General features: G+C 34.5%; 1 long non-coding RNA gene across 1 annotated transcript; it reads left to right on the top strand.

The window, feature by feature from the left end:
• The first annotated feature begins 14375 nt into the window (after nt 1-14375).
• LOC132598008 (uncharacterized) lies at nt 14376-54397 on the top strand. Its single transcript, XR_009565623.1, has 3 exons — nt 14376-14554; nt 53543-53606; nt 53777-54397. It is a non-coding gene; the product is annotated as an uncharacterized lncRNA (long non-coding RNA).
• Nucleotides 54398-72089: the final 17692 nt, after the last annotated feature.

Below are 72089 nucleotides of genomic sequence, written 5' to 3'. Positions count from 1 at the left end.
CTCAGAAGTTACAATGATGCTGAACAACTGTCTATTTAGCTCACATATTCACTGGTAAATGATGCTTGACTTCACTGTTTAAAGACAGTAAAAGTGAAAATTTTCACTGTTGATCAGAGGTATAATCATACACACATGCACAAAAGTAAAGACTATTACAAATCTTTTTGGAGTTAAGAGCATAACAAAGAAACATATAATAATAAATATATGGATTTTGTTCAATAAGAATTTACTGAGTAACTTCTACATACAAGACAAGATGCTTTATAGAACAGATGAAAGATTGTTCAGAAACTTGTCATTACTTGGGCCAGCTCTGGGAAAGGCAGAGTTGTGCTTGGAGAGAACACTGAGCACGACCAGGGTTGGGGACATTGGTGAACTGTATGGTTAATCTCTGTGGAGGAATTTCTACCAGGACTGGGTGTTGCTCTAACAAAACATAGAGAATATAAGGCATTGACTTTGACTTTGGATCTTGGCAGTGGGTGACAAGGTAACTATTACAGGAGCCTGGAAAAATGGTGACCCATGTGTGGCAAGGCATTTGATACAACTGACTCCTGTGATAGTATAGAAACCAGATAATGTAGTTAATAAACGTGTGGCTGTAAGTGCAATGATTGAGAAATGAGTAGTACTAGCAAGTACTGGTTACAACAGACTGCATTTAAAAAGAATCTCAGAAACTAACACAACATTGTAAATCAACTATACTTCAATAATAAAAAGAAAACACTGAAAAAAAAAAGAATCGCAACACTTGATTGAACGAATAAATCTCTACTAATACTCTTCAGTTCAAATCCCTAATCGTTATTTGAATTATTGTCTTTGCTTCCTAGCTAGTCTCTTTACTGTTAACCTTATTTCTATTATCTAACTTCCTTTTCACTCTGGGAAAATAATCTATTAAATATGCCTATTATGGTCTTGTATCAGATGCTTCAGGATATATTATATATTGTACCCTTTAGTAAGTCATACAATAATTTGGCTTCTGCTTACCTTTCCTCTACCTTCGGAATTTTACAAAGTCCTAACAGTAGAATTTCCCATAAAAGTATCAATAGAAAGAAAATATAGGTAAAGGGACAGTATTAACAAAGTCACTGAGATAGAATATCATTGCCTTTAGCCACAGTGAATTATTTCAATTTGTGGTTACTTAGGATTTACAGAGGTGAAATTAAGGCAATAATGCTGGAAAGATAAGTTAAGACCATGTTATGAAAGATCTTGAAAACCACAGTGAGAAACGTATACCTAGTAGAGCTGGCAGTGACAAACAATTAACTTTTTTTTTTTTTTGAGTAAATGTGTATGTGTGTATGTATGAGTGTGTGCATGTGAATTCATTTTGGTTATTTGGATTGTGAATAAATAAGTTAAAGGAAAAGAATTTGGCATGATATCAAAGGGAAGTCAGACATAACAGCACCAGAGTGATGAGTAACTGAAATTCCATATTGATATTTAGCATCATAAGAGTATCTTCAAGTCACTACAATGCAATCTCTGAAGCCAGAACACCTCCCCTTCCTCTTTTCTCTCACAAACTTAGATTTAATGAAATATTTGTTTGGTTTAAGTTTGGTTTAGAAAAATAGTTTGTATTGTTTTTATACCTGTTTCATAGAGAAATATGTAGATTTAGTTCCTGTTTGACCTAGTCAGTTGAATTAGAAACCAACAAGCATGTAAACAAAAAAGCCAGAGTAAAATCTAATTCAGTTAATGGCCTAGAAACAGTTTTACATTTGCTTTGGTTAGGGGTAAAAAGCTCAATGAATATACTGAGTTTATTTCAGCTTTTAATTTACTTTTTGGTTGAACCATTGAATACAAATGCTGGATAGAACACCCAGAATGGATTTGGAAGCATTCGAGTACACAATGTTAAACTCCAAAATCTCTGAACTGAGACTGTAACTTGCGGGAGCTTATCTAGTGGCTGTATTTCAGTGAGGATATCCCAGTTATCTGTGATTCTATATGTATGTGCCCATCAGGAAACATTTTCAGCAGAATTTGCCTAAGCTGTGTAGGTTGATGAACAAAGGAAACCTGAGGGGCTGGCATCATATAAGAGTAATCCACAACACCCCCTTTGTATTGTTTATTTGCAAAATAAATCAAACTACTTTTTTATGCAGCTAAAGCCAAATCTATCTGTTTGATGATTCTCTGAAATCTTCTTCAATAGTAAAAACAGACTGCAGAAATCACCTTAGCAAGATTGTTTGCTATATTACAGGAAGAAAAAGATGAAAAGATTTTATGTCTGTATGTGAACATTAATTGGGTCTGATGCTGAAAACAGAATCAGGATGCATATAGTTGACTGCAATAGACTGGATGTTTGTGTCCACCCAAAATTCATATGTTGAAGTCTAATCTCCAACGTGGTGGTATTTGGAGATTGAGCTTTTGGGAGGTAATGAGGCCATGAGGGTGGAACCATCGTGAATGGGATTAGTGCCTTGTAAAAGAGACCTTAGATGGCTCACTTGCTCTTTTTCCAACATGTGAGGACACATGGAGAGGATGGCTGTCTATGAACCAGAAAGAGGGCTCTCATCAGATAGTGAATATGCTGGCACCTTGATCTTAGACTTCCCAGCCTCCAGAACTATGAGAAATAAGTCAATGTTGTTTAAAAGCCACCCAGTCTATGATAATATATTATAGCAGCCTGATCTATCACATTGACCAATGGATCAAAAGATAGATATCTATCTTTTGACAGAATCCATATAGATAGATGGATCTACTTTACTTCATTTCTAGACTATAAGCATCCCGAATTTAAGATGTTGTCTAAAAGATATTTTGAATATTCCCTACAATCTGCATAATACAGTGTTCTCAAAATAACAATTTAAGAAATGTTTATGGAATTGCGTGAAAACAAATTAGCAAGCATATCTATCTACCTTTCTAGAAATTAAAACCCAAATGAATTTCCTCATCACTCTCTATGTTCCTAGAAGATCAATGTGGAAGGAAAAAAATACAGACAGGGTTTAGAGATAGACTGATTTTATCCAAATCCTAGCTTTCCATTCACTATGTGTGGGACTTTGGGAAAATTACTTAAATCCTCTGCACCTGATTTCTTCATCCCTAAAATGGAAATAAAATTTTGTTGTCAATGTTAGTGTGAGTATTGGAGATAAAGCAATGTAAAGTGCTAGCATCATTCATCATGCACAGAAGCTATTCAATAATGTTATCTCTTATTAAGATATAATCTTTACACCTTTAGTTTTCATCATAACCAAGTCACCAATTCACATTCAGCAGGGAATTTTGCAAAAAATGTCACTTTGACTTTTCTTTGTTTTTCTTAGTTTATTCAAAGCCACTGAGAGCTAAGTTGGGGTGGGAAAGTTGAAAGCTATGAAGGGACAAAGGGAAATAAACATTTGAATTAGGGAGGGCTGTGAGCTCTCAGGAGACAGAATAAATCCTGAAGATAATGGACAAAACTGCTTCCTTCTTGCTGGAGATGGGTAAAAGGTAGCACCTCACATTTTAAATGCTTTTCAGTGGAAAAAACAAAACTAGAAGCAGTAAATATACTACTTAAAGCATACCTCCAAGGTCAGCATAGTGATTTTTGAAAGTTTTTGCCTACTACTGAGAAATTTATATGAGGAAAAAGAAAGCATGACTCAGAGATCCTTATAAATCTTCTTAAAGTACCAGGATCATCTCCCTCTATATACCCTTCTAAAGTCTAAGAAGATAAAACAAAATCCCTCTTAATTAAATGTTTGATGCCTCTTCTAGCTAAGCTAATAGTTTTAGCTCAAATTTTGGATACAGTAGTTATATGTTATTTGCTGTAGGTTTCTTCCCCCACATAATCAATGTGCATATTGCATTGATATTTATTTTATATGATCTAGAGCATCATTTTAATGTTTTATATGATTATTGTATGGGTTTTCATGCTTTTGACTTTGTGACATTTGTTAGTTCAGGCTAAGATTTATTTAATGCTGAGGTCTTGGTCAGGAAAATAACACTCAATTGTAATATTTTTATTTTTTGACTTGCCAGATTGTGGCAAGAAGCATGAAATGGGTTTTCCTGAAGCATAAAAACAAAAAACATAAAAAAGCAAACAAATAAAAAGTCTATGAGGAACAAATGGTATATGACTTCTAAAGAAAATGATAGCTTCATAGGTAATTATTGTGTAGATTACACAGTAAGGTTACTAAGAAATTAATGTGTGAATTTGGGCTATTTTTTGATGCTGTGTCTTTATGTATGCATATAATTTGATATGATTTGTGATTACATTTATGATAACACTGTTATTAAAATGAATACTGATTCCTCCATGTAATCAAACTTTGAACTCTCAATATTAACATGATAGAGTTGAAGTACTTTTATTTTAAATCTGTGATCATGTTTTTTTCTGATTTACAAGTTAGAAGGAAATAAACAAACTATGGAACTCCTTAAGTTGATAATTGTTGAAACATGTGTTTGGAAAAACATAACAAAAATAATGAAATAATTCCATTTATTTCCTGCCATCTTAGAAGAAATTCAAGAGTAAATGAATTCTTGAATCAAGAAATGTTTAGAAAACGTATTACTGTATTTGAGAATAGTTTAATTGAAGAAATGTCTGATAATTCGGAAAATATTTCAGACATTTGGAACCTAAAGAAGAGTAGATGTTTTATTTTAGGATTAAAAAAAATGAATATTGGAATGCAAGGAAATTTAGATGTCATCTATTCAACCCCTGACTAATATATTTTATATTAATCCCATGGAAAAATAATCATTCAGCCCTTTTGGGAACACTTCCAATGAAGGGTGGTTCTCTTCCTCCATTTTGGGAAAGCTGTGTTCAAATGTTCTTCCTCACATTGATTTGACATTAAATTCTATATCACTTATAAGCATTCATCTCACAGAAAACAGAATATCATAGGTATTGTATACATGAACTTCAAACGTTTTTACCTATGATAAGAGTATTTTTACTTTGTTTTTCAAGTTTCACAAAATAAACCTAGTTTGTTTTCCATGTGATAGGTCTTCACTGGCTCTAATGTGTCCAAAAAGTCTTTTGTCCAGGATAAGAATAGCTGGAAAAGCAAGAAATGAATAGTTTGGTAGATAAATAAGGAGATTTACATTTCTGACAGTATATTAGACAGCATACATAACCCTCTCTGAAAAAAAATAGTTGAAGACACTATTAAAACATATCACTGAGCTGAGAAGAAAGTAACTATAGAAAGCTGAAACACTATAAAAATGGGGATCTTGGAAGATAGATATATTAATGTCAAAGATCTCTTTTGATCACAAGTTTTCCACCAAGCCCTATTGTTCATAATCTTCAATCTTAAAATTGTGGAGGCTATGGAATTATAATGGGGTGTCCTGCAGATAAAGTCTAAGAGAGCATCTCATGAAGAGAAAACCCAAAAGGGCCATTCCATCTGTGTATGGGTAAATGAAAAATAAATCTACCCATCCTCCCTCCTCTTGTGACAACAGGGATGAACCTGGAGGTCATTATGCTAAGTGAAATAAGTCAGAGTCAGATGGAAAAAGAAAATACTGCACAGGTTCATTATATGTGGATTCTTAAAAATAAAAAAAAGTTGAACTCATAGAAACAGAGAAGTGAAAAGTGGTTGCCAGGGGTGGGAAAAATAGGGAGAAGCTGATAAAATGGTATGAACATTCAGTTATAGGATGAATAAGGTATGAGGATCTAATGTAAAACATGGTGACTACAGCTGATAACACTGTATTGTATAATTGAAATTTGCTAATAGAGCAGAAGTTGAATGTTCTCACACACACAAAAAAGTAAATATGTGAGATGTTAACTCAATGGGGGGAATCTTTTCACAATATATATGTATATCAAATCATCATGTTGTACACTTTAAATATCTTACAATTTTGTTTATCAGTTATACCTCAATAAAGCTGAAAATAAATAAGATGCAACTAATTTTAGATTAATTAATGCTCTGTCTCATGAACATCATTTTCACATTTTTATAAATGAAAATGACCATTGTGACTCTCCATCAGTAGACAGGAACATCAGCAATATTAGGGTTTTTCTGAATGAATGGTGATGGATTTCTGATGATTCATCCATTCCTTTTAGCTAGAAATCATGTAGAAACGGAATTCTTCTATAGTATATTATGGTGCTCCTTGGTAAAACAAAATTGTCTTCAGTGGGATTAAGTCTTGGTCTACTTAGCCCTTACTCATAAACATTTTGGTTTCCAAATACAACAAATGGAGAAGTGTATCAGTTCTCTCAAAACCCATTCTGATACTTTTTTTCTGGAATGCAGAGGCTGGAGATACAATATTTACTATTCTCAGTTTCTTTGTGGCTGTAGTTCCACGTGTGATTTGGATTTGGCACATTACATAGAGTCGTATGCTACTTTGGTTTGGATCTAAGTCATGAAGGAAGAAAGGGTATCCAATTTGTTGGCATGGATCATGACAGTGAGCCTCCTTGGGGCTCTGTACCACTGCGGTATTAAAAGTCATTTTTGGAAGTCTAGCCACGAGAGCATTTCTTCAGCCCTCCCAGCAATTCTATGAGCTGTGACTGTACTGATTAATATCCTTTTTCACTTTTCCAAAAATGGAGTCTCTTGTTCATACTTTCCTATATCCAGGGGTGTATCAAGTGGATACATCTGGATACTTAGAAATATAAAAATGAAACAGGAAACTAAATGTAGTACACTTGATTGAAGGCTAAAATAAGTTAACTAATGACCTAGACACTTCTGTTTAATTAACTGGGCTGGCTAATAATTTATTTCATCAAATAAAATAAGTTATTTTAATATAAACAATATATGTGTAAATCTATTAGAGGAATGTTTTCCATACTTATCTTACTTGAGAAAAGGAGGTGAAGGTTAGTTTTATTAACCCTTATAACAACCATAACAAATAAAAACACTGTTTTGCATTATTGAACCTTGGATATTTCTCAGTGTGAAATGATTATTTTTTTCCTTATGAATGTGAATGGCTAATACTCTATATTCATTTGTGCTGCCACTTGTCACAATGCTATTCTAAGAGTACTCTATTTGAGAAAGTTCAACTTTTAGTTACTGGCTCCTTTGTCTCTGAAAGTTTTGGTGATGCATCGTATTAGCTAAGCTACAATGATATTGTCAGGAAGGAAAGGAAAAATTAATGTTGATAGATGTGCATGACATTTATAACTTAAGATGTGTATGACCATCCTGCTAATCATGGCAAGTTTTCTTTCCATTTTCTGTATGAGTTGCATATATGTATATGTTTCCTTCTTCTAAACCATTCCAACATCAATTGCCTGTTGTGACTTTCATACAGGGAAGTGTATGTTCACAGCAAAAGTATTATCACAGTTGGATAAAAAACCTATTGTTAGTGATGCAAAGAAATGGAACATAAAGTGAATTTAGTTCAACGGAATGATGATCTTTTCCCCATGATTAGCATGGTCTTGTTTCTCATTGCAATATCCAAACAAGTATTATGTAACCTCCAGAAATCTGTACTGATATTGAAGGAAATGTGCAGCTCAGAATTTCAAGTGCTGTATTTGATTAGCATCCAAAAACCTAGTTTATTTGACTGGTGTTTGTTTATTACACTTATTTGAACAAGTAGAATCTTGAAATATATAAAGCTAGAATAAAAATAAAAGATTTATTTTTAAGTAAAAAGAGTGAGGAAATTTATAATTGATTTCCATTATTCAAGAAATGCCCTCATAAACCTTAAGTAGGGGTTTAGCTGTGGGTCCATCTGGGCCGAAAAGAAAAAAGTAAAAGAAAATCACTTAACAACTTATTTTAGAAATAAAAAAAGCTTAGGGTTTTAATGTATCTCTAAAAGTGGGCCAGGATCAGCAGGGGTTCTCATTTTATCTAAAACAGTTTCCATAAACTTGAGTATTTCAAATGTGTCAGAGATTCCACCTCTTTCAAAGTTTCTTCTTATTTAATCAATGTCTAATAACCAAGGGATGCTAGAGAACAGCTTTACAAAGCTCATTCTTGATGACTTCAGTTAAATCCTTGTTCTGTGCTTTATACTGATGAATACTTATACATCCTCCTTTTGTTGAGAAACACTGAACTCAGAAAAATCCTTATTTTCTGAAATTTTTTGTACCTTTTTTTCCCTTTGGACAGATGTTAGTAGGTGGAGTGTTAAAGACTCTAGACAGATGTAGTTTAACATATAGCTCCATATAAGCTACTGGAGTGAGAGAATTAAAAAATGGTATTTTGTTTCAAATCATAAAGGGTTTCTAGCAAAAGCATCAATATATACATTTACCTGTTTTTGAAAGCTATGTTTTAAGTAAAAATGAATTTATTTAGTTATACATTAAACTTAAACCAGTAAATGATAATGTCATAAAATGAACTAGAGACACTAAAGATAGCTTTTCTCTAGTTTATTAAAAATGGTGAATGAACTAAAAGGAAAAAGGAACTATTTTTAGCAATAGCTTTTGTTTCACCTGCACTCTGGTCAGGGGTTAATGTGCACATTTTCAGTTAAAGCTAACTCAATTCAGCATCACTTTCTCGTTTCCTAGGAAATAGGGCAGTGGTCAGTGATCCCGTTAGCTATGAGTGCCATCAGTGGGAATACAAAATGGTCAACGGTGTCATTGTTTTTATCATAGAAAGGCACAGTTAGAAAAGAAACAATAAAAGAAAAAAAAAGGAAGCAAAGGTGTAAAATGAGAAGAGTTTGGTGGAAAGGAAAGAGTGGAAGTAAGAAAAAATTTAATATTTGGGAACACCAATAACAATTGACTTTAGGACATTTTGAGTCTCCAGAGCTAATACTTAAATTTATAAGAATTAGTTCTGTCAAGTGATTCTTATTTTTGAGCTCCTTGAAGGCAGGTAGAAAAATGCTATACAGAGAAAAAGAAAAGAATACAAAACAGAAGTCTTGCCTTCTAGAAGGTTACATTTTAGTTAAAAATGTCATTCTAGCTTATAAAAAATAGCAGTTTTTTTCATGACAATATCTACTCAAACTAGGACAAATTTGGTTAGATTGAAGAATCCATTTGGAAGTTTTTTCAAGTGTATAACTATCATTTTTAAGGATTACTGCCGTTTCCCCCCAGCATCAGTTCTGATGGTCATACATCTAAGCATAGCATCATCTGAACAAAATGATGCCTACTCCATTGAAGATATCGTGGCCATTTTATTTCAGACTGAAATCAGAAATAAGATGGCAAAGCTGGTCTTAATTTCCTCATATTTTGACCCCTGGTTAATTCTCATTCTCTGACTAAAAGGCTGATTTTGAGCTCTCTTAGAGGGAAAGAAAGGTACTGATCCCCAATATAAGTGTTATGAAAGAATGAATGGTGAATTATAAAGCACTTAGAATGGAGATATTAGAACTTCTTCAAAAGATTCTATTTTGTATGAATTGCCTTACATAGCCACAATATCAGTTCAAAATTCCATAATGCGGGCATAATCTGTTGTCGCTTTTTGGTTTGCTTTAGATTATTTGTGTAAAGGGAGTCTAAATGTGACAGGTATGAAACATCCTAGCTGTTATCAGCACATTTTGGCAGTCTCTTTGTAATGTAGCTTCTGGTCCTACCTCTGTTTATATTTTTAAAAACAATGGGAAACAGGATGATTGCTCTTATCACAAACAACAGAAGGACACAGAGAGCCAAGTTGCATATACAATGACACTAGAGATGTGTCATATTATTATAGCTGATTTACTTCAGCTGATCAGTAAAGTAGGTCCTGTTGGTTCACATCTTCTGCTTGCTCTTTTCCATCTGATAATCTTTTGGTATATATATATATTTTTTTTAGTTTGGGCCTTTTCCTTTCTTTGTTCTATAATACACCCAGTCCATTTTCCCAAAGTAGAATAGCATACTCATTCTGAATTTTTATCCACACTAGATTTTTTTGTTTATTAGGATTTTCTGTCTCTTATTTGTTCTTCATCTCTCTCTCTCTCTCTCTCTATATATATATATAGAGAGAGAGAGAGAGAGAGAGAGAATTATAATTTCCCCAAATTTTCTTAATAAGGCCCTTCTATATTCTTATGAATTCTTCTCCCATGTTGAAGATGACCTCCATATGCATTCATTTAAAATAAGGAAGTGTAACAATTATACTTTGAAATTCATTTACTTTCGGTACCTTCAAATTTTCTGCCTAGGAACCTACAAACATTTTTCCAGAGGACAAACCAAAGGGCTAGCAACACTTTTTTCCTCTGGCATGAAAAGTGTTTAAAGACTAATTATCATCAACTCAAGTTCCATAATTTCTCTCACTGAGCAAACCTTAACTGTTCTTGCGGGAGGGATCTTTTTACTGTAGAATGTCTGCTGGACATCATTTTGTTGGCAGAATATGCCACAAGACTAGCTGCACTGACTCTGTTTTCCATCAGAGTGAATAGGTGCATGAGGAATATAATACCTGATGTGGCCTCTATGCCCAGGTAGTCTGCTCACAGTGATAGGCTTTGTCCCCAACAGTCTTCTATGTGTAATTAATTGTCATAGGCCCCTACTTCCCAATCTAGTGTATTGTCCTTCCTCTCCATAAATGTCCCTCCAAACTCCCAGGAAGTACCTAGAAAATTTCCTTCTAATTTGGTGAGAGAATGTTACTGTTTTATGAACTTTCAGATCAGAGAGGTTAATATTCTTATGTACAGTTTAGTCATCTTAGCACTAACCCATACCTGGAGAATTTGTATCTATGCCTCGTGTAACACTTCATCTTATTTTGAGCTTGAACTAAGTATAAACAAGACAGTCCTTAAAACTGATGGGAAAAGTAAAATGAACCAGTGTTTATTGAGCAGCAATTTTGTATCATATATTTTTACACATATTATTTCATTTAATTTTTAAAATAACACTGCAAGGTAGGCATTACTATTCTTGGGTTCACACATGAAGAAACCAACACTGAGAAGTGATAGGATTGGAGTTAAAAGTCTCTATGTATTATAAAGCTCATGATATTTTCATTAAAACTTGCTTCCCATTTGTTACCAACAAAAGCAGCAGAAATCTTCCTTTAGCCTGAGGCTGAGAAGGAGAAGACTGAGTGGGTATCCTTTTGTTAGGAAACAATTCCCATCTTACCTCATTGCTTGGCAGACTATTCTCGGTAAGGCTGCTCATCTTAAAACTGTCCTAATGTGTATCCACAGAAGCCATCATTTCCTATTTTTACCCCAAACTTATGCCAACAACTTTTATGTTCCTAAGCCATGAGTGATCTATTTTCGTGTTTGTTCTAAACAAGCATGAATTTTTTAAAAATAGTTAATTGGGTTATGTATAATTTTAAGTCAAACAGATTGCAGTGGGCAATCTACCTTGTGTTAAAATCATAACAAATAATATTTCTGGAGCTAACTGAAATGTATTATTGAAATAATTTCTATGCTATCTATGTACTTATAATTCCTGTTTACTTTGAATACATATATGCATTTAGAATCAGGTTAAAATAATCATCCGTAAGATGAATATGTATCCTTCTGTTCTGACAAGGATTCAAATATCTTAGGGATTGTTCCAAGAGGGATTATCTTTAGTATTAAGAACTGCTGTTTGTTATTGGGTGTCTGTGTCCATGCCAGGCACCGTCCTAAACAATAAGCACCTTATCTCTAATCCTCATAAAACTCTGCAAGGCAGATGTAAATAGCCTAATTTTTTAAATGTGGAAACTCGGGCTTAGACTGTTTAAATAAGGTCACAAAACTAGCAAATGGCAGAACCAAAAATCAAACACAGTGTTGGTTATGAAACTCCATACAGTAAGCCATCCAAGTAGGTATTTTTAATTGGTCCCATCTTTTGTCTAGACACTGGAGTCCTGAGTCCCAGAGGCAGATGGAAATACAAGTCTCTGTTCAATTGTGTGGCCCAGTTTTATCTATACTCAAACATAGGATACTTTTAAATATTTACTTGGTCCCCAATGTTTATCTTTAACATGGCTGGCGTTAAGTGAAGAGCATCCACAAAATTCCATAAAGCAAAAACCAAGTTTTCTAACTCCAAACTTTAGCCTTTTTCATTACACTGTGCTGGCTCTATGAACTTTAATTTTTTTTAAATTTCAGGTGACTATTTTTTTTATTAGGACATAATTCAATAATACTGAAATGTACAGAATAATATAACAAAAACTCATAGCTCCACCACCAAGTTTATCAAATTTTAGCTTTTTTAGGTCATGTATTTTCCTTAAAAAAATACCTTATACCTTCCCGTAAACTCACAAGCTCATTCCTCTTCCTCCCTCTCAACACGTCCGCACAATACTGAACTTCCAGTTTATCATTCCTTTCCACACTGATATACTATTACCACACATAATGTACCAATAAAACAACATTCAGGGCTTCCCTGGTGGCGCAGTGGTTGAGAGTCCGCCTGCCGATGCAGGGGACACGGGTTCGTGCCCCGGTCCGGGAGGATTCCACATGCCGCGCAGTGGCTGGGCCCGTGAGCCATGGCCGCTGAGCCTGCGTGTCCGGAGCCTGTGCTCCGCAACGGGAGAGGCCACAACAGTGAGAGGCCCGCGTACCACAAACAAAGCAAAACAAAACAAAAACCCGATATTCAGTATTGTTTTGGATCCTTCTGAAAAATATATACACATATTTATTTTATATATATATCTAATATATATATTATATATTAGATATATATATATAAAATTGGCTTATGCAATTGTAGAGGCTAGCTATGCAAGTTCCAAGTCTATAGGTCATGTAGGCCACCAATCACAAGGGAAGATCAGGAGCAAGCTAGAATCCCGTGGGAAGGGTCTGAAGCTTATCTAATGTCTATAGTTGGGAGTTTCTACCCTTCAGGGAAGCCCTAAACTCTTTTAAAGGATTTCTGGCTAAATCAGAATGACCTAGGGTAATCTCCCTAATATAAAGTCAACTGCTTAGGGATTTTAATTATATCTGCAAAATCCCTTTACAGCAATGCTTAGATTAACATTTAATTGAGTAACTGGGAAGAGGTGTGTATATGCTACAACATGGCCATGGTATCCCTTCAGTCCTCTACCTCTCAAGTAAGAATGTCTCTTGTAGCTCACCTTATCTGGAAACATACTAAAACCTGAATTTTGGGGAAGGTAGATTAACTTAGCCAAGTGACACTCCACAAAGTTATCACACTCTTTCATGGTGAAAGAAGTCATAAAATTATGTCCTTGTGGGTAGGGGAATAGCTATTAATCAGGAAGGGGCAGGAGTGCTTTTGGAGTACTGGAAATATTTTATACTTTAATCTGGCTGGTGGTTATGCAGGTATATATGAATGTAAAAATTTATCAAGCTGTACACTTAAGATTAGTAAACTTTATGCCCTTCATTATACGCTTGTTATAACTCAGTTTAGAAAAAAAATGAGAAAAAAAATAGTAGGCATAAATTAGACAAAGGAATTGTGAGTGCCAGATTAAGAAGAAAAATATATCTCATGAAGTGAATATCTTTTAATGGCTTGGAAGTAAGAGAAGTTTCTCCCATGTTAAGGACTTCAGTATAATGAGCATATATTTGGGAGCAAGTGAAGAACAGAACACAGAGTAGGATGTGTTTCCTGGGTACATGAGAAGAGCTCAGAATTTGAAAAGGCCTTGTGACCTATGTTAAAGTATTTGGACTTCCTTCTAAGGATAATAGGAGGATATCACAAATTTTAACTAGGGTAATCACATCATCAGATGGATTTTTATAAACTCACTGGCTACTGTGTGGAGAATTGATTGGTAAGGGGCAAAAGGGAGGGAGAGATCAGGCTTCACAAATCAGTAACACTGTGGCATTCAGATGTCACTTAATTTGTCAGTGTCTGTTTCCTCATCTCTAAAAATATGTTATCAAGTCTGTTTACTTATGTCAGAGGATTGTTCCAAGGATTGTTTACAGACTGTATTTTATAAGAATTTACTAAATGAAAGAATAAATGAATTTGCCCAAGAGATGCCCAAATTGTCAGTAAAGTTATAGTGTACCACTGGCTGTATCACCCTGTGCCAGAAGCTGCCTGTTTCCTTCGATATTTTTCTCTCCTTTTTCCCCAAATGATAACATATTTAGCCAGGCATATGTATGACTAAAAATTTTTTAAAAAGCAAAGGAAAAAAAAAAGATTATATCATCCAAGCGTCCTAAAGCTAGGTGTTTCCATGTGACTAAGTTTTGTCCAGATGGGATGCAAGTATATGTGATTTGTAGCAGTTTCCAGGAACTTCCTTAAGAGATACCTAGAGCAAACCACTCACATTCTCTTTTTTATCTCTTCTTCGATCTTGTGTTCCGGACTGTACATGCTGCCTTGAATAATGAAGACAAAGACACACTGTAGAGATGACAGAGAGGAGAGCTGGAAGTATTTTGAGTCTCTAAACTACTTCTCCACTGCTGAACTATAAAGTTTCTGACATTTATACCGGTGAGAAATAAATTTATTTAAGCTCCTTTTATTCTGGGTTTTGTAGTTACTAGCTGCTTAACGTAAGGTTAAGAAATAAAGAATTTCGTACTAGCAATGATATACTTAGATTAGTGAAATCTGAACTTTTTTCAATGGCATAATGGAATCATTCATGTGACAGCAACTCAGATATTTCAAGTTTGAAAAGCTACCTCATTCTTTCTTGGCAATGCATTTTGTGGACACTGTCTCCTGAATTTTCTTAGAAGGCTGTGGGTTGACAAAACTATAGTGTTAGGGGAGCAAAGAGAAATTTTTAAATTTGTTGTGTTTTGACTGCTTTTGTCACTTTCCATAAATTCTTTAAAAGTGAGGTAAACATGAGTATGCAAATAGAATCATTTATTTGATGAAAGAGTCTGTTGTATATGTGGGAAGGAAAGTATGGACATTTATTTAGCTATCCAAAATGCTGGACTGTGCAGACTGTCTGACAAAAAGAATGTAAAAAGGTATGTCCCACAGAAGCTTCTAGGAACTTCTCTTAAGAGACAGCAAACACAAGACATTTGCCTTTATCATGGTTCCCTTTCTCCATTTTGCCACCTGGAATGTGAATGGAGGTTCTACTACTATGAAGAAAATGAGCACCCCCTAAAATAGGGGAATGGTGATCTGGAAGAAACCTGGATTTTCAAGACCTCTTAGGACAAAACTGCCATTTGCTCTGGACTGCAAATTTTCACTCTTTTATGTGAGAAAGAAATGAACTTAAAAAAAAAAAAAAAATTAGGCAAGCTGTAGCTGTAGTTATTTTGGACTTTTCTATAGTTTTAGCCAAACCTAATGACCAAGATGGCCTGAATGTTCTCCCAGCTTGTCTAAACTTTGGACAGGTTCCTTCCTGTCTATAGGCCCCTGATCTCTATTCTTACAGCATTTCCCCCTTTGAAATGTAAATCTTCTTACAGGCTTTTACCGGTTTTACAACTAAGGATGTCTTTTTCAAGAATCTGATAGCCATCCTTTGAAATATAATCAAGACAGATCATACCCCTATCTCTAGTTTCTGTGAGAGGTAGGAGCCTAACTTTGATAAGCATCAATTAGCAGACACAGATGACTTAATCACACTGACCAACCTCTTCCTAATGTCCTTCAATACTTTCCAGTAGCTCATCCCAGTGCTTAAAAACTCTCCTGCTTTTTGTTCCAGTGCAGTTGAATTCAATCTCTTTCCCCTTTTGCAATGATCTTGAATAAAGTCATTCTTGCTTATTTAACTCTGTCCAGTGCAATTTTAATTTGACACTAGTCCTAATTAATATATTCTCTGTGTAAGAAAAGATTCCTCTCACAACATGTCAAGCTATCTATTCATTATGCCCATGTTAGCATAGCCAAGGAGAGACTTAATTATCCTGGAAGGAAAACAAAAAGAATAAAAGTGTCAAAGTGGAAAAACAGTTCTAGAAGATAGAAAAGCTAGGTAAAAAGATGAGAGACAAAACTAACGCAAGACAATAATAGAACTGGGCAAAGTAAAAGAAAAGAAATAACATTACAATGGTGCAGTAACAAAAATAGATGATTATTTAATTCTTTTACTCAGACTTTGTCTTTAAGTGTTGGCCACAAATGGAAAATTAGTAAATTCATTCCTGGTTTTCAGATAATCAGAATGCATCATCTTATTCTCAAAATAAAAAAGTAATATACCCCTACAGCTCTGTGTTGAAGTTAAACAGAAATATTACAAGAGATTAGGGGCATGAATATATTTCCAGTAAAACAAGACAGTAAAATAAATATCGATATAGCTTAAAGCTTCTGTTTCCCTCAGAATTCTGTGTATGCTATTTATGACAGTTGTTTTTATAACCATTACTATAATGCTACTTAATTATGATTGTTATTATGTAAATTTAATGTAAATTGCAGTGATTATTATGGAAATTGAAGGTAAATCTCATTTGTATTCCATTAGTAATGCTTTGGATGAAGATGTAGGTTAATCATGAGAGAGTTATTTGAGATTAGATTTAAAGAATGGAATAGGAGAGTTTCTAGTGAGATCTTTAAAAGCATGTGTACAAATAATAGTAAATGCATAGACTTCAGTCATTTATTTCATCTTTTTGATGAAATAATGGATTGATCAGTATATATGTCAATGTACTTCCTGTGGGTGAAACTTTACTTATGAAAGTCTGGAAATTTCTAATTTAGGAAATAGAAATGTAATGTCTTTTTTTAATCTCTTATGGTGTTATAACTTCTTAAATATGCATGAACTTTGACATTGATTTTTAAAATACTAAAATGAATATAGATATATAATCACTTATCTAACCAACATAAACCATTTTATACTTTTTTATTAGTTATCTATTTTATACATATTAGTGTATACAATGCCAATCCCAATCTCCCAATTCATCCCACCACCACTCCCCCAAGCCCCTGCTTTCCCCCCTTGGTGTCCATACATTTGTTCTCTACATCTGTGTCTCTATTTCTGCCTTGCAAACCAGTTCATCTGTACCATTTTTCTAGATTCCACGTATATGCGTTAATTTATGATATTTGTTTTTCTCTTTCTGACTTACTTCACTCCGTGTGTCAGTCTCTAGGTCCATCCACGTCTCTACAAATGACCCTATTTTGTTCCTTTTTAAGGCTGAGTAATATTCCACTGTATATATGTACCACATCTTCTTTATCCATTTGTCTCTTGATGGGCATTTAGGTTGCTTCCATGACCTGGCTATTGTAAATAGTGCTGCAATGAATATTGGGGTGCATGTATCTTTTTGAATTATGGTTTTCTCAGGGTATATGCCTAGTAGTGGGATTGCTGGGTCGTATGGTAGTTCTATTTGTAGTTTTTTAAGGAACCTCCATACTGTTATCCATAGTGGCTGTATCAATTTACATTCCCACCAATAGTGCAAGAGGGGTCCCTTTTCTCCACACCCTCTCCAGCATTTGTTGTTTGTAGATTTTCTGATGATGCCCATTCTAACCGGTGTGAGGTGATGCCTCATTGTAGTTTTGATTTGCATTTCTGTAATAATTAGTGATGTTGAGCAGCTTTTCATGTGCCTCTTGGCCATCTGTATGTCCCTTTTCACTTTCTTTTAACAAGATTTTACCACTTAAATTTTTTCCACAGTGAGATTTTATTTGCTTAATCAAAACTATAACATTGTATGGTAGAAAAGAATACTTATTTGTGTATACCATAACAGTTTACGAAGTACTTTCATTTACATTATTTCAATTAAATTCAATGAGACGATTAATGGTGATTTTTCTTCCCAGTAGTCTCTTCAGTATTAAAGCAGGAAAGGCAGCAAATCCAATGTTCACTCTAACTTTCAATGGAATTTTTTATGTTTATTAATGTGAGCTATAATAATTTCATTTTAACGTTAAACTTAAAAAAAATCTTGGCTTTGAACCTGAAGCCTACTTTATATAATTAATTAATTAATTGTTCAACATTTATTGAGTGCCTGCTATTCCCGAGAGACTGGATTAGGGAATTCAGAGGTTTAAAAGAGAATTTTTACAAATCTAAAATTTTTAGTTATATCACTAGAGATGAAGTCATCAGCTTTGTTCTGAATCAGGATAAAGGACTGTTGATCAAAGCTACAAATATTTAAACTAAATTGAAGAGTTGATTTGGTTAGAAGAGGAGGGAAGGGCAAGAAGGAAGCATTCATATTGAAGATAGAATACAGAGTGATCTAGGGTAATTTATACTTTTACAATTTACATTTCTCCTCAGTGATTGGCATCAGATAAAATGGAAAACTTGTAATTCTGTCCCTGATTTTCAGATTATCAAAATAATTAGTCAGCATCTAAGGGACTATTAAAAGAGACAACCTTGTCCATTCTCAAGGTACTGCTTGGCTCCTACAAAATTGTTCTGCTCAGGGCATAGAAATCCACTGGAAATCTAAGGAAACAGAGAAGTGCCTTAGCGAAGAGGGAACCATTGATAAATCTAAAACTGACCTTCACAGTATAATGCCCTTGCTTCCTCTTATTTATTTTTCCCTGTATAGTCCTCTCTAAGCAATAATCTTAAGGATTTTTTTTCATTTCTATTTTTTTCTTTTATAGCGCTGTTACTACTAGTAGTGATATTAATATCTACATATTTCTAAACACATATGTACTGAGAATGGCTATATGCTCTTTAGGATTCTACTCCAAATTTGATTAGAATATAAGCAGAATTCACAACCCGTATCATCCACTTTTTCAGCTTTCGATGGTGGCTCCTGGACTATGGGGATACTCATATTTTACCATCTCAAGGAATTGCAGGATTATTTTATTTGTTTCTTGAAAGAATTATCAAAGAGGAGAGAGGACCCAATTTCCTTCATGCCTGAAAAAAACAATTATCATATTTTCTATGAGTGCTAAAGGGAAAAAAAAGAAATCTTAATAGATCTCTTATTTATAAGGGAAGAAAATCCCACTATCAGTGACAGCCTTGAAAAAAAGGAAAGCAATATATTTTAGTCTTTGTTGTTCACTTGTAACTTACAGACCCTGGGGCAGCTCTAAAAAGAGTACATCCTGGGGTTTCCCAAGCAGGCCTGCTAGGATCTATTTCGGACAAACCAGAATATAAAGGATGGGCTGATAACTTCCAGTGAAAGAGCGCTTAAACTATCTGCATTTAATCATTGCTCTGAATAACTCATAATTTAAAAAAGGAATGCTGGAGTTTGGGCAGAAAGAACCTTCTACACATGAGCAGTGGAAAGTAGAAGCGTGAAACAATTGTAGAGTAAATTATTTTATTATGCATTACATAGTAATTTTATAATTGGCGATAACTGATGACTATGTCTATTGGAACTAAGAGGAAGATGTTTAAAACTTTTTTCTAACAAATAACACTTTTCAGATTTTTTTCATATCTGGCTGACTATAAGAAAATTAATTATTATTAGAGGAGTTATAAAAATAATCTTAGTAGCAGCTTAAAATTCTCCCCACAGTGATTCTTCTACTTATTTTTCATTTGTTTTTCTTTTAACTTTTTATTATGGAAAAACTCAAACATATACAAAAATGGACAGAAATGTATTAGGAACCTCCATGTACTCATCACCCAGTTTCAAAAATAATCAGCCTGACCAATCTTGCTTATTGATACTCCAACCCACTTCTACACACCATCAATCCCTACTCAGTATAAGCCCATCCCCATCCAATATCATCTCATCTGCACAAGATTATTTTGAAGCAAACAATAGGCTTTATGTTTTCCATAAATCTTTGAATGTTTCTCCAAAAATTAAACTCTCAAAAATATTCGTAAGAGCCACATCACACTGAAAATAAGTGAACAATTCTGTAATATTATTGAATATCTATATCTATCAAATATCTAGTTGAATGTTCAATTTTTAAATTTTTTCTTTAGGCTTTCCTTTTTGATCTTCCATTTTCCATTCTTTCTTTTTTCCCCCTCCCTGTTTTACAATCTCTCTCTCTCTCTGTGTGTCTCTCAGCTTGTTGTTTGAATCAGGATCCGAATAAGGAGCATGCACTGTAATTGGCTGAAATATTTTTAAGTCCTTGCAACCTCTTTATTTTTCATCACTATTTTTTTTCCTTGTAAGTTGTTTGTTGAGGAAATAGTTATTTGCTCTGCAGTTTCATATGGTGTACATTTTACTCACTGTTTGCACATGGTGTCATATAACATGTGCCCCTCTCTCCTATATTAACTCTCTATTGGATATGATCTAGAGGCTTAATCAGATTCTAGATCACTGTTTAAAGTTTTTGTTTGTTTCTTCTTCTTTTAAAAAAGACTTTTTTTTTTTTTTTTAAATTTTATTTATTTATTTATTTATGGCTGTGTTGGGTCTTCGTTTCTGTGCGAGGGCTTTCTCTAGTTGCGGCAAGCGGGGGCCACTCTTCATCGCGGTGCGCGGGCCTCTGACTATCGTGGCCTCTCTTGTTGCAGAGCACAGGCTCCAGACGCGCAGGCTCAGTAATCGTGGCTCACGGACCTAGTTGCTCCGCGGCATGTGGGATCTTCCCAGAGCAGGGCTCGAACCCGTGTCCCCTGCATTGGCAGGTAGATTCTCAACCACTGCGCCACCAGGGAAGCCCTAAAAAATACTTTTAAGAGTGGTTGTATACTTCCATCATAAAGGATCCATTTTTTCTCTTTTTTTGTGATGTTAGCTGACTTTGATTTTCATTAATAACTAGATGTGTTAATTCAGTAGAAGTTATTAAATTGTGATGTTCCAATAAATATATTCATTTATTGTCTTGAATATTTCTGTAATACAAACATTCTCTCATCTTCTACTTGGTTACACAGAAGTACAGTTTGAAAGAAAAGGCAGAATAAATACTAGATTATTTTCCTGTGTTTACCCATTTTTGAAAATAGTAAAGGAGTTCTTTATGATCTTTTATAAGGTGACCAATTAGGTGTTGTGTTTGTTTTTTGAGTATCATTATGAGTCCATAGATATTTGATGTGCTTAAATCCATTGCAGTTATTATCTTTAGTGGTGTTAAAATTTTCCCAGTTTTGATCAGTAGAACCTGTTCAATTGACTCCTGAATACTTTGATAGTTTTGATGGCTTCCTTGTCTGTTAGTGTGGAAAGTCTCATCTTGTACATTCCCTACACCAGATCTCAAACCAGCCATTTCTTCAAGAAGTCCTGCTTGGTTTTAAGGGAAAATAGCACTTGCAGAAATGGGGAACTCAGTTATTGTTCTTAAGAATTTTCAGTGAACAAGATTGTTTCTTTCAAGATAAAATAGTTCCTGGGTTCATAAGGACAGTTCTAATTCTAAGTTAGGACTACAAAGATTTAACCTAATCAGTCTTAGATCTTGATATCCTTTCTCCCATGCTAAATATCTTAGTTCTCAACAGCACTGACAATTTTCTTTTTAACTCAGGATAAAAATAGAGAAACTAACTCATAATATGATTAATGAAATAGTTTAGGAACACTTGTATTCTATTAGTCCTTAGGGTATATCCCATTAAAAATATAGAGTCAAATTACTGTTTTTTTAAGGTCATTTGGAATTATTCCTGTATTTGTTTTTTTTATTGTTACTATAAAAAAGTTACAAACTTAGTGGCTTTAAACAAGACAAATTTACTAGCTTTCAGTTTTGCAGTCAGAAGTTCAATACTGGATTAAAATCAAGGTGTTGGTAGGGTTGCTTTCCTTTCTGGAGGCTTTAGAGGGGGATCCATTTCCTTGTCTTTTCCAGCTTCTAGAAGCTGTCCACCTTGCTTAGCTCATGGTACCCTTCCTCCATCTGGGAAAGGTCCTTCACTTCTAAGGACTCACTCAGATAATCCAGGATAATCTTCCCTTCCCAAGGTTTGCATCCCAAGGTCATACCTGCAAATCCCTTTTGCTACAAAAATAACATATCCACAATTTTTGAGTACTAGAGCTTGGACATCTGTTGGGGAGAGCCATGATTCTGCCTATCACAAGTCCTCTTCTGAGGCTACACTGCCAACTGCACAAACAATTTAATTTGTTTACTTTCCAGAGATTGTTTATCCATATAAACAACATTTTCTTATAAAATATTTACAGGATTCCAAAATAAAATCTACAAAACAAGATATATTCAAAGAAGTCTACCTTCTGTTCTGTCTACTCTATTTCCTCTTTCCCCTAAAAATAATTGTTATTTTTATGGTATATCCTTTCACTGGTTTATTATTAATATAATATTTTATGTATTAATGTATATTTATACTTCTCTCATATTTTTTAGCTAAACAATAGCATAGTATACACACATTACTCCCCATTTTTTTACTCAACATTACATCTTGGTATCACTCCTTCACTGTATAAAAAGTTAGTTCTTATTCTTTAATACTGCTGCATAGTACTCCATTGTGTGGATGTTCATGGTTTACCTAACCAGTATCCTCTTAGTGGGAATCTGATTCTTTCCAGCCTTGTGTCAATCCAAATAGTGCTGCAGTGAACAGCACAGCCTTTTTATTCAGTAAAGAACAGAACTTAAATATATTTCATAGATTCTTAGAAAAGTGAAACGTCTAACACGTCTAGATCTGACACGTTATGAGTTTTCCTTTTTCTGTAAAAGCACATTTATTAATTAACTATTTCACATATGTTTATGTAAATACTTCAAATCCATACTGAAGAGTTTTTACTATTTATTATCCATATAACAATGACTAGGGAATCAGCAATTCTGTGGGCTGGAATCTTGACATCCTAATCTACGGGCATTATATTTTAGAGAAAATTGAAATTCCCAAAGAGCAATTAAAGACAAATATATCTGGCTCAGTCTCCACTTCTTCATAGGACTGTGCAGATAAGGCATTGTCTGGACTATACTTGAATCTTTCCAAGGACGGGTATGGAGCTAAACGACGTAGTAGTTCATCTTGTGGTAACTGTTAGAATGAACTGACCTAGAATTGATTGAAATAAGCTTACTCGTAATTTTATCCATAGAGACCAAATTCTGGATTTCACATGATACATATTGTTCTTCCTTCTGGCAGTACTTAAATATAGTGATTTGAACTGATTGAAATCATAAATTAGAATTTTTCTGACACTCATTAGAGTTTTCTATATTACTCAATTCTGCTGAATTAAGTATTACATGAGAACATATGCTGTTTTCCTAAATTGTTTATTCCAGTCAGACTGGCATCACTGTCCTTAAACACTTTACTCTTATTTGTAGTTTTAAGTGTTAGAACCTACTTCACTACCAAGCAAATGTCTCAGCTCTAACTCCTACCATTTCCTCCTTACCATTTATTGAGAATTTGTCATGTTTCAGGGATTGTGCTGAGTGTACTCAATAAGTAAGGAATATTTGCTGCTTTTTTTTTAAAACAGTGTGAGGAGTAAGAGATGCAAACAAATTGAATATAACATGCTAAATGTTAACAGAGATATGTGAAAGAAGTACCATGAGAGACTGTGGAAGATTTTACAGTAGAGGTGATGGTGTGTAGTCTTGAAGAATAAATATAAATTGGCTGATATGTTACATGAACAAAATCATGTAGAACAAAAGAAGAAATAATATAATCCCAAGGTTTTCCAGTTCCAGCACAGAATAACTAGGTTAGAAATTTTGGATTCCTAGCCAAAATTTACTTTTACTTCCTAGCCTCATTAATTTGGATAAGTCACTACTCTAATACTTTTGAGACACCCATTGTGTGTGTGTTGTGTATGACTATATATGATTCTTGAATAATACATATTTTATTCATGAATCATAGACAAGTACTACTGTACAACCAAGTAGGTTGAACTCAAAGAGATCTGCACCAATACATATTATAATTAAACCGTTGAAAGACAAAGACAAAAGAGAATCTTAAAAGCAGCAAGAGAAAAGCAACTCATCACAGATAAGCAACTCATCCTCAAAAAGATTGTTAGCAAATTTCTCATCAAGAACTTTGGAGGTGAGAAGGCAGTGAGCTGATATATTCAAAGTGGTCAAAGAAAAAAAAGTGTCTACCAAGAATTCTATATCTGCAATAAATGTAAAGGGAGTCTTGCAGGTTGAAATGAAAAATCACTAGATAGTAACTCAAAGCTATATGAAGAAGTGAAGATCTCAGTAAAGGTAAATACATAGGCAATTATAAAAGCTAGTATTATTATAACAATTGCTTGTAACTCCACATTTTGTTTTCAACGCTAGAGACTAATACATTTTAAAAAGCCTCACAAGAATTTATCTAAAAGCTAGTATTACTATAACATTGATTTGTAACTCCACATTTTATTTTCTGTATGAGCTAAGAAATGAATGCATTAAACATTATTAGTTTATGCTTTTGGACATCCAATGTATAAACATGTAGTTTTTTGACATCTAACATAATGAAACAGAGTTGTAAAGTAGCAGAGTTTTTATATGTTGTTGAAGTTAAGCTGGTATAAATTCAAATTAGAGTCATAACTTTATCATTTTAAATGTAATCCTCATGGTAACCACAAAGAAGTTATTAAGAATGTGCAAAAAGAAATGACAAGGGAATTAAAACATTTCACTGCCAAAATTTAACTAAACACAAAAGAAGATCTATAGGAACTGAGGGACAAAAAAGGTATAAGACATATAAAAAGCAAATAGCAAAATGACAGAAGTGAGTCTCTCCTTATCAGTAGTTACTTTAAATGTAAATGTATTAAACCCTCCAATAAAAAGATGGAGACTGGCATAATGGAATCAATTACCATAATATGAGTATATGCTATTTATAAGAGACTCACTTGACATTCAAAGACATAAAAAGGTTGAAAGTGAAAGGATAGAAAAAGGATAGTCCAAGCAAATAGTAACCAAAACAGAGGAGGAGTGGCTATACTACTATCAGACAAAATAAACTTTCAATCAAAAAAAGTTAAAAACACCAACAGAGACATTATATATTAATAAAGGATTCAATACAGCAAAATATATAGCAATTATAAACCTAATGCACCTACTAACAGACCATCAAGTATATGAAGCAAAACTGGCAGATTTTAAAGGAAAAATAGACATTACTACAAAAATAGTTGGATACTTCAATACCCTATTTTAAATAATGGATAGAACAACCAGACAAAAGTAAGAAAACAGAGGACTTGAATAACATAAGAAAACAACTAGTCCTAATAAACATATAAGGAATACTCTACCCAATAACAATAAAAACCACATTTTTCTCAAATGCACATGAGATATTTTCCAGGACAGACCATATGTCAGGTCACAAACTGAAACTCAATAAATTAAAAAATATAAATATCTTACAAAACATCTTCTCTGACCACAGTGGAATAAAGTTAGAAATCAGTAACAGAAGGAAAACTAGAAAATTCACAAATTTGTTGAAATTAAACAACACACTCTTAAACAACCAAAGACTCAAAGAAGAAATCAGAATGTAAATTAGAAAATACTTAGAGACAAATAAAAATGAAAACACAGCATATCAAAATTTATGGGACACAGTGAAAGCAATGCTAAGCAATGCTATAAACACTTACATTAAAAAACAAGAATGATCTCAAATCAACAATATATCTTTACAAATTAAAGAACTAGAAAAAGAAGTAAAAACTGAGCCCAAAGCTAGAAGAAGAAAGGAAATAATAATTAGAGCAGGAGTAAACGAAATAGAGAATAGGAAAACAATAGAGAAAATCAATGAAATAAAAAGTTGGTTCTTCAAGCAGATCAACAAAATTGAGAAAATCTTAGCTAGACTGACTAAGAAAAAAGAGAGAAGACTGAAATTACTAAATCAAAAATTAAAGTGGGGATATCAATACTGATTCTACAGAAACAAAAAGAATTATGAGACTATATTAACCAGAAATTTAATAACCTGGATAAAATGGACATATTCCTAGAAACACTAAACTATCAAGACTAAATCATGATGAAACAGAAAATTTGAATAGACATACCTAGTAAGGAGATTGAATATGTAACCAAAACCCTCCCAACAAAGAAAAGCTCAGAGCCTTATGGTTTCACCAGTGAATTCTACCAAACACTTAAAGAACTAGAACCAATCTTTCATAACTTTGTAAAACGAAAAGAAGTGAAGAAGAGGAAACACTTCTTTACTCAGTCTATGAGGCTAACATTAGCCTGATACCAAAGCTAGACAAAGACACTATGAGAAAAGAAAACTACAGACCAGTATCCTTTATGGACATTGATGGAAAAGTCCCCAGCAAAATACTAGCAAACAGAGTTCAGCATACTAAAAGGATAATGTACCATGATCAAATTGGATTTATTCTTGAAATGCAAAGGTGGTTTAACATGAAAATCAATCAATGCGGCACACCACATTTACAAAATGAAGGGGAAAAAAAAACTACATAGTCATCTCAACAGATGCAGATTCATCAACAGATGAATTTGACAAAATTCAACACCTTTCATGTTAAAAACACTCAACAAACTAGTAATAGAAGGAAACTACCAAAAACATGATGATAACTAATGATAAAATCCATGTGCACTACAAGTGGGAATGTAAACTGTTACAGCTGCTGTGGAAAATAGAATGGTAATTCCTCAAAAATTAAAAATAGAATTATCATACAATTCAGCAATTCCACTTCTTAGTATATACCTAAAAGAATTAAAAGTAGGGTCTCCAAGAGATATTTGTACAACCATGTTCATAGGAACATTATTCTCAGTAACTAAATTGTAGAAGCAAACAAAGTGTCCATCAACAGATAAATGGATAAACAAAATGTGGTGTGTACATACAATGAAATCTTATTCAGCCTCAAAAAGGAAGAAAAATTCTAACATATACTACAACATGGAAGAAACTTGAGGACATTATGCTAGGTTGAAATAAGCCAATCACAGAAAGAAAATTATGCTTAATTCCACTTATTTGATATGTCTAGAGTAGTCAAAATCACAGAAAATACAATGGTGGTGGTCAGGAACTGGGGTAGGGGGAAATAGGGAGTTATTTTTAATGGGTATAGAGTTTTAGTTTTGAAGATGAAAAGAGTTCTGGAGATAGATGGTGGGAATAGATATATAATGGCATGAATCTACTTAATACCACTGAATTGCATGATTAAAAATGGTTAAGATGTTAAATTTTATGTGTATTTTACCATTAAAAAAGGGAAAGAAAAAAAATGATTTTTCTTTCAAAAGGAATAAATAGAGCATTCTCTTAAATAACAAAACAAAGTATATCAAATATAATTCAAACTGCATTATGTTAATTTTGTCATTATTTTAGGAAATAGATTTCTTGCAATGGCTAAATGTTATTAAGAACTCTAAAATCCATAAAAGCAAGGGTCCTGTCTCTTCTGTTCATTCCTATTTATTTTGTTAAAGCACAGTACTTGGAATATATAGTAAGTTCTCAGGAAATATATATTCAGTTGAATGAAATTATGAATAGTTAATATTAAAATTTATACATTAATTCAATATTCTTTGGGAATTAAAAAACCTCTAAGTACATTATTATGTGTTTTTGTCCATGCTTGCAAATATGTTAATATTTTGTATGCTTATATTTCATATTATACAATGTAAATTTACTTATGTTAATATTTAGTAAGTTTATGTACTACTTTTTCACAAGTATAGCCTCCTACCAAAACATGAATCCCCCATGTTCTTGCAAGACAACGCTGTGGCAGTTTATTTTGTTTTCATTTACTCTTACTCATTAATAGTTTTGAGTTTAAAATGAATCCCTTGGAAATACCTATTGCTGAGTCACATCTCAGGAGTCATGGTCTGTATCACATTTCCTAATTTGGTCCCCATGGACTAGAAATGCTGAGCCTTTTGTTTGTTTTTAATTTAAAAATGCCTTTCAGTAAAAAAAGATCTGTAGTTTAGTGATACTTATCATTGGGAAAACATGATATAAAAAACTGGAATTTACAGTTTGTAAGTGCTATGGGTTAGGCTTGAGGGTACACTGTTGAATTCCCAGAGAATTGAAGAGCTAGAGAATTCTCAGTCAGCAGAAGAGGAGAGTGGTCACCAGGGAATTCTGAGTTACATTCACTCTTTTTATCATTGGGTAGTACTTTTCTTTGTCAGGGTAAGCAAAGAGAAGCATATTTATGCTAATGTGCCTTTGTAACTGGATTACAATTTGAACATATTTAATTGCTGCATTAGTCAAAACAGAATTTATGTTTCAAATTTGACAAAGTGAAGAAAAATAATTGGCTTATTAATTTATTTTTAGCCACAACATTTTTACCTCTGACATTACACTCTGAAGATACAGTTGAGTTATTATTGTGTTTAACAAAGATGTGCTAATGATGAGTTCACTGAAGCTGCGTCAGAGCAAAAATAAGCAATCTGTATTTAACTTTATGCTGATGATACAGTGGGAAATATGGTTGTTTAAAAAGACCATCTGTTATTTGCAGGCATTTATATGGAATTCTATGGTGGATAGCAAAACTATCGTGACTGTAACCTAAAAAAAGACGTATGTTATTAACAAAAGTAAAGCCCCCATCTGCCCCTAGATGTTTGTTAGAGAGCTGAATTTGGTAAACTATTTGTTTGAAATAGCATTGGTTGCTTTGAGTGACTTATTCACTAATATGTGTGCATTTCATTAACCTGTTAGTGTCCCATCAAGGTCATTATTTTAAACCTAAATTAAAAGTGTGACAGGTGAATGGAACTTTGGCTTACTTGAAAACCTTCAGGTATGTAATAGTGAAAGAATGCCTTTCTTTCATTTGGTTTTAATTTACTTTTCTATAAAATGAAAGAGTTCATTCTTAGGATTTTTTATGAATCTAAGGCTTTATGATTTTGTTAGCTATCCAGAATAGTTCTGAAAAAATGGGTTTATTGAATTCCCTGGAAGCCATTTTAGCATTACGTACTACTGATCATTTCAGAAATTTCTTTAGGAGTAACTTATAAATGGTGACACACACACACAAATCATTGCAAATTTGATTAAAAGAGTTTATAAACAGACACTCAATATTTCTGTCACAGACTATAGATTACCTCTGAAGCTTGTGTCCATGGCAGATCAGAGAACTGAATAGGTGGTGGGATGAACTGGGAGATTGGGATTGACATATATACACTAATATTATAAAGTAGATAACTAGTAAGAACCTGCTGTATAAAAAATAAAATAAAACAAAATTTAAAAGAAAAAGAACTGAATAGGCGGTTATAGGCAGTTAATCTTTCCGGCTTAGAGTCTTTTTTCTGCCTAGGATCAGGGTCTGAACAGAAAACCTACTCAGTTTACCATCACCTGGGAATTGCAAGAGAAACCCTCTGGCATCAGTGTGCACTCTCTATTTTCCTATGGCATCCTCTTAGGAATGGTTGTGTGTATAGATTTCTCAGATCAAGGGACACTTGCTTGGAGACCTCCATCTCAGTGAGCAAATATATCAAATTTGTGTGTGTGTGTGAATTCATACAGACAAAAAAGGGAAAGAGGCAGAGAAATGAAATGAACTAGAAGAGAAATTAATCACCTTAAACATATGCATGGCTTTCCATAAAATAATAAAACATTACTTTCTTTCTCACTTTTACTAGAAAATCTCAACATTAGAAATTTCTCTTTTTCTCAGAAATACGTATATTTCTTTGCCAATTAGAAAAGAGATTCTTGCAATAAAAATGAAAGCACCTCTATGGTATCTTCAGTTTCATTTTCTATTGAATATTTCTAGAGTGGAGACTGAGTAATTTTAGGAATAATCTTTCTTGTTCATTGGTTGAATTTTTTAAAATTAATTAATTAATTTTATTTTTGGCTGCTTTGGTCTTTGTTGCCGCACGCAGACTTTCTCTAGTTGTGGCGAGCGGAGGCTACTCTTCATTGTGGTGCGTGGGCTTCTCATTGTGGTGGCTTCTATTGTTGAGGAGCATGGGCTCTAGGTGCACGGGCTTCAGTAGTTGTGGCACATGGGCTCACTAGTTGTGGCTCGTGGGCTCTAGAGCGCAGGCTCAGTAGTTGTGGCATGTGGGTTTAGTTGCTCCGTGGCATGTGGGATCTTCCCAGACCAGGGCTCGAACCCGTGTCCCCTGCCTTGGCAGGTGGATTCTTAACCACTGTGCCACCAGGGAAGCCCTGGTTGAATTTTTATATAAAATCATGAAAATGGTTCATTGCTGGAATATGGATTTTTTTTGGTTGGAACAGAATATGGCAATAATAAAAGGCATTTTAACTGTGTAAGAAGTTAAGTAATTTTCTTGATGCCTCCAATGATAATGTTCATCAGTTCCAAGTTCATTTTCATAGTATAATACTGTTATTAGAATTAGCATAAACTTAAAATGGTGGGTAATTCATATCTATTAGACAAAAAATCATATTGTTTTTGAAGTTCTTATTACTGTTGAGTAACTTGCAAGCTTTAAATTAATTTTCCTAATTTGCATTAGGTTTAAAGCTGTAAATAGCTTTTCAGAATATATAATTGAGTTGATGTTGAGTTTGTAGGCAAGAGCATCCTATTAAAATAGAGATTTCTATTAACATTTGAGCTGTGATTTCAGAGACACCAAGGAAAGACGTAAGACAAGCAATATATTAGTAATATGGAGTTTTGCTAGGCTCCTTCCAACAAGACTCACCAGAGAATCATAAGGGAAAGGGAATCAATAACAGTACAATTAATGTTCCAATTGAGCCATATTTTACAGATTACTACAGATGTAATTGGGTGAGAGAAAATACAAAGAGAAACAAGAATTTTAATATTGACAGAAGGAAAAGCAAGTCAGCACTTTGCTTGTCAAACACAGAGAGGCTTCCATCTCTCATTTAACACAATAATTGCAGAAGAAACAAATAGGCTATTTGAGCTGCATAAGAAATTGTATTAACCAATCAAGTTCTACAGTGATTGAGAGTCTAGTATTTAGTGAGAAAAATCTGTCATTGACATCCTGAGGTTGGGTTGCTAGTAGTTAACACTTGAGTATTCTTCTCCTTTGCAATCTGAATATTTTCATAGTTCTTTTGATTTTCCAATTGCATCTTCACTATTGCTGGGTTTTTTTTTCACTCTTACATAGATGATTTTCATTTCTCACCCTTAGCCCTCTTCTCTTTTCATCCATTTCCATGACTTCCAACTAGCACTACTATGCAAAAGAGCCTCAAACTGGCATCTCCATTTGTGAGACTGTTCTTTAACTCCAACTCATATTTACTCACATGAATTTATTGAAATTTGCCCTGTATGCTCTCATGTCACCTCCAATACAACATGGATGAACTGAACTTCCTTATCATCTTCCCTCACAAAAGTTTTCTTCTTCTTGTGTTCCCTCTTTTTATTTATAAACCACTATTCTTTTTGTCACATATTTGGCATTTTGGAGCCCTGGCTGAGTTTTTTCACTCTCTTTCCTCTCACATTTAATAACACAAGGTCTATCATTTGTTAATACTATAAGACTCTCTCATCTCTCTCCATTTTCTGTATTTCAACTATCATGTAGCTTTTGATCTTATACTTTTAACCATCCCAGCACATATGCACTACATACCTGCAAGATTTTTGATAACGATGGGAAGTCATATACTGCCTACCTCATTTGTTCCTAACTTCCTCTGGCTTTGACTCCTTACATAACTTAATTTATTGTCAGACTCTTCTTCATTATTCCACCCCAATCTTTTGGCTGTGGAAATTGTATCCCACCTCTCTGGCTCTGAAGCCAAGCCCTTGTTTAAGGGAGCTGGCTTTAACTGCTCAACTCATGTCACTGGGTGATATATCAAACCCAGCAAATTTGGTTTTTGTAGGATCCCAGCATCTGCTCTGTATGTCTCCCAGTATCACTGTGTGGTTACATCTATCAGACAAAACAAATAGGAAAACTAATATTATGTCCATAAACTTCCGGAGAAAAGGGACCTGCTACCTGAGTGTATTTGCCCCCTTGGGTCCAGCTGTATGTATTCAATGGAATTTCCCCCAAAATTTCTTTTTTTAATTAATTAATTAATTTTTTGGCTGTGTTGGGCCTTTGTTGCTGTGTGCGGGTTTTCTTTAGTTGCGGCGAGTGGCGGCTACTCTTCGGTGTGGTGTGTGGGCTTCTCATTGTGGTGGCTTCTCTTGTTGCGGAGCACAGGCTCTAGGTGCGCGGTCTTCGGTAGTTGTGGCTCACAGGCTCTAGAGCGCAGGCTCAGTAGTTGTGGCGCATGGGCTTAGTTGCTCCATGGTATATGGGATCTTCTCGGACCAGGGCTCGAACCCATGTCCCCTGTATTGGCAGGCAGATTCTTAACCACTGTACCACCAGGGAAGCCCCTCCCCGCAAAATTTCTTTTCATTCCTTATATATCACACTTCAAAACTGCTCTTTTCCCACTCACATCCAACCAAATTGACTTTAGAAACCTAGATACAATTGTAAGGATTCAATACCTAAAGGCAGGCTTCTATTTTCCAAAAACTTCCTGACCCAGAGCTGATTACTGAAATATTTTTGTAAAGATAATACTAATTGCAGTCCTTTTGGTAAACTCCCTAGCATTTATGCCTAATTACCCAACAGTGCAATAATTATTATGCAAATAAGTAAGTGTTAGGTTAAATTGGCTGTAAATTTTGTTTGACTGCAACATGCAACCTTATGTCTGCTCAGAATTTATTGTGTGTTTTTTATTTACTATGGCCATATATACCCAACTTCTTGGCAAAAGAGATTTTAATTTCAAGGATTATAGTAGATTATGATGATCATTCACATTTGGTTCCCTAATTCAGAATTCTTTGTAGGACTTAACACAATAATGGTTAATTAATTCTCATGATCCTTAGAATAGAAGATTTTTTCAGCCAGGTCACCCTTGCTTCTGAACAATAATAGATGTTCAAAAATGTAGATGTTCAACAAAAATTTACTGAGTCAGTGATTGCTTTGACAAGATATCTGCTCTCCTCAGATTTTAATATTTTAAAAAGTCTGATTATATACAATGTTTTTCAAATTGATTTTATCATTAATATTTTGTGCCATTTAGTATTAGAATAAGTTCAATTATTTAGAAGAAAAAAAAAGGGTTCTAGTATCTGCATAGTCAGTTTAAGTCATGAACAGAGAAGTCAGGTTCATGATGACTTTGAAATCATAACATGCTAATGGTAATAAACTTAGGACAAATGGTTATGTCACTTATTTATTTTACTTAACAAATACTTATTAAGTGGCAGAGTTTAGTCTTCACAATAATATGGGCAACTCAAACTGGAAGTGTCTGAGCTATTCTATTCAGGGAGCTTGCACAACAGTTTAAATGATAATGGTACTCACTCTAGTGACAGTATTTTTTTTTTATAGTGACTATAGCACACTTGGAGGCAATATTCATAATCATAAGGCTGTCTCTGTGGACATTCCATCTGTGCAGTCATATAAGGCTCTATGCTCAGAAGGCCCCACATTTGTATTAATGCTCTGCTGTTGCTGTATTGAAAGTCTTAATAATTTTTGAACAAGGGGCCTTGCATTTTTATTTTGCAATGGGTCCTACAGATTATGTAGGGGTTCCTGCATAATATATAAATAAAGAGATTTGGAGTCAGACTACTTTGGGCTTGAATCCTGGTTCCATCAATTTTGGATAAGTGACTTTTAATCTTATAATATTAGGGAAATTCTACCTACTTTATAACTTACTATGTGGATTTGATGAAATATTGTGTAAAAAACTTTAACCAGCCATGGTGACTATGAAATAAGTTATATCTCTTATTGTTATTCTGTTGCAATGTTTTGCTAAATATTTCAATAGATATAATTTGAAAAATGGGTTCCAAGTTTAAATAAATCAGAAACTTTAAAAGATTATGCAAGACTCAGAATTTTGTATCATGTGAAGATCTTTAAAAGGGAAGTGAAATATGCAGTTTATTCAAAAATGATTTGCGAGAGGGCAGACAGCAGAAGCAAGAAGAACTACGATCCTGCAGCCTGAGGAACAAAAACCACAATCACAGAAGGATAGACAAAATGAAAAGGCAGAGGACTATGTCCCTGATGAAGGAACAAGAGAAAACCCCAGAAAAACAATTAAATGAAGTGGAGATAGAGAACCTTCCAGAAAAAGAATTCACAATAATGAGAGTGAAAATGATCCAGGACCTTGGAAAAAGAATGGACGCAAAGATTGAGAAGATGCAAGAAATGTTTAACAAAGACCTAGAAGAATAAAAGAACAAACAGAGATGGACAATACAATAACTGAAATGAAAAATACACTAGAAGGAATCAATAGCAGAATAACTGAGGCAGAAGAATGGATAAGTGACATGGACAGAATGGTGGAAATCACTGCTGAGGAACAGAATAAAGAAAAAAGAATGAAAAGGAATGAAGACAGCCTAAGAGACCTCTGGGACAACATTAAATGCACCAATATTCACATTATATGAGCCCCAGAAGGAGAAGAGATGGACAAAGGACCTGAGAAAATATTTGAGGAGACTATAGTTGAAAATGTCTCTAACGTGAGAAAGGAAATAGCTACCCAAGTCCAGGAAGCACAGAGTCCCAGGAAGGAAAAACCCAAGGAGAAACATGCCAAGACACATAATAATAAAATTGACAAAAAATAAAGACAAAGAAAAATTATTAAAAGCAACAAGGGAAAATCGAAAAATAACATAAAAGGGAATCCCCATAATGATAACAGCTGATTTCTCAGCCGAAACTCTACAAGCCAGAAGGGAGTGGCACGATATAGTTAAAGTGATGAAAGGGAAGGACGTACAATCAAGAATATTCTACACAGCAAGGATCTCATTCAGATTTGACAGAGAAATCAAAAGCTTTACAGACAAGCAAAAGCTATTAGAATTCAGCACCAACAAACCAGCTCTACAACAAATGCTAAAGCAACTTCTCTAAGTGGGAAACAAAAGAGAAGAAAAGGATCTACAAAAACAAACACAAAACAAAAGAAAATGGTAATAGGAACATACATATCGATAATTACCTTGAATGTGAATGGATAAACACTCCAACCAAAAGACACAGACTGGCTGAATGGATACAAAACAAGACGTGTATATATGCTGTCTACAAGAGACCCACTTCAGACCTAGGGACACATACAGACTGAAAGTGAGGGGATGGAAAAAGATATTCCATGCAAATGGAAATCAAAAGAAAGCTGGAGTAGCAATTCTCATATCAGACAAAATAGACTTTAAAATAAAGACTATTACAAGAGACAAAGAAGAACACTATATAATGATCAAGGGATCAATCCAAGAAGAAGATACAACAATTATAAATGTATATACACCCAACATAGGAGCACCTCAACACTTAAGGCAAATGCTAACAGCTATAAAAGAGGAAATCGACAGTAACACAGTAATAGTGGGAGACTTTAACACCTCACTTACACCAAAGGACAGATCATCCAGACAGATAATTAATACGGAAACACAAGCTTTAAATGATACAATAGACCAGATAGATTTAATTGATATTTATAGGACATTCCATCCAAAAACAGCATATTACACTTTCTTCTCAAGTGCACATGGAACATTCTCCAGGATAGATCACACCTTGGGTCACAAATCAAGCCTCAGTAAACTTAAGAAAATTGAAATCATATCAAGCATCTTTTATGACCACAATTCTATGAGATTAGAAATAAAGTACAGGAAAAAAAACATAAAACACACAAACACATGGAGGCTAAACAATACATTACTAAATAACAAAGAGATCACTGAAGAAATCAAAGAGGAAATCAAAAAAATACCTAAAGACAAATGACAACAAAAACACAATGATCCAAAACCTATGAGATGCAGCAAAAGCAGCTCTAACAGGGAAGTTTGTAGCAATACAATCTTACCTCAAGAAACAAGAAAAATCTAAAATAAACAACCTAATCTTACACCTAAAGGAACTAGAGAAAGCAGAACAAACAAAACCCAAAGTTAGTAGAAGGAAAGAAATCATAAAGACCAGAGCAGAAATAAATGAAATAGAAACAAAGAAAACGATAGCAAAGATCAATAAACTAAAAGTTGGTTCGTTGAGAAGATAAACAAAATTGATAAACCTTTAGCCAGACTCATCAAGTAAAAGGGGGAGAGGATTCAAATCAACAAAATTAGAAATGAAAAAGGAGAAGTTACAACAGACACTGCAGAAATACAAAGCATCGTAAGAGACTACTACAAGCAACTGTATGCCAATTAAGTGGACAACCTGGAAGAAATGGAGAAATTCTTAGAAAGGTATAAGCTTCCAAGACTGAACTAGGAAGAAATAGAAAATATGAACAGACCAATCACAAGTAATGATATTGAAACTATGAATAAAATCTTCCAACAAACAAAAGTCCAGGACCAGATAGCTTCACAGGTGAATTCTATCAAACATTTAGAGAAAAGCTAATACCCATCCTTCTCAAACTGTTCCAAAAAATTGCAGGGAAAGGAACACTCCCAAACTCATTCTATGAGGCCACAATCACCCTGATACCAAGAACAGACAAAGATACTACAAAAAAAGAAAATTACAGACCAATATCACTGATGAATATAGATGTAAACATCCTCAACAAAATACTAGCAAACAGACTCCAAACAATACATTAAAATGATCATACACCATGATCAACTGAAGTTTATCCCAGGGATGCAAGGATTCTTCAATATATGCAAATCAATCAATGTGATACACCATATTAATATTGGTTGAACTCAACTGCCTATTTCCTCTATGTATGCATGTGAGCAGTGAATAATTTTGGAGAAGATTAATAGTGGAAAACAATAGCACAGTAAATTATTATAAATTAATAACTACCTGTCACAGCTGGAATCTTTACATTGCTCAAAAGTCTATGTTTTTCTGTCAATTCAATCCCCCAAATGTGTGAAGATTATTTCAAACTTTTTCAATGATGTTCCAACCTACCCAATTCCCACTCACAATCCTTCTCATTTTCAGCAAATGAACATGCCTCCTGATTTAAGAAAAAAATGGGAGTGGTATGGTAACTATTAAATGGAAACTCTAACTTTCTCTCCATATACTTTTATGATAATCTTATGTCTATATTCATTATATGCTTCTTCCTTGATCTTTTAATAGAGAGGCATTACCTTTTCTCACCTATAGCCACTTCCTCTCCCTATGCTTCCTCTACCTGACTCACTTATTAAGAAACCAGACCCTCTCAATTATGCCTGTTCTCTTCTATATATTCAAAATTTCTCTGGTACTTCCCATTATGTATGTCTAAATTAAAAAAAAAAATCATAGTAAACTAAAAACAAAAAAAACTTTATAAACACTGGGAAAAACCCATCTCTGAACCCACACGTCTCTCCAGTCATCATTCTATTTCCCTCCCATATTTTACAGTAAGACATCTCAGAAGAATTACTTGAACAAATTGTCTCCATTTGTTATCTTTTCATTCCCTCTTCAATCTGTTCTGAGTTGACTTCTTCCCATATCACTACCAAAACAATTCTCACTAGGTCATCAATACTCTTAAATCAATGGTCATTTTCAGACCTCATCTTTATTTATCAGCAATATTTGACATATTGATAACTTTCACACTGAGACACTCTCCCTCTCTCTGTCTCCCCTGTTCGCTCTCTTTTCTTTTTTTGTATTTCATAACATATAGTTTCCTAAATGTTCCTCTACCTCTCTGCCTGCTACTTGTTATTCTCCCATGCAGTCTAATTTTTCTGTCTAGCAATTGAATATTAGAGAATCTCAACACTTGGTTATATGCCCTTGTTTCAATTATGCATAAAGCAAAACCATCCCCAAACTTAATGCCTTAAAACGATAACAACTTATTATTTCTCATGACTGTGGGTTGGCGGGATAGTTCTCCTAGTCTCACCTAGGCTCACTTGTATGTCTTTATTCATCTGCTAAGTCTAGACATATAGAGTAAAAGATGACGTCACTCTCATGTCCAGAATGTTGGCAGGGAAGGCGGGTTTCTGGGACCTCTCTCTCCACATGGTCTTTCATCATTCAGTTGTTTTACCTGCACTTCTTTACACAGTTCCTGTGTCTCATGAATGTAAAAGTAGAAGCTATACTATATCTTCAGGCTTAGGCTCTGGAACTTGCACAAAGTCATCTTAGTCAAATTTTTTGGTCAAAACAAATCACAAGGCCAGTCAGACTCAAAGTGATGTGGAAATCCACTCCACCTCTTGATAGAAGGAGCGGTGACATCACAGTGTCAAAGACTATGAACAGTGCGAGTCATGATTAATTGGGGACCATTATTATCACTCTCTACCCCAGACCTCATCTTTTCATTCTATACTCTCTCCCACAGGGCTCTTTGCTTATTTTATTTGGCAAATATGTATTGATCATTTACTTTTGTGCCAGTTACTATTCTAGACTTTGGGGACTAGATGTAAACAAGATTATAAAATTGCTTCTCACTTTGAGCTTATAATTTAGAGAGGGTGAAAGAATATAAACAGGTAAAAAACTTTGTAAAATAATTTTAAATAGTAATAAGGGCTATGAAGAAAATGAAACAAAGCTTAGTAAAATAAAATTACTACTGATGAAGGAAAAATTTCAGGGATACTCCTTGATGAAGGACCTAAGGTGGAACACTTAGACTTGACTCTTCGTATTTCCATGTGAGGAGAGTTGCAACAGTGCCACTCTGGCCTCTCTCTGGCTTTTTATTCACACCTCCCTTCTACTCATACCGCCCCACAGAAGTAGGATTGACTTATCTTAGTATGGGAGAAGGAACTAGGTAGTGTAGTTCCACATACAAAAAGAAGGCATTCCTTGCTTCTCCATGCCTTGAAATTTTATAGGACGAGCCCATACTCAGAAATCTGTGATCATGCACTCTGTGTCTGAATGGGTAAATTCAATTCTGGGATGCAAGTTTGGTTTGCCAAGTCATTTTACAATTAGCTTTAATAGTAATAAAAGTCATTTTTTGATTTCCATTGTCTGACTCTTCAGGCTATGAGTTGGTTCTGAATTTGAGAATTGAAGAGATGAGTTTTATTTATTGATACTCATATTCCAATAGAGACATTTTAATTAATATTTTCAACTATGAAGAGTCTGCCAAGCAAAGGTGTGAAAATGACTTTTCAGTCTGGGTGTACAAAGAATTACATAGCCAAATTTACAACATCTATATGCAGCCCCTAAAAGTATGTTCCTCTTTTCATATTCCCTGTAACAGTGAACGGAAATACTATTCATACCATAGTATAGTCCAGAGCCTAGAATTTATTGATATCTTTTTTTCTTGTCCCATTTATTCTACTAAAGCCTACTTATCTACCAAAATATCTTAAACCTAATGATCTCTTTTATTTCTATCAATAGCCATTTTGCTATTAGCTCTTGACATTTTTTTTGAATATATGCATCTTTCCCACATCCAAATTATACCTTATGTCAGTTAATGTAATTTACACCAGTCCCTACTGTTTCTTATATATGTCCTTAAGAATGTTTCCACTGGTTTATAATAAACACTCAAACCCATAACAAATATTAACCTGTCCATCAAAATTCATGTTTCCCTTTCCATAGTTTGGACTTGTCAAGACAACTACTTAGCATGGGATTGCATTTTCCTGTATTCCTTCCTTTTTTTCTAGTTCTCACTGACGAAATATAGTGGAGGTAATCATTACCTTTTTTAGGTTAGGGTTTCAAGAAGTCAATGGAGTTTCTCGATTCTCTCTCCCTTCTGCATATACACAGACAGATCTAAGATCACACAGTTGGCAGAAACCCAAGACAAAAGCAGTTTGGGTCATGAATCGCCCCATGCAAGAAGTCATCTACCAATCACAAACAGCTATACTGGACTTTCAGGTAAATGAAGAATAAACTACATCATGCTAAACCACTGACATTTTGGGATTTGCATATTTGAATACCCAGTATTATTCTAGCTTATATAGCCTACATGACCTAAGGTGGTCTAGCTTATCTCTGCAGCCTCACTTTGTTCTACTTTCTCTTATTTCATTATGTTCTCTTCACTAAACTTCATTCAGTTCCTTGAATGCTTCACTCTACCACAGGACCTTGGTACATGGTATTCCTTCTGCCTGGAATGCTCTTTAATGCCTTTATGAGGCTTACTTCCAGAACTTTTGCATCTAAGTGCTCACATCTGATACATTCTTTGGAGGTTTGCCCTCAGTCTACTGCTACTTGTTGCTTTGCCTGAAATCACACACTTGTTTGACTTTTGTCACTTTTCCTGTCCTGCTTTTCCCACCCTTGAGAGTACTCCCTCGATAAACCACTTGCACAAAAATACTTATCTTACTATCTGTACTCTGATGAATCTGATTTACGGCAACGTCTCTTAGATCTCATTTTACATCCATTTACTCAGGGCAGCCTTTCCTGATGTTCCAGAACATGTCATGTTCCCTATAAGATGATGTTTTTATAACACTGAGAATTTGACTATAGGAAGTATTTCATTTTTGCTTAGTGCCTGGCATGCAGTTGACTCTCAATAAATACTGAATAAATAAATGGAGCACAGAAAGAAAAGAGAAAGGATATACCTCACATTGGTGATGACATAAAAGAGAACCCGACCTTATAAGAAAAATAAATTCACTGTAATGTTTGCAAGGATTTTTTTTTTTTTTTTTGCAGTACATGGGCCTCTCACTGTTGTGGCCTCTCCCATTGCAGAGCACAGGCTCCGGACGCACAGGCTCAGCGGCCATGGCTCATGGGCCCAGCCACTCCACGGCATGTGGGATCTTCCCGGACCGGGGCACGAGCCCGTGTCCCCTGCATTGGCAGGCGGACTCTCAAGCACTGCATCACCAGGGAAGCCCCTGCAAGGTTATTTTTTAACCTCTCATTCCAATTGGGAGATCAAATTGCATTCCAATCAACTCCATAAATTATAGGAAATTATTTTGAGGAGGTATTTTTGGGAGTGTTTATAATTTCAAGTGTTTTATTAACTACTACAAACTGGTTGATTTTTTTTTTCTATACCAGGTCAAATTAGGACTTCTTAAAAGCCATTAACAAATCATTTCTCTATATGAATTTTTTTTTTCAATTAATAGTTATTTGTTGGACTCACTAGGCATCTTGTTAGCCATTGGAAGTACAGGGGTAACATAGGTAATGTATATAGCCCTTAGTTTATGAGGCCTTAAATATAGCAGTCACTTGAAAATTTATATGAATGATTATAATTGTACTAAGTTCTTGAATATGTGGTGATTATGTAAATATTAGGACACCTCAAAAGTACATGTCCCTTCAATGTTTTCCTAGTCCTAATTTGAGTGATATGAAGGCTTTCTGATTTTCTGTATTGCTATTTTTGAGCTCCCAGCTCTCTGTAGGACAGCCTCTAAGAATTGCTTTTTATAACTGGAAATGTCTCTAGGTCAGTTTACACTCTCCCAATTCCCTGCAGTAGATACTGTGCAGGGAAGTAAGGATCAGAGGGGATTAGAAAGAGATTTATGTTTGTGCCAAGGACTTTCTAGGGAACGGCTGAGGCTCCTAATGGAAGCCAAAGTAGAAATGTTTTTTTTTTTTATTTTTTATTTATTTACTCGCCTTCCTGGAGGCGTGTTTACGCCTCCCGGTCTCTGTATGTCTCTCTCTCTGTCTCTGTCTTTCTGTCTCTCCCTCTGTCTCTGTCTGTCTCTCTGTCTCTCATCCTTTTTCTTTTTTTTTTTTTTTTTTTTTGCAGTACGCGGGCCTCTCACTGCTGTGGCCTCTCCCGCCGCGGAGCACAGGCCCCGGACGCGCAGGCCCAGCGGCCACGGCCCACGGGCCCAGACGCTCCGCGGCACGCGGGATCCTCCCGGACCTGGGCACAAACCCGCGTCCTCTGCATCAGCAGGCGGACTCTCAACCACTGCGCCACCAGGGAAGCCCCAGTAGAAATGTTTTGGAGGCATGCACTTACCTGTAGACCTGGGAGAGCCAGCTGAGAATGCAAAGGCAGTGGAAGGCCAGGAAGGGTTGATTGTGCTTCTTAAAACTGAGGCATGAGGATTGGGCTATCCAAGACCTTGTAAAATTTGCAGAGGGTAGGGCAACGTGACTGAGCGGCAGAAATGCTATGCTGGAGAGCAGAGTTTGCCTGAGGTGATATGAAGCAGCTGAGCAAGGAAATCTGCTGTGCCTGGAGACTGCAGTGTGGGCAATCCACCTGTGAATAATCAGTTCTTGGCTGATGACTGTATGTGCTGCTGGGTGTTTTTGAAATACTCATTCTTACGAGGATAGGGTCTGGTAATAATTAGGCGTTCTACAGTCTGCTGCATCTCTCAAAAGTCATTTCTATTAAGTGGAATTACATTCTTATAAATCTGGCAATTCAGACCCATATGTTACTTACTTGTAATTATTCCAGATCTTTCCTTTTTTACTTAGGCAACTCATTAATTAAAGTTATCTATATTAATAATGATCACCATGCAAAGCTACAAACACTCTTGCAAGGAATTACAGTATCAACAGCTGCCAGTTCTCAGGTGAAATGATTCAGTAGTGGGGAATTACTATTCCTTGGGGATCTGCAACCAGTTCTTGGGTATAGAAGTTAAACTTTCCAAAGTCATCCAAGTAGAATTTGCAGACCTTTCCCTTTGCGTTCTTTATGAGTGACTGAAAGTATTCAAACAGGAAAATGTGTTATGTGTCCAGAGATATAGGCTATAAAAGAAATCTTGTTTATTTTCAAACTGCATACAACTCACGTCACAGTCCTATACAGGTAAGAGCAAACAACAAAAAAATCATTTCATTTTAATTAAAAAAAATAATCAGTACTGGCACTATTTCTACATAGAAAAAGAAAAAAATTCCTGAACTACTCTGAAGTAGTCAAGTGATTTGAATGGATGTAGAAGAGTTTGGGGTGATGCAAACATATAGGTCACTCCTCTTTGTAACTGTATGAGTTTCAACTTAATGTACTGAAAGTAGTAAAATAATGTATTGGAGAATACATAGGAACAACAGATCTTTGTTTAAACTGTCTCATGTAGAAATGTAGTTTCCATATAGTACAATGCTATCTTGATTAATCCTAAGGAGATGAATCAAATAAAGTAAAATAAGGTCAGATTTTGCCTAGGATTGATTGAGGATATTGAATAGTTTTTTTGCATTCTCTAGGTGGAGTAGCTTGTAGAAGCAACTGAAAGGAATATAGTACAGTATAGTATAGTATAGTACAGTAATTACTGTAGTATAGTATGGTGCAGTTTGAGTATCTGGAAAGTGACCAGAGTACAGGCTGGAAGATGGAGGGAGCAGAGGGAGAGGGAATCCTGAAAGAGGGCAAAAATGGAGGGGAATCCCTGTGCTGGGATGCAGCTCTGTCTCTCTTATGGTCTGTCCCCTTTTCTGATGACCCTTCTGACAGCAGTATCTTACTCTTCTATTTGGTGACTGGCAAGACTTCAAACTGGAAACTTGAACTTACATTATATCATTTTTAATGGAATTCTTAAACAAGTAAACTCATGGATTACAGATAAATAGGATTTCTTCACAAAAGGGGTACAAATCTAAGGGATTGGGTCATATATTTTTACAGACACTCTATTTCCTCCTCTTCAGTTAAGAGTAAGGTCAAGTATTTGCATTGAACTTTTTATTTAAAAAAAATTTTTGACATCTTTATTGGAGTATAATTGTTTTACAATGGTGTGTTAGTTTCTGCTTTATAACAAAGTGAATCAGCTATTCATATACATATATCCCCATATCTCTTCCCTCTTGTGTCTCCCTCCTACCCTCCCTATCCCACCCCTCTAGGTGGTCGCATTGAACTTTTTAAGTTATGCAGCACTTTTCTATAAATTGTCTCATTTGAGTTTCAAAACAATTCACCAAAATAACTTCTTTGACCCAATTTTATAGGTCAAACATTAAGACTTAAACATTAAAAGACTTTTCCAAATCACAGAAGCAAAATTTGATCAAGGCAAGAACTGTGTGTGTGTGTGTGTGTGTGTGCATGTATGTGAAAGTGTTTTTTAACCAAGAAATAAATCAATGTTTACACATTTTACTTTAATATGAGAGATAAATAAGAATTTTCATTTTCCCTTCCACTTTTTGATAAGAAAGGAAGAGGGTAGTAATTTCAAATTAATGACATTCAAAGGCAATACAAAGTCTATGGTTATAGACTGTATACAAGATAAGTACCTTGGGGAAGTTTTAGGTTCACTATACTATTATTATATCTTTTGCCCTAAATCAAAATATATCTTTTCCTTAGACTATTATGGTTTAAAATATTTCCTTCCAAGTCTTGAACGTATACATTAATGCACATGCATACTCATATGAATGTATACTCTCTGGGATAAAATTTAGGAATATCAACCACAGCAATAGCAGTAATAACAAATGCTACCATTTATTACACTTTTACAATGTGCTAAACTTTGTGTGCTTAAAGAATCTCATTTAATCTTTATATAACCTACAGGGATAGCTATTATCCTCATATGACAGATGGCTAATTTAAGGCTCAGAGAGGTTGAGAAACTTGAAGTAGTTGGGATTTATAAGTCTAGTGTAACAAAGAAGCCAATAGGATTTTAAAACAAAGAATGTAAAATTGTTTATTGATCTACATACCACCTAAAGCACTGACTAGACAATGTGTGGTATATGGTAAACACTGTTGCTTGAAAAGTAATGCTTGTCATATATAGCAACACTCTTTGTATTTTTATTTCTTTCTTTTACAAACAAGTGCCAGGGTGACAGATGACAGTGTGGGTAAGGGGAGAATGTAATACAGTGTGTGTTGTGTTTTCAGGCCACCAACAAGTCCTCCAAAGGTCAGATATTGAACGTGACTACAATAATTCTAAACCAGCCTTGGGAGCCATCAAATCACATAAAACTCAACCATATGATGGCAAGTCTTTAGCTGTAAAGGAGATATTTTATTCCCTTCTTTCTAAATTCCTATATATATTATACTGTCAAAGAGTAGAAAAATTGAGGATTAATAGAAAATAGCCACACCTACATCTGTGTCACTGGAATTAAGAGAGGCTGACTTTTTTTCCCCTGAATTATCAAATTCTTGCTGTTTCCTGTCAGTCCTTTTGGACTCCTTTCACATTCTCATTCTTTACCTTATGATGCCACTTTGGGATCTTCCTGAGTAACTATTAATGCTGTTCAGGATTGGGTAGCAGTTCTGTTATCTTTACTTTTATTTCTGTCTCTTCTGGGACACATTTGATATCCTCGTAGGCTTTAGAACTAAGAAATCACAATTCACTTTTTTGAAGTAAATTCTTCAAATTACTAAGATAAATTCTCTAAGGTACTCACTGTCATATGACAGTGCAATATTATTGGTTTCTAGTGGTGATTTCAGCACTGATTTGTCCAGTGTTTCCCCTTCCTCAGTATAATTGTTTTTCGCTTTAATTCACTCACAATTTCCTATATACTTTGAACTTATACTTTCTCAAGTATAATATTTTTACTTTCTATATCTTGATGGTTTACTGTATTCCATATTGTATTTCAGCTCTTCCTTATAATTTTAATAGGAACGTTTAGTATTCTTTGCTTTTTAGAATGATTCCTACACACTATCTTCATCATCAAAATAGATTATGAAGTGATCTGTGGAAAGCTTTTATTTGTAAGGGATGATTTCCCAGCTCCAATCCTACTCCTGAGGGATCTTGAAGAGTAACCCCTTTATCCCTAAGTATTACTCTTGGGGATGAGCAAGGCCTATAGAAATTGCTGCCTGACTGAAAGATTAGGCTGAGAGAGGAGGGGAATAATTTGAGCTAAAAGAAGGCAAAGGAACAGAACAGGAGTATGAAAAAACATAAAGAATTCCTAAAGTCCAGGGGAAATAAAGAAAATAAAAGTAAAAATTGTCTTCATGGAACAACTGGAACACCACATGGAGAAGGGTGTTGTGGATGTTTATCCCAAATTACTTCAAATTTTGTACTATCCCCATGCCAGTGCTTTGCATTCCTCTATCAGTATATCTCTGTCTTCTGGACTTTGGGATAAGTACTTAATACAGATCTTCATTTGTCATTACCATTTTCCCCACCCTAACTCTACCCTCATCTCTCTTTGTGTTTGACTGCACTTGACAGAAAACACCCCAAGCTTCTTAAAACCTTGATTTCTCACTAAGTTCCAGCAGCTGCTCCTTGGATCCATCAACATGTCAAAATGTCAGGTGCTGAGACTCGTATGCGGGTATTGCTTCTGGCAGTTTTGATCATTGTAGCAAGACATGAACATTTCCTATCCAGTATACTTTCCGAGTGGTATGACTTTGCAGCAGTAATTGTATAACATCACCATGTTATATCTTATTGTGGAATACAGAATTGTACTAAAACATACAGTGATCATACTTTTGCAGTTAATATAATAGGAAAAATGAATACATGGTAGATATGTGATCCAATCACTATCACAAAGACTGCAAGTGGTCATCACTTTCAATTATGTGGGAAACTTATCTGTTACTATTGAGTAGAAATAAAAGCATATGTATGAACAACTTATGGGAATGGATTTGGGGTATGTTTCCCCAATTCGGAAATTAGTTTCTTCTTCCAATATATGCCTGAACTACATTTGAAAGTGAAATAGCTAATACTGGCATGTAATAATGTGGATTACTGGGCAAAGACCTATAGAATCTTATATCATCTCAATTTTTGGTTCTTTTGGTGCTGTCTCCCTTGGGCCCTATGACCTACATAGGCAACTAGGAGCTTCATGACAGGAAACAAGTCCAGGTATCATCTTATTACCAAAGGGTCTTGAAAAATTGATCTAGGCATTTCCTTCTACACTGGCCTGCTGTCTTATTCCTGTCCTTCCTACAGAGAGGATTTAAAGTAGAAGGTCCTGGCACCCCCTATCTTCAAATGTAGGTACCTGAAGCATTAGTACCTGGCACCACAACACCATTAGGTGGGGCCTTAAGGGGCTTTCCTCATATGAACACTTTTTATATTGCTTTCATTGTAAGATGCTGACCCTTAGACTCTATTCTTTAGTTACTTAGAGAAGTAAAGCTCCAGCGTGTTCTTGCTTGTTGAAGATTACACTTCGCATTTCCCTTCAAGTGCTCTAAGTTTCCACTTTTCTAGGTCTTATAACATCAGAGATAAAATAATCTGTCAAGTGTCAGTGTTATTAGACATGAATAAAATCAATTACAGACCATGTCTGGCCAGTACCTTCCTTCTCTAAGGAAGCAGGAACTAACCAATTCATATTGGTGATTGGCCCATAATCAAAGATTTCATTTCTGAGAAGCAAAATGGTATAGGAGAGAATCAATCATCAGTTATATCTGGGATCAGGACCTCTGCTTTTGTTCTGGATAATCCAGATTTGTATCACTAGACAAACAACTTTAGCATAAATAACCTCACCTATCACGTGAGTTTGTAAGATTTTACCAGTGTTGTGCAATATAAATTAAGAAAGGGGAACCATTTAGTTTAGTACCTATTTAGAAAATGTCTGGTTGTAACTATCATTTGTAATCCACTTATTCATCAATATGAGGTATTTATTTATAAATTTATGGACCCATTTTGGTATAGACCAAATGTTTATAGAAGGTCTGAAAATTTTTAAGAATATTACTTTAATCAAGAATGAGGACTTAGAAAATATTTGCAAATGATGCAACCAACAAGGGATTAACTTCCAAAATATATAAACAGCTTATACAGCTCCATATCAAAAAAATTAACAGCCCAATCAAAAAACGGGCAAAAGATCTAAATAGATATTTCTTCAAAAACATACAGATGGTCTACAGGAACATGAAAAGATGTCAACATAGCTAATTATTAGAGAAATGCAAATCAAAACTACAATGAGGTATTACTTCACACTGGTCAGAATGGCCATCATCATAAAGTCTACAGATAATAAATGCTGGAGAGGGTGTGGAGAAAAGGGAACCATCCTACACTGTTGGTGGGAATGTAAATTGGTGCAGCCACTATGGAAAACAGTATGGAGGTTTCTTAAAAAACTAAAAATAGAGTTACCATAAGACCTAGGAATCCCACTCCTGGGCCAAGAAGTGGGATTTGCTGTACACCTGAAACATTGTAAATCAACTATACTTCAATAAAAAAAAAAAGATGAGGGCTTCTTTCATCCCCCTGAAAAAAAGTCTTTAAAGGATCAATTCATTTCATAAAAGTCAACATCAACCTATTTATTTTTAGTCTGTGTGTGTGTGTTGAAAAGAAGGAATTGGTCATAATTCTAAAAATTTAATTAACTATCTTCTGGGAATTATGATAGAAATGTACTGCCCAGAGAGAGAGAGAGAAGAGATTGAATTCAATGGTTTTGGAAACACTACCAAATATTTGTTTTTCATATCAAAAGACAGGTCATAAAAAACTGTAATTTTTAACAATTTTTCTTAGGAAGTTTCCAAAGGAACTATAATGAATAGAACTGTTAGTAATAAAGTTTAAACTTTTTAATAATAATCCTGGCATATGCACATAAAGAAAAAGTTTGGATTAATTTTTATTACTCTTACAACTTAAATTTTCTTCATTGCATTTTACTGGAAAATAGTTCATGTTTATTGCATTTTTATATAAATATGAAAATTACATAATGTGAACCAACAGTGAAAAATAATATTACGCTATCAAAACTGCAGTGTAGACATATACTCTATGCCCGTGAGAGGTACACCAGGAGCCCAGAGTATTTATTTTTAAAATGTCAGTGTACACCTTTACTAAAATGGAGTGCCATGTTTTGAAATATAGCCTTTTTATTTCATTGTGGTAGACATGCTCTACACACATTTTATGCAGTGTTTGCCCACCTGTATTGTGCAGTTGCTACTGCTTTATAGATGGAATCAGTGGTGCAGATGAGGACAGACTTCAATTTTTCAGACTTTGAGTCTGAACTATATTTTGAAATAGTCTTCTCCCTAAATATCATATGCATGTTGAAAGTGCATAGCACTGGGAATGAGACAGTCGTAAGAACATCACACACACCATACATAACAGGAGTAGATATTTGCTTCTTAAAACAAAGAAAAGTAGGTCCATTTCCAGTTTTCCAGTTTCTAAAAATACGTGTTTGTCTCCCCTATCTTGTGTCTTCTGGGAGCATGGTTTATGTACTGTTCATAGTAAAATACTGTTTGATAGGTTTTCACAAAATGAAGCTTGTTTTTGGAAATGCTTACCACGAAATTTTGTAGAAAAAATTAGTATTGTGTCTACTTTGAATATTTATATATGTAGTAACATACTATGACTCATAGGAGATAAAAGAGCACTGTGTGTTGGAGACCTCTGTTTTAGTGAGTTGGACTGTTTGGTGGTTAATGTGCTTCAGTGGTGTGTGTTCATGGAGGCTTTTTGAGCTATATCCTGGACAGTGGAAAGAGCATGGCCTTCCTTGACTTACCCATGCTCTCTCCATCCACCCAACCTGGGGGAATAAAGAAAGTCATCTTACCTTCTCAGCTGAATGAACTGTGTTAGCTTCAGTGTTTTGCAAATTTTAATGTGTATTTAAATCACTTTGGGATCTTGTTAAATGGCAAATTCTGATTCAATAGGTCTGGGTGGAATGTAGCTTGCATTTCTAACAAGCTCTCAAGGAGCAAGGAGCTAAAAAACAAAAATGTTTTATTCGAACTGCAGCTATGACCCTCAACCCACCTGCAATGGTTGTGGAAACTGTGGTAGATGCTGTCTGTTGAATAAAAAGGGAAAAAGGTATTCTTGAATAGTGGAATATGTATGGATACAGAAAATCAAGAGGTTAAGGAGAGCCAAGAAGAATTAAATTAAAAGTGATGGAGCAGAAATTGGAATGGGTGAACACCTTGGAAGAAACTGCTATTCATGCTTATGTAGAAAATCTACAGCTCATCTGCTGAAGTTGCAGCCAGTCATCTGGCCTGGAGAAGACTGGATAGCGAATGTAGAGTAGCAATAAAATCTCAGCAAACTGTAAAGCATAGTGTTGGCAAAGAGCATCCTTCTGAATTAATTTAACTGCCTAGGAGAAATTGGCTCTGACGGTTTAGTACTGAGAATGTGTGGCTGAGAGCCAGAGCTCAAAATTTAAAATAACTTTTTAAAACTTTGTCACATAGGTGTGGCTTAATACCAAAGCTGGCTCTTTGTCAATAAATGTACTTTTTCATAGCCATTGAGTTTCTAAGGGCTCAGAACAACATTTCCCCAAAGTTGTATGGGAAATACTCACTGTGTTTGAAATCAACTAAATCTGAAATGATTGAATATGAACTAAACAGACCTAGGATGAATTTTAAATAATTCAACTATCAATAAAGACCTTTTTGTAATTAAAAGGATAGCGTAAAGTTGCAAGTATTCAATTTTCTGGACAAGAGAACTATACTTTTGTAAATTAACAGAGCACTTATTTTCTCTTTCCTTTAAATGTTCAGCTTTACTCTTGACATTTTAAACGTGACTTTGGTGCTTATGATTGATAATAGTAACTTTTACAGAACTCTTACAGTTAGCTATCTTTCATCACTTTATTCATTTGTCTATTTTTTGTCTATTATGGCTTTTTTCTTTGACCTCATTTAGCATTTGGGTGGACTTCATTGATTTCACCCTGTGGTCAATTTGCATTCAAAGTTTGCATTCGATTCAGAAGAAGCACCTGTAATACCGGATATTAACAAGGAGTTTCAGAGACCGGTGTCTGAGTTACCTGCTGAAGCTGCCTGAAGCAAATCATAGTGGATGAAGAGGAAATTATTCACATACACTAATTAAAGATTATTTAAATAATGATTTTCAAGATAATACTGCTAAAAATGAAATTATTTTGTAACATATTTCTAGTCACAGCTCTGTAAGGAGACCTTTGTGTTTATTATGAATGATGGGGGAGATGACGTAAAGGAGAAGGGGGTATCAGTCTCTCTCCATGTGTAGTCCATACTTACATTTCCATTTTACATTCAGCTATATTTAAAATTCAACCACAGCTTGTAGAATTTTGCCATTCTTTCCATTTTTCACATTGTCAAATTAATTGTATTAAATTCATTTTATTTTTAAGATGTTCATCCAGTGTAATAACTAATATGTATAATCAATATACATCATGTCAATAGAATGAATTTAATTTTACCAAAACAACATCATTTACATCATGGAACTTTTCTGTCGAAAAATACTGCTAGCCTAAATGTATTTTAATATCAGACTTCCACCTTATACTTCAGTATTATTGTGTTAAAAGATGAGATGGTGTCTTTGAGGGAAATGTATCTGGAATTGATCTGATTCATTCTCTCTCTCTCTCTTTCTCTCTCTGCCTCTTGCTCTCTCACCCACTGTGAGGGAATTTAGTGACAAGCCTTTTAGAGAGACGATGAGTGTAATGTAATGTTTCTGAACATGAAGTTTTGCATGTGTGGAGGAACCTAATTAACCAACTTAAACTACTTCTATTCAAACACTCTAGAAAGATAACACCAGTCACAAATGTTAAATATCTGTTTTGCCTTACTTTGCTTACTCATGCATTTATTCAACACTTGCTATGGCAGTTTATCTAAAATTAGGTCCAAAGTAATTTAGGCAGCCATACCCTATGTGAAAGATTCTGTAGAAAGCTTTAAATCATAGTGACAGCCATTAGAACTCGCTTAAAGGAAATGCATTTCTGAATAATTCCAGAGGAAACAATAGGGGAAAAAAGCTATAAGTATATCCGTAGGTCTCATAAGAAATTACTCAGCATTTAGATATATGCTCCTTTGAAACAACAGAATTAGACATACTATTTTCTGTATTTTTATGACACCTATTTAAAAGAAAATAATAACATGTATGTATTGGGCATTTTTTCTGTGTCAGATATATTTCTTGGTGTTTGAATGTTATTGTGTTATTGAACTCTCAAAATTTTTGAGTTAAACTATATTGCTACCTTCATTTTACTGATTAGAAAATAGTAACCCAGAGAGATCAAATCATTTGCCTAAAGTCACAAAAGTAGTTAGTGGCAGACATGCACATTAAATGCCATCAGTGTGATTTCAGACCCAGGTTCCTAACTTGCATGCTGTTTCTTTTCATTTCAGTCCTGTCACTGATTTCTGTGTAAGTATCCTGAAGTCCTTCACATTAGTTTTTCTAACTGTCGCTGAGGCATCATTCTAAAATGTTGATGGAGACTTTTAGAGTTAACTCTTCTGTAATTTTCTAAGTTTAGAAAACTCACTAGACAAAGGATTTAATTTTCTGTGTATTGCTTGAATATTATAAATATGTCCAGAACTATACAATAATGGATGTCTGTAATATATCAATTTAACAGTTGAGTGCTGCTATTTTAGGTCCAAGGATGTTGATAAATTGATGTAACTTAGAAATGTGGTGACTAAATTTATAGTATTATGAGAACAATCTCAGTGTTTTATTTTGAAAACTGTATTCAGAAGCTCATTTGATTTTAGAAGATATTTTCTTTTGGGTTGTGTCAAATTGCAAAACTAAAGGAGTTTAGAATATTAGTAGTGACATTTTTTAAAATGATTATTATAAAACTTGTCCCAAATTAGATTCTCTAAACCTCTGACACAGAAGTTGATAGAAGAGAAGCTAATTATAATCTTATAGAAAAAATACTTTTAAACAGTTTTTAGAGGATTAAGTGTATACATAATTTTGAAAACTTTTATGTAAAATAATCTAGATTGACATTTGTAAAATAAATCACCTGAGATATCTGAAAAAAATTGTTGGATTCTGGAAAAAGGTTGTGAAGTGTTTTCAGCCTTAACGTTTTCCAAAAGCAAAATCAAATTAATCTCAAAAAAATATTTGCAATTTGCAGATTCATTTATTTTTATTTATAAACATGGAACATAACTTCCCTTTTTGAAGAAAAATCTGGACAATGACTCATTTAACTAATCACTGAGTGAGTAGCTAACTCGAGCAACTGAAGGAGAATGAGCTTATATTTACCCCTGGGTAATAGGAAATACTCTCTACTAACTTTCTTTCTTTCTCTCTCTTTCCTTTTTCCTTCCTTCCTTCCTTCCTTCCTGCCTTCTTTCCCTCCCTTCCTCCCTCCTTCCCTCCCTTCCTCCCTCCTTCTCTCCCTCCCTCCCTTCCTCCCTCCTTCCCTCCCTTCCTCCCTCCTTCTCTCCCTCCCTTCCTCCCTCCTTCCCTCCCTTCCTCCCTCCTTCTCTCCCTCCCTCCCTTCCTCCCTCCTTCCCTCCCTTCCTCCCTCCTTCTCTCCCTCCCTCCCTCCTTCTTTCCCTCCCTCCCTCCCTCCCTTCCTTCTCTCTCTCTCTTTCTTTGTCTTTTTTAGGGCAACAAAATATTCCTATAGCTGGTTAGGAAAATTCCAGCTTCCTTAGATCGACTTCCTGCATGTAAGCTCTGTTCAGGTGGCACAAAAATTATTCCTTTTTCCAAAAATACACATGTTGATGTCTTGTTGCTTTTGATTATGGTGTGCCTCAGTTCTTTTCTAAGGTTCAACTAAAATTCTACACTATTCTAAATTTCTACATAAAAGCTTTTTTTTTTTTTTTAATTGCAGTACGCGGGCCTCTCACTGTTGTGGCCTCTCCTGTTGTGCAGCACAGGTTCCGGACGCGCAGGCTCAGCGGCCATGGCTCATGGGTCCAGCCGCTCCGTGGCATGTGGGATCTTCCCAGACCAGGGCACGAACCCATGTCCCCTGCATTGGCAGGCGGACTCTCAACCACTGTGCCACCAGGGAAGCCCAAAGCTTTTCTGATGAATTATTTTAGTGGAAATAATTGTTCTATCTCAGAATCCTTAAATTCTGTTCAATATTTTATTATAACACTAATTTCATTTTGTCTTGCAGAATCCTTACTTTATATGTAGGTACCACATAGTTCTTAAATGTTTACAGCATGGGCCAAATTCAATGATAAATTTCCTTCTATGCTTTCTAAATTTTACTGTAAAATGTTTGAAAAATTACCTATATCTACACTCCCCCGAGTTATCTTTGCCAATTTTTCTGCTTTTGTTATCATTTTGTACACATATACATATATGTGTACACAATAAAATGAAGTTCATATGGACTATACTATTTTTGTGTTTTTATCACTTAATTATATTAGCATATAAGGTAATTCTTTTATCTTTACATGGAATGTAATTTTAATACTGTACGAATGTCCATCTTTAGTATGTATTTTATTTCATCAGTCTCTAAACATTTAACAGATTGTTTTATAATTTTAAAATAAAATCAAAGAAACTAACACAATATTGTAAAGAAATCATACTCCAATAAATATGTTATAAAAAATAAATAAAATAAAATCAACAATATGACTTTATGTATGTCTTTTTGTAAGTTTTTGTATTTTTCTAAGGATTAGTCTGCAGTATGGAAGTTTAATTTTTAAAATTTATTGTCATTTTGCTGTCTAAAAGCTTTACTTTACTTTGTATTCAAATCATCATAGACTTTCCAAACCTCATCGAAAGTGACCAAAAAGTCTAACATTATTTTAAATAATTTATATTTGTTATTTTGTGAATTTCCTTTTCATATAATTTACCCATTTTTCAATAGGTGAGGTTTTAAAAATTGCATTGAATAGTATTTATATACTAATGTTAAATATTTTACTTCTGAGAGGAATTATATTTACTTAACTTTTCATTTCTTTTAATTGAAGAAATTCCTTCATTTACTTTTCTTTACAAACAGACTTTTTCAAATTCAGTAATCAAACAAACAATGAAAAAAAAAATCCTATCACTTTGGTTGTTAACATCTTTTACTTGAAACAAAGAACGCTACCTCTTGGAAGACCAAGTTCCAGTCTGGGTCAATTTTTTATTCACCATAACAGTAACATAAAAGGCAACTAATACAGTTGCTAAATGAGTAAACAAAAGATGAATGACTGGGTGATATTTTTCATCTGATACCTGTTTTATATATGTCTCCTTACATAGAAAAATTGATCTGGAAAACCTTACTGACCAAAATCTTGACTGAAAATGAAAGTATCTTTGTTTATTGAATCATCTTCTGAATAAATTTTAAAAACAGAAGACAATACTGACATCACACTGCAGGGCGTATGCAGTGTCTCTGTGCATGGCCTGCCGCCATCTTGAGTTGAGTGTCTTGTGAGGAGCTTCAGCACACATCCCGAGCTGAGGTGTTGGCTCAGCCATTTCACGAGGAACTCTGGTCTGAAGGGCTGAGGACAAGGCCTCTGCATGGGGCCGGCTATAAACAAGTGAAACAGACTAAGCACAAAGGGAAAAAACATGGATGGGCTAGGCCTGAAGTGAGATTGCCAGATTTATGTCCTTTCCAGATGAAATGAGGATCCTCTAGCAACAGGAGGTGTGAAGAGAGAGGACCTTCAATATGGTGGATGAACAGGATGTGGAGATCACCTTCCTCTGCACAAATACATTAAAAAAAAAATCTACATGGGGAACAACTCCTACAGGACACTACTGAACAATAGCAGAAGGCCTCAGACTGCCAAAACCTGTGTGGCTACAGGGTCTTGGTGCTCCAGCCTGCTGTCAGGCCTGAGCCTCTGAGGTGGGAGAGACGAGTTCAGGACATTGGACCACCAGAGACCTCCAGGCCCCATGAAATATCAATTAGTGAGAGCTCTCCCAGAGATCTCTGTCTCAACGATAAGACCCAGTTCCACTCAACGACCAGCAAGCTACAGTGCTGAACACCCCATGCCAAACAACTAGAAAGACAGGAACACAACACCACCCATTAGCAGAGGCTGCCAAAAATTGTAATAAGTGCACGGTCATCCCAAAACACACCACCGGATGGGGTCCTTACTAGAAAGAAAATATACAGCCTCATCCACCAGAACACAGGAATCAGTCCCCTCCAGCAGGAAGCCTACACAACCCACTGAGTCAACCTTACCCACTGGGGGAAGAAACCAAAAACAATGGAAACTATGAACCTGCAGCCTGTGAAAAGGAGACCTCAAACACAGTAAGTAAAGCAAAATGAGAAGACAGAGAAACACACAGCAGATGAAAGAGCAAGGTAAAAACCCACCGGACCAAACAAATGAAGAGGAAATAGGCAGGCTACCTGAAAAATAATTCAGAGTAATGATAGTAAACATGATCCAAAATCATGGAAATAGAAGGGAGAAAATAAACAAAACGATTAACAAGGACCTAGAAGAACTAAACAGCAAACAAACAATGATGAACAACACAATAAATGAAATTAAAAATTCTTTAAAAAGAATCAATAGCAGAATAACTGAGGCAGAAGAATGGATAATTGACCTGGAAGGTAAAATAGTGGAAATAACTACCACAGAGAAGAATAAAGAAAAAAGAATGAAAGGACTTGAGGACAGTCTCAGAGACTACTGGGACAACATTAAACACAACAACATTCAAATTTTAGGGGTCCCAGAAGAAGAAGAGAAAAGGAAAGGGAATGAAGAAATATTTGAAGAGATGATAGTTGAAAACTTCCATAATATGGGAAAAAAAATAGTCAATCAAGTCCAGGAGGCACAGAGACTCCCATACAGGATAAAGCCAAGTAGAAACACAACAAAACACATATTAATCAAACTATCAAAAATTAAATACAAAGAAAAAATATTGAAATCAGCAAGGGAAAAGCAACAAATAACAAACAAGGGAATCTCCATAGGGTTAACAGCTGATCTTTTAGCAGAAACTCTGCAAGGCAGAGTTTGAGAGTGGCAGGACATATTTAAAGTGATGAAAGGGAAAAAACTACAACCAAGATTCCTCTACCCAGCAAGGATCTCATTCAGATTCAATGGAGAAATTAAAACCTTAACAGACAAGCAAAAGTTAAGAGAATTCAGCACTACGAAACCAGCTTTATAATAAATGCTAAAGGAACTTCTCCAGGCAGGAAACACAAGAGAAGAAAAGGACCTACAAAAATAAACACAAAACAAAAGAAAATGGCAATAGGAACATACATATCGATAATTACCTTAAATGTAAATGGATTAAATGCTCCAAACAAAAGACAGAGACTGGCTGAATGGATACAAAAAAAGACGTGTATATATGCTGTCTACAAGAGACCCACTTCAGACCTAGGGACACATACAGACTGAAAGTGAGGGGATGGAAAAAGATATTCCATGCAAATGGAAATCAAAAGAAAGCTGAAGTAGCAATTCTCATATCAGACAAAATAGACTTTAAAATAAAGACTATTGCAAGAGACAAAGAAGGACACTACACAATGATCAAGGGATCAATCCAAGAAGAAGATATAACAATTGTAAATATTTATGCACCCAACATAGGAGCGCCTCAATACATAAGGCAAATGCTAACAGCCATAAAAGGGGAAATCAACAGTAACACAATAATAGTAGGAGAATTTAACACCCATTTTCACCAGCAGACATGTCAACCAAAATGAAAATAAAAGGGGAAACACAAGCTTTAAATGACACATTAAACAAGATTGCTTTAATTGAAATTTATAGGACATTCCATCCAAACAACAGAATACACTTTCTTCTCAAGTGCTCATGGAATATTCTCTAGGATAGATCATATCTAGGGTCACATATCAAGCCTTGGTAAATTTAAGAAAATTAAAATCTTATCAAGTATCTTTTCCAACCACAATGCTATGAGACTAGATATCAATTACAGGAAAAAAACTGTAAAAAAAATACAAACACATGGAAGCTAAACAATACGCTAACCAAGAGATCACTGAAGAAATCAAAGAGGAAATCAAAAAATACCTAGAGAAAAAGGACAATGAAAACACGATGACCCAAAACCTATGGGATGCAATAAAAGCACTTCTAAGAGGGAAGTTTACAGCAATAAAATCCTACCTCAAGAAACAAGAAACATCTCAAATAAACAATCTAACCTTACACCTAAAGCAATTAGAGAAAGAAGAAGAACAACAACAAAAAAACCCTAAGTTAGCGGGAGGAAGGAAATCATAAAGATCAGATCAGAAATAAATGAAAAAGCAATGAAGAAAGCAATAGCAAAGATCAATAAAACTAAAAGCTGGCTCTTTGAGAAGATAAACAAAATTCATAAATCATTAGCCAGGCTCATAAAGAAAAAAGGGAGAAGACTCAAATCCACAGAATTAGAAAGAAAAAGGAAAAGTAACAACTGACACTGCAGAAATACAAAGGATCATCAGAGATTATTACAAACAACTATATGCCAATAAAATGGACAAATTCTTAGAAAAGCACAACCTTCTGAGACTGAATCAACAAGACATAGAAAATATAAACAGACCAATCACAAGCACTAAAATCGAAACTGTGATTAAAAATCTTCCAAAAAACAAAAGCCCAGGACCAGATGGCTTCACAGGCAAATTCTATCAAACATTTAGAGAAGAGCTAACACCTAACCTTCTCAAACCCTTCCAAAATATAGCAGAGGGAGGAACACTCCCAAACTCATTCTACGAGGCCACTATCACCCTGATACCAAAACCAGACAAGGATGTCACAAAAAATGAAACCTACAGGCCAATATCACTGATGAGCGTAGATGCAAAAATCCTCAACAAAATACTAGCAAACAGAATCCAAGAGCACATTAAAAGGATCATACATCATGATCAAGTGGGGTTTATCCCAGGAATGCAATGATCTTCAATATATGCAAATCAATCAATGTGATACACCATATTAACAAATTGAAGGATAAAAACCATATGATCGTCTCAATAGATGCAGAAAAAGCTTTCGACAAAATTCAACACCCATTTATGATAAAAACCCTCCAGAAAGGAGGCATAGAGGCAACTTTCCTCAAGATAGTAAAGGCCATATATGACAAACCCATGGGCAACATCATCCACAATGGTGAAAAACTGAAACCATTTCCACTAAGATCAGGAACAAGACAAGGCTGACCACTCTCACCACTATTATTCAACATAGTTTTGGAAGTCTTAGCCACAGCAATCAGAGAAGTAATAAAAGGAAACCAAATGGGAAAAGAAGAAGTAAAGCTGTCACTGTTTGCAGATGACATGATATTATACATAGAGAATGCTAAAGATGCTACCAGAAATCTACTAGAACTAATCAATGAATTTGGTAAAGTAACAGGATTCAAAATTAATGCACAGAAATCTCCTGCATCTTTATACACTGATGAAAAATCTGAAAAAGAAATTTAGGAAACACTCCTATTTACCATTGCAACAAAAAGAATAAAATACCTAGGAATAACCTACCTAAGGAGACAAAGGACCTGTATGCAGAAAACTATAAGACACTGATGAAAGAAATTAAAGATGATACAAACAGATGGAGAGATATACCATGTTCTTGGATTGGAAGAATCAACGTTGTGAAAATGACTATACTACCCAAAGCAATCTCAATTTAATGCAATCCCTATCAAACAACCAATGGCATTTTTCACAGAATTAAAACAAAAACTTTTACAATTTGTATGGAAACACAAAAGACGCTGAATAGCTAAAGCAATTTTGAGAAAGAAAAACGGAGCTGGAGGAATGAGGCTTCCTGACTTCAGACTATACTACAAAGCTACAGTAATCAAGAGACTATGGTACTGGCACAAAAATAGAAATATAGATCAATGGAACAGGTTAGAAAGCCCAGAGATAAACCCACGCATGTATGGTCACCTTATCTTTGTTAAAGGAGGCAAGAATATACAATGGGGAAAAGACAGCCTCTTCAATAAATGATGCTGGGAAAACTGGACAGCTACATGCAAAAGAATGAAATTAGAACACTCTCTAACACCATATACAAAAATAAACTCAAGGACGATTAAAGACCTAAATGTAAAGCTAGACACTATAAAACTCTTAGAGGAAAACATAGGCAGAACACCCTACGACATAAAACACAGAGAGACCATTTTTGACCCACCTCCTAGAGATATGGAAATAAAAGCAAAAGTAAACAAATGGGACCTAATGAAACTTAAAAGCTTTTTCACAGCAAAGGAAACCATAAAGAAGATGAAAAGACAACCCTCAGAATGGGAGAAAATATTTGCAAACAAAGCAACTGACAAAGGATTAATCTCCAAAATTTACAAGCAGCTCATGAAGCTCAATACCAAAAAAAAACAACCCAATCCCAAAATGCGCGGAAGACCATATAGACATTTCTCCAAAGAAGATATACAGATTGCCAACAGACACATGAAAGAATGTTCAACATCACTAATCATTAGAGAAATGCAAATCAAAACTACAATGAGGTATCACCTCACACAAGTCAGAATGGCCATCATCAAAAAATCCACAAACAATAAATGCTGGAGAGGGTGTGGAGTAAAGGGAACCCTCCTATACTGTTGGTTGGTGGCAATGTAAATTGATACAGCCTATATGAAGAACAGTATGGAGGTTCCTTAAAAACCTAAAAATAGAACTACCATATGACCCAGCAATCCCACTACTGAGCATATACCCTGAGAGAACCATAACTCAAAAAGACTCATTACCCCAATGTTCATTGCAGCACTATTTATAATAGCCAGGAAGCTACCTAAGTGTCCATAGGCAGATGAATGGATAAAGAAGATGTGGCACATATACAATGGAATATTACTCAGCCATAAAAAGAAATGAAATTGAGTTATTTGTAGTGAGGTGGATGGACATAGAATCTGTCATACAGAGTGAAGTAAGTCAGAAAGAGAAAAACAAATACCGTATGCTAACACATACATATGGAATCAAAAAAACAAAGGTTCTGAAGAAACTTGGGGCAGGATAGGAATAAAGACACAGAGGTAGAGAACTGACTTGAGGATACGGAGAGGGGAAAGGGTAAGCTGGGAAGAAGTGAGAGAGTAGCATTGACATATATACATTACCAAATGTAAAACAGATAGCTAGTGGAAAGCAGCCGCACGGCACAGGTAGGTCAGCTTGGTGCTTTGTGACCACCTAGAGGGGTGGGATAGGGAGGTTGGGAGGGAGATGCAAGAGGAAGGGGATATGGGGATATATGTATACGTATAGCTGATTCACTTTGTTATACAGCAGCAAGTAACACAACAATGTAAAGCAATTATACTCCGATACAGATGTTAAAAAAAAAATGAAAAAAAAAGAAGACAATACTGATTGGCCTTACATTTCAAATAAGCAAGGTGAAGTTTTAAAATTTATTTAAAGCATTACCCTATAAAGAAATATTAATCATATATGAAATGATTTTTGTATATTATGTAAATATATACTATGATGTATACATAAGAAAAAATTCACTGAAGTATTTCATACATATCTGTTAAAAGTACACTGACGATTATGATTTTTCTGTGAATGTAATGTGCTGAAAAGCTTGCTTGAAAATAATGAACGTATGAGAATTAACATACTGAAGGAAAAGATAATATGCTTTCTGCCATTTAATATTTTAAAGCTAGGAGAACAGTAGATGGAGAGTTCACAAAATGTTTAGTCATTGCTAAAACAAAGGTATTTCAAAGTCCATGGAGAGGACAGAATGAAATTGTATATAGAAAGTTACAAATATGTGCAAAATAGGATGAAATGGAATTCATCATATAAAAATAGCAATGATCGTATCCAGAAAAAACAGATTGAAAATAACGTTTGGATACTGAAACAACTTACAAATCAGCAACACTGAATAATGTTGAAAAATTCAGAACGCAAAACTAGATCTTAGCATACCATATACTGTAGTCTTAAAATCACAGTGCTATCCATTATGCTTAGAATAAAGTTCAAAAAACTTTAAGATGGTTTACAAGTCCTCAGTGAACTGCCTCTAGAAAATTTCTGCAGCTTCTCCTCTCTACTTGTGCCTTGCCTCCCCATCCCTATCCCTGGAATACCAAGAATGATTCCTTGGCTTCTGATCTGTTCAATGGTTTAAATTTCGAATCGGGTTGGATGGTAGTGTTATTCTCTAAATAAAAATCACAGGAATAGGAGCATAAGGTTTTGTGGATTAGATATGCATTAAGTTATGTGCATGTTTGGTATGTGTTGGCATTTTGGAAAATCAAATTGTGATACTCAGGAGGAAGTTAAATACATGAACCTGGAAACCCCTCTGGAAGTGACATAGCTGTGGTAATAATTTACTTCTATATTTTAGTAGAAGAAAAGCTGATATTCAGTTATTATAGTATCTATTTGGCCATAATAGATAACTACAGATGGCTTTTTTTTCTGAGCACATGGGGTTGTAGCATAACTATTGTTAATTATTTTGAATATGTTATTCAAATAGAATATTGTAATTGGATTTTCATAGAGGAAAATCAAGATGCAGATGGAGATAATTTGGGTATCCAAAACCAATCCTTATCTATATCCTGTTTTCCCTTAATGAAGAGGAGTGAATGTATGGACCTGTAAGAAAACAAAAGCCTGCCATCCATACTACCTATAGCTTATGTTCATCTGAAAGGTAAAACCTATAAGCCCTTCAGAATTAATGTCTAATATTTTAACTGTGATTTTCCCAATGTGAAAAATACAGCTATTTGATTTTTTCAAATTTTTTCTCTAAAAAAGTTGTTTAAAATTGTAATAATTCCTCATCCATCAGTTTATTGACTGTCAAAATATTTATTGTCCCATTTCTGACCTTGGGGAAAACATTGATCAAGGTATTTAGTACTGTTTTTATTTATTTATTCAGCTGGAATTTGTATAACTTTAGTAATTTGTGGCAAGGCATTTAATTTTATATTTCCTGGAAGGAGGATATTTTTACTTGTTTACTTTTTAGATATAACTATGTTTCCCAAACTGATTTTCTTCCATTTCCTATTTTGTTTAAAAAGGGATTGTAATGTCTAAATGCATTTACTGATTCTCCTGTATCAGTCTTCTCAAAAAAATTCATATTCATCATAAGAGGTCATTGTTATTCCATATTTTCAGGTCCAGTATATGTTTTATTTCAGAATGTGACTTTCTCACCAAATGGTTTCATTCAGTTTACTAATACTGTTTATTTTATTCAGAATAAGTTTCAAAGGCAGAATTATTGGGGTTGGAAGAAACCTCACAGCACTGTCTTATCTGTCCTTCTATCACTAAGTACTTAAAATTCTTAAAAGGATACTTCATTTTTGAAAATAAAAACCTTTACCCTACTCACTCTCCAATTTTACTTCTCCCTGATTACACTCACTCTAGAATGTGTTTATTTGTTAAAATAGACACAGAGTTAACATTTCTAATTTTAATAACACATAATAAATACACTTAATCATTTCTACCAGTAATTGATCTTTAAGATGATTATTTATCTTTAAAGGCAATTACTTTAAAAAAATTTCTTTGGAGTTTCTCTACAGAAAGAAGAATGATTTTTGCTCTGGGGTTTTTATTTGGATTCTTTGCTTCACTCTGTAGTTTGAGGCACTCAAATTTTGTGGCAGAGGAGGATCTTCAAAAGGCAACCCAGTAATCAAGAGAATGGTTTTGGTTAATTATTACACCCTCATCCCACAAGTGGGCAGAGTCACCTACTGGTGTTTTCAAGATCTCTGGCAAATGATATCAAATATATATGTGTGTGTGTGTGTGTGTTTGTGTGTGTATGTGTGTGTGTGTGTATATATGGATATAATGGATATATTATATGTGTGTCCTTGTATATGTATGTAGGTATGTATATAAAAGAATAGATGTTATCTACTGGAGAGTAGGTACTAGCAACTCTAGAAGAATTTCTTTCTTCCCAGGAATGATTCCATAGGAAGCATTACTGAAGGACTTTGAAGGAAGTCTATCTGTTCTATACCCAAGCAACTATTTGAGAAGGTCCTAGGTCCTATTAGTTAGTTGTTTCATTTAATAATAGGAAGAAATAAATTGAGCACCTAGAATATGCAAAGTACATTAACACACATAATACATTTTATTTTAATTTAAACTTCACAATAACCTTTGGGAATAGAGATTACTATCCCTATTTCCAAGATTTTACATCATCCACATTCAGGATCCATCAATGTTAAAATTGTCTCCTGTGTTCAAATGACATGACTAGCTATAAAAAATACTTAAGCAATATTGGTAGATAAAAGACCTACCTGATGTTTCCTACCAAGTGAAACTCTAAGGATATCTAAATGAAACTCAAATATTTTGGGATTAAAATTTTATGTCATTTAGCTCATGCTTACTTCAATAATGGTCTAGGATCTTGACTTTATAATGGCCCTTCTGAATTCGGTGACTATGGCAACCTTATTGTTTATCTCAGTTCTTGAAAAAAAATTTCAGGTAATTAAAAGTGATAGTTACAGTTTATATTCCTGACCTCATTGTGGATCAGCACGAATCCTAAAGTTAAACTATTTAAGTCTAACATGGTCAAAAATTATATAATTTTAAATCTAAAAATTTTTTTAAAAGGCAGATGGTAGTAGTTAGAAATTAGCACAATTGAGATGATCTTTATCTACCAAAACTATAGTATGCATAAATAATAAATATTAATTTTCCTTCTTCAAACACTTAAATGTTTTCCCTAAACCTATATTTCCTATTGGTTAAAAAAAATTATAGTGCCTTTTGAATAAACATTAAGTATATGAAGTTAGGAGTTAAAATTGTGTTTGTAATCAGCCTTTGGAATTAGCTATAATTAATAAGAAAAGCAGATTCATGATTCTGAGACTATTGAAAATATCTTTTCATATATCACTTTTATCGTAAACATGATAATAATTATGCTATAATTGGTAAACTAAACATTTATGTACATGTGATTATATTGTAATTTTAGCTAAAGATGTTTACACCAAATATGGAAGGGTATTAATGTGCAATTAGATATTTTCTCTACCTCCATTTTACATATTTACACAGTAAAGTACCTGCATGAAAATTTCCATATAAATATGTATATTTACAAAAATATTTTACAGTAAACTATGTAGTTGATATAAAGGATGTTATTATAACTTGAGGTAACTTAGAAAAGTTTACTTAAAATAAAACATACTTTTCCTAAGAAATTCTGTTTTAGGGACAGTTTGTATTCTTGAGAATCTCTCATTTACTTACAGATTACCTATCTGCAAATGGAGTAGACCTTTGTCATATACAAAGTAAATATCCTAAGAATTTTGAGACTCTCCGAGTATGTAGAAATGCGTCATAAGATTTAACTCACCAATAAAATGCAGTGAAATAAATCTGAAAAATAAAACCGACCTCTGTAGACCCTTAATAATTTTATAAGTCCAAGACTAAAGTCATTTATAAACTGTAAAAATATGAGCTCAGAATGAGCTCTCACTGAAACCATTTTGTATATCTCTTTTTAAATTTTAATACCATTGCCAAATTGGATATTCCTGTTTTTGTTTTATATTAAATTTCTGTTTTCTAGCTAAGAATCATCACTTTCTGGGTCTTAATTCAAGAAACATTATAGTATGCATACTATGGGCTAGATATCCTTCTAGGCTCTGTGGCTAGCTGCACGTATCTGCCCTCATAGAGCTTACATGCATTACCATCTATGACCATCACCAGCCATTTGCTTTGTGTTGCTTTTATTATTTATTTATTTATTTATTGGCCACACCGCCCAGCATACGGGATCTTAGCTCCCTGACCACCTTAGTTCCCTCACCAGGAATTGAACCTGCACCCCCTGCAGTGGAAGCACAGAGTCTTAATCACTGGACCACCAGAGAAGTCCCACTGTGTCACTTTTATAATAAAATTTAAACATCTTAACATGACCTACAATGTCTTAAATGATCTGTGTCCTTCTCCAACCTCATCTCTTACTCCCTCTGCGCAGTTCTTCTCTAGCTGTAGTATTCTCCATTCTATTTCTACAACACAGATGCACTTAACCCTTTCTTGCATCTGCTTCTTCTGGCTAGAATTTTCTTTCTCAACTCAAATGTCATATCTCCATAGAGATCCTATGTGACTTTTTTTCTCCTTCCTCATTATATCATCTGCTCTTCACTCAACATTTAACACAATTTGTGTGTCTGTTTCTCTCTCTGCCATATAAGAATGTAAGCTGCAGAAAAGAGAAAGTATAGTAAACACTCAAATCAGTAGTTATTTGATTCATGAACAAGTAAATGGAAACTAGGCTAAAAGAAAAAAGCTTCCATTATCTTTTCTTGAGAAACGCTGCTTTTTATAACTTGGAGACTCATAATACAAACTACCATATTAAAGTCTCTGCATATTTTGTAGTAAAGAAATCTTATTTTGTTTGACCCAGAGTTTCCAAAACCTTTTTGAACATGAAACATTTGTTTTTGTTTATTTTTTAAATAGTTATCTATTAACATCCCTCTTAACTATTGTTCTTTGGAACACTTGATGGCAAACATTAGTCTTATTGAGATTTTCATAATTCAAAATAAATTTAAATAAGCATTCCAATAAATATATAAAAAGAAAAGTTTAAAGTATTGAGAGAGAATGTGTTTTCTGGTGAACTGAGTTTAGTTTGAAAAGAAAAAGGCATTTTGCCATTAGTTTTTTTGCTCATAGTTGACAGTTGATGGAACAATACATGGAGTAGTATGTTTTCCTTTTGCTTTCTAAATTTGTATTAAGCCCATAGCAATTCTGAAGCAAATTTAATGATGTTGTGGGAAAAAATGTCTACTATAAAATATTTTATTATAAAAGTTGTGAAACATTAAGGCTACATTATATCTGCCTCTATGTTTGACAGCATGGAAAAGAAGTCCTAGAGTTGTAGGGAGGGGTGGAGAATGTTTTTAGAAATGGAAGTGAACACCTGAGCTGAATAGACATTATCCCCCAGTGCTTAACTCTATGGGATGTTTTTATTGTATTTTGTGTTTGACAAATGGCAAATTCTCTTGCCATTTCTAAAATGATACATTGAAATATATTTCTAAAATGATAGATTAAAATATATTTAGTATAATTCCTTCACAAAATTTTTTAATAAAAAGGGAAGATGTAGCTTTAAAGGATTTGGAAGTCTTTTTCAGGGTGGTATTTTTATCACATCTTCTTATTTGCCATGATAGTGGGTTAATAAACTTTCATTTAAAAAATATTGATTATGCCAAAAATGAATCTTAAGTGAAATAGAGAGACTCTGCCTTAGATTTTAGATATTATAGCATTCCTATCAACTATTAATCTTCAAGACTTAAAAAAACAATAATGCCTATCTCCACTGAATTCATACTATTATGCTGAAATTCTAGCTACCTGAATTATTATCAGTTTAAGAAAGTATCCTTATGAATAGACTGTCTCTTGAGATGAAGTCACACAAATAGTGCTTCCTTTCTAAAATGGGCTTTAGATGAGCCTAAATAAACCAAGTCAGCTGACAGGCTTTTTTTCTTTTACCAGATTACTTGGGCTGAACCATTAATCTGGGGCCCTTTTAAGAAACATTAAGAAAGGTTAAGGGATTGCCTAAGATTATTTCCAAACTCAACTGCCACAACTATAAATAACACTAAGCTTCATTCACAGCTGTGGGTTCTATCTAAAACTACCATGGTTTTCAAAGTACATACAAGGTACAGGCATTTATTGAATATGTACCTTATGCAGACATTCTTATTCTTTTCTTGAATGCTTATCTTATACCAGGCCCCATGCTATGCACTTTATGTGTAAGATCTCATTTAATATTCACAACGACCCTGAGTTGGACACTAAACAGTATTCCTACTTACAGTCAGAATTCAAAAGCAGGCCAGAATTCAAAAACTGCTCTTCAGAAACATAACTTCTCACTGACAATGTGTATTGAGGACTGGGGATATAGGCTTTGAAATAATGGATAAAGAACGGGCGATTGAAAGATGGGGAGAGAGCAGGAAGCAACTGCAAATTAAGCTTTTTTTTTTTTTAATTGGATACTGGAATTCAATATGAAAAATCAAGAGAAGGATCCCTTTTGAGAGAGAAAAAAGAAGAGTAGTCTCAAAACAAAATGAAAAAATTTTCAGAAAACGTGGTCAATAGTGTTAATGGAGATACTGGGGTCAGAATTTCATACAACTCATCTATATTTTCAAGTTAGGAAGCACTTTAGATATCAACTAGTACAGTCACACCATGCTCAGATGAGAAACTGAGATCCAGTGAATAATTAATGACAATCCATTTCAATAATTCACTGAGCATTTACTGAGCCCCTACTATACTCCAAGAGCTTGGCTGGTTGTTTTCCATAAAGACCCTTCTCTTACTCCTAAGGTACTCAGTGTTTAGAACAGGAGATACATGGGTAATTATAACACAACGTGATAGATGCTATAAGAGAGTCAAGTGCAAGGATAAGAGCTAGGTTGTAGGTCATTGCTATTTCAGTAAAAAGTAGATAGGACATGATCAGGAACTGTTTTTCAGAGAATGGGGTAATTGAACCATGCTTTGAATACTGAGTAGGAGAGGCAGGCCACAGAATGAAGGCTGAACATCACAGGCTGAGGGATACGAAGTATGTGCAAAATCACAGGTTTTGAAGAAATAACTCAGTACCTGTAGAAGGACACATAATATTGGGATGGACTAACTTCATCAAAAACTCTTTATCTCCCATGATTCCCTAGTTGTCTTTTCATGCTTCACCTCCATTAGCATCATATAGTGAAGAAAATTAGGGGGGGGAGGGATAAATTGGGAGGTTGGGATTGACATATACACAGTACTATATATAAACTAGATAACTAATAAGGACCTACTGTATAGCACAGGGAACTCTACTCAATACTCTGTAATGACCTATATGGGAAAGGAATCTAAAAAAGAGCGGATATATGTATATATACATAAGTGATTCACATTGCTGTACAGCAGAAACTAACTCAGCATTGTAAATCAACTATACTCCAATAAAATTTTTTTTAAAAAATTAGGAAAAAGTGTATCATTAAATGTAATATCAACTCGGCCATCTTTAATTTTTTAGCCTATACTGGAGGACTTCATTAGTACTTAATACATTTTTCTTTCTAATGGTACACACCTTGCATTACATCTCTACTTGCAAGTGCAGCTGCTGTGTTTTTGTCATAGATGTAGTATACAGTAAAACATATTTATCTTTTGATTGTATTTGCTTATATTTTGACAACTAATTACAATTCTAGAATGCATTCTCAGTATATTAAGTTCAATATCACAAACACAACCACCTATAGCCAAGTATACAAAATCCCCAAGAGTGAAGCTGGGAGGTTGCCAAGTGCACACACTTTGCATGGTTGGGGGAGCTGGGGCAAGATGAGGAGACGCTGCCTCAGGGAGAACTTGTTGTTGCCATGGAGGAAAGTGAAATTAGTTCCAAGGAAAAGCATTTTTATTCTGAAATATCTTTAAATACTCTAACTGATCAGTAAAACTTTGGACCAATTTAGGTCAATAACGTTAAGCTACCTTTCATTCTTATAGTTTTACATTCAAGTAAGTTAGTTATTTCTAGAACATTTATGATATGGGATATTTATCTGTATTTTCTATATAATTCTTTTCATATGCTGTTTCTTTTGATAATTGTATTCTCTTTTCTAGAGCTGCTCTATGGTCCCATTTATGTATTAATTTGTTTGGAAAGATAATTAAATGCAAAACATTTGGTTATAATAGTTTTAATATGAGTAGACTGAGCTAAGAAAAAGCAGTTTAAGTATTCATGGAGGAGAACATGGAATAATACAGAAGACTATGACTTACTCTATAAGCACAAGATCTATTAGGGCAGGCACAAAAACTAATTTAAAAAAAGTCACATGGCATGGTTTCCAACTGTGGGAGAAAAGATCTAACAGAGAACTGATGTGCAATGAAACATTGTTACTCTTGACATTAGAAATATTTCAGTGCATCTTCAAACTTACCACACAGAATTTAGGAATGCCATATAAGAAAGACATACATCTCATCCCCACCCTGATAAGTCTGGTAACAGTGTTTTATTATCAAGAATACAAAGAGTTAATATCAACACAGTTTTTAAATCTTTAGCTAATGCAGATAAATTACTCAGTATTTCTCATGATCTGCAGTATTGGCACTACTCTAGTAACGTGTAACATCAGAAAAGCACTTAAAATTCATAAAACTTTATTAGTAAATATTATATACACAATGATGATCAATGTACATGCCATTTAGAATAGAAATTAGCATTTGTGAGTATGTGTGTATATGTGTGCATGTATGTGTGTAGAGGCAGATGCACATGCACATTTTACATATAAAAAGAAAATATTCACATTGCCAATATATAAATATATAGTCAGGAATAATCCTATAACTATTAGAAGCTTTGGGAGATCATTCAACCCTGGTGATCAGCATTGATCTAATCTTCCAATCTGGTATCATTTCTCAGTCTTCACTTTTTTTTTGCTTCTCTACAGCACTTAGTCATGACCTTCTTTAGAAATTATTTTAAACATATTTTTGTTAGATATTTGAGGTAATATTTCCAGGTAATAATGCCATTAATAAATTTATCTTATTTCCTTTAATATATCGTATAACACTTTGGACTCCCCAACAGAATCATAGGGAGGGGATATGGGGATATATGTATACATATAGCTGATTCACTTTGTTATATGGCAGAAACTAACACAACATTGTAAAGCAATTATACTCCAAAAAAGATGTTAAAAAGAAAGAAAGAAAGAAAAAGAACCCCAAACAGTTATGGTTTAGTGATTGTAGGACATTGCCCAGTTTTGAATCTCTTACCTAATTCATTTTGGCTCCTTTTGAACAACTTACAGTATAAATCTGCATTCCTTGCCTCCTCCTTTGAACCACTATTGCCATCATTTTGGTTCCCTCATCAATAAGCTGAGTAAAATTTTTGACACATGTTCATTCTAAAAAAAAAAGTTTCTGACTTCAATAAATCTAATACAAATCAAGATGGTAATGGTGGTTTTTTGTTTTCTGTTTTTTCTGCTTTCAAGTTTTTTCTCTTTCCCTTCACTGGTGGGTGTATAGTCTGACTCCCTTGCATCAAATTCAAGCCAGAAGGAATGTTTCCATTCCCTCATGAATTAATCTAGTAAACAAGTCTGTGTTTCTAAATACATGTTATTTCCTTTTTTAGCAAGCCATTTTGTGTCTATTCATATCATATTTAAAGTGTTATAAATTTTGAATATGCCTTTATCAAAAACTTACAAATAAACAAAACCAGCCAACAAACCAAATGCCATTCCTTATTTTCTACAAGCATCATCAGCTGTAATTCAAGCATCTGTGACCTGACATTTGCCTGCTTCGTCCCTTATTCTCTCCCTGTTCCACTCTCAGCTTCTTTTCTGCTTCCCACACCTTGAATTACTGCATTCCCTAAGACTTGGACCTCGCCCATTTGTCTTCTCTTTGTGCACCTTTTCTGGCAATATTATCTCTCACCAGGATGTCAGCAATCCTTTCAAATGATATCCCTCACCTCAACTTCTCCCCTTAGCTCTCACTCCATCTCCTCTTAGGCATTTATAATTGAATGTAAATTTGGTACCTCAATGTGACCAGCAAATTTATTAACCTCTATCCCCAACTTGCTCCTCTTACTGATCTGATTTCTGTCCATAGCATCATCCTGTTCCCAGTCACTCTGCCCACAGTTTTCAATATGTGCTCTGAGTAAACATAACATTCCTCAGGGGTGCCTACTAATCCAGCAGGTTGTTCCTCCTGTGGGGTTCTGGGTCCCACCCTTCTCCTCTCTCTCTCAATCAGAGCAGCAGGACTTTTATTTATTGATATTTTATAGGGTTTCTGGATAAGATTTTATTTGTCAATAAAATAATCAAGAGAATAAACCTGAAAACCACTCATGTATTTGAAAATTCTTAAACCCATT

This window comes from Globicephala melas, chromosome 10 (assembly GCF_963455315.2).
Source record: "Globicephala melas chromosome 10, mGloMel1.2, whole genome shotgun sequence".
Taxonomy (NCBI): Eukaryota; Metazoa; Chordata; class Mammalia; order Artiodactyla; family Delphinidae; genus Globicephala; species Globicephala melas.
Note: the sequence above shows the minus strand (reverse complement) of the source record. Positions and strands in the feature narration are given on the sequence as shown.